Source organism: Aquarana catesbeiana, linkage group LG09, assembly GCF_042186555.1.
Source record: "Aquarana catesbeiana isolate 2022-GZ linkage group LG09, ASM4218655v1, whole genome shotgun sequence".
Taxonomy (NCBI): Eukaryota; Metazoa; Chordata; class Amphibia; order Anura; family Ranidae; genus Aquarana; species Aquarana catesbeiana.
The window spans coordinates 15,795,026-15,853,028 of NC_133332.1; the positions used below are offsets into that span (position 1 = coordinate 15,795,026).

General features: G+C 48.4%; 1 protein-coding gene and 1 non-coding gene across 2 annotated transcripts; both read right to left on the reverse strand.

Moving 5' to 3' along the window:
- Positions 1–11,612: 11,612 nt before the first annotated feature.
- On the reverse strand, positions 11,613–11,685 carry TRNAR-CCU (transfer RNA arginine (anticodon CCU)). Its single transcript has one exon. It is a non-coding gene; the product is annotated as a tRNA-Arg (tRNA).
- Positions 11,686–12,469: 784 nt separating this feature from the next.
- Positions 12,470–17,258, reverse strand: LOC141107415 (protein kinase C theta type-like). The gene is made up of 3 exons (XM_073598129.1): positions 16,304–17,258; positions 15,578–15,706; positions 12,470–15,152 (listed from the first exon to the last, which is right to left on the reverse strand). Exons 1-3 carry the CDS (start codon positions 16,535–16,537, stop codon positions 14,943–14,945), a joined length of 573 nt encoding a protein of 190 aa, XP_073454230.1. The 5' UTR covers positions 16,538–17,258; the 3' UTR covers positions 12,470–14,942.
- Between the last annotated feature and the right edge of the window lie 40,745 nt (positions 17,259–58,003).

Genomic DNA, 58,003 nt, shown 5'->3' on the forward strand with positions numbered 1-58,003 from the left:
TGAGTGGGGGGGGGCACTGGCGGACACCTGATGTGAGTGGGGGGGGCACTGGGGACACCTGATGTGAGTGGGGGGGGCACTGGGGACACCTGATGTGAGTGGGGGGGGGCACTGGGGACACCTGATGTGAGTGGGGGGGGGCACTGGGGACACCTGATGTGGGGGGGGGCACTGGGGACACCTGATGTGAGGGGGGGCACTGGGGACACCTGATGTGAGGGGGAGCTCCGCCGGGGACACTGATGTGAGGGGGGGCTCCGCCGGGGACACCTGATGTGAGGGGGGGCTCCGCTGGGGACACCTGATGTGAGGGGGAGCTCCGCCGGGGACACCTGATGTGAGGGGGAGCTCCACCGGGGACTCCTGATGTGAGGGGGGGCTCCGCCGGGGACTCCTGATGTATGAGGGGGAGCTCCGCTGGGGACACCTGATGTGAGGGGGGGGCTCCGCTGGGGACACCTGATGTGTGAGGGGGAGCTCCACCGGGGACTCCTGATGTGAGGGGGGGCTCCGCCGGGGACTCCTGATGTGAGGGGGGGCTCCGCCGGGGACTCCTGATGTGAGGGGGGGCACTGGGGACACCTGATGTGAGAGGTGGCTTCGCCGGGGACACTGATGTGAGGGGGGGCTCCGCCGGGGACTCCTGATGTGAGGGGGGGCACTGGGGACACCTGATGTGAGAGGTGGCTTCGCTGGGGACTCCTGATGTGAGGGGGGGCACTGGGGACACCTGATGTGAGGGGGAGCTCCCCCGTGGACACCTGATGTGAGGGGGGCTCCGCCTGGGGACACCTGATGTGAGGGGGGGCACTGGGGACACCTGATGTGAGGGGGGGGCACTGGGGACACCTGATGTGAGGGGGGGCACTGGGGACACCTGATGTGAGGGGGGGCACTGGGGACACCTGATGTGAGGGGGGGCACTGGGGACTCCTGATGTGAGGGGGGGCTCCGCCGGGGACTCCTGATTTGAGGGGGGGCTCCGCCGGGGACACCTGATGTGAGGGGGGGCTCCACCGGGGACACCTGATGTGAGGGGGAGCTCCGCCGGGGACACCTGAGATGAGGGGGAGCTCCGCCGGGGACACCTGATGTGAGGGGGGGCTCCGCCGGGGACACCTGATGTGAGGGGGGCTCCGCTGGGGACATCTGATGTGAGGGGGGGCTCCGCCGGGACTCCTGGTGTGAGGGGGGGGCTCCGCTGGGGACATCTGATGCAAGGACAAACTCTGCTCGGACATCTGAAGCAAGGACAGACGGCTGGTGGCAGGCGACGTGGCTAGTGACACGCTCAGGGATCCCACTGATTCTGCATTATGGTGAGTTGAATGATTTCATTTTATATTACAATATAATAATAGAAATAATGCGCTTCAATCATCCCGACACCATAACAACCCTGGTGCCGGGATGATTGAAGCACTAACACCAGGTGTTTTGGAGTATCTTTATCTGCTGATTGTTAAACTTTCTAGAATACACATATTTCTATTGTGTAGGATCTGGGGCTGCTGTCCAGTCATTTCCCCCTCTCTCCCCCTCTCTCCCCCTCTCTCCCCCTCTCCCCCCCTCTCCCCCCCCTCTCCATCCTCTCCATCCCTCATTCATTTCAGACTCTAACCACACCCTCTAGAGCCACGCCCATTTAAGCCACGCCTACAATTTCGCGTAAACCACACCCATTTTTCGCCGCGCTTCGCACTTGTCTATTTTTCCTAGGCCACGCCTGCTGACGAATGCCACCGCCCCCTAATTATTGGACAGCTCCGCCTACAGCCACAAAAGTGTCCCACATTTTTTTTTTACAATGTTGGCAACTATGTAGCTGGGGGTCTTTATCTGGTGGGGGAGGGGAGGATGTCACTGAATGGGGGTCCCCTATTATCACCCCCCTGCAGTCCTCCTATCTGGGGGTCTTCTTTATCTGAGGGGGGGAGGGGAATTCCTGGGTGGAGGTTCCCTTCTGATCACCCCCCTGCAGTCATATTATCCAGGGATCCATTTAATAAGAGGGAGGGGGGTTCCTGTATACCTGGATTGGAAACCCATTTCATCACCACCCTGGGGGACTGACCTGGGGGGATTACACTGAGGGACGGACTGACCTGGGGGGATTACACTGGGGGACGGACTGACCTGGGGGGATTACACTGGGGGACGGACTGACCTGGGGGGATTACATTGGGGGACGGACTGACCTGGGGGAATTACACTGGGAGACGGACTGACCTGGGGGGATTACACTGGGGGACGGACTGACCTGGGGGGATTACACTGGGGGACGGACTGACCTGGGGGGATTACACTGGGGGACGGACTGACCTGGGGGGATTACACTGGGGGACGGACTGACCTGGGGGGATTACACTGGGGGACGGACTGACCTGGGGGGGATTACACTGGGGGACGGACTGACCTGGGGGGGATTACACTGGGGGACGGACTGACCTGGGGGGATTACACTGGGGGGACGGACTGACCTGGGGGGATTACACTGGGGGACGGACTGACCTGGGGGGAGTACACTGAGAGACGGACTGACCTGGGGGATTACAACTGGGGGACGGACTGACCTGGGGGGATTACACTGGGGGACGGACTGACCTGGGGGGATTACACTGGGGGACGGACTGACCTGGGGGGAGTACACTGGGGGACGGACTGACCTGGGGGGAATTACACTGGGGGACGGACTGACCTGGGGGGATTACACTGGGGGACTGACCTGGGGGGATTACACTGGGAGACGGACTGACCTGGGGGAATTACACTGGGAGACGGACTGACCTGGGGGATTACACTGGGAGACGGACTGACCTGGGGGGAATTACACTGGGAGACGGACTGACCTGGGGGGATTACACTGGGGGACGGACTGACTTGGGGGGATTACTGGGTGACAGACTTTTGGCCATACCCACTGTTCATCACAGCTCTTATAGCTCTTCTTGGGGCACCCAAAGGTTATAAGTTACAAACCTATAGGATATACTGCAAAAAAAAAAAATTGCAGTGCGCCGCTAAAGTGTTCGGCTTAATGAAAAGATGGCGACCGTACTCCATCCATACAGAACAATACAACTATAGAACAGACCGAGGGTCTCCATCAGATTATATTATTATGAGGGTCTCCATCAGATTCTATTATTATGAGGGTCTCCATCGGGTTCTATTTTTATGAGAGTCTCCATCAGATTCTATTATTATGAGGGTCTCCATCAGATTCTATTATTATGAGGGTCTCTGTCGGGTTCTATTATTATGAGGGTCTCCATCACATTCTGTTATTATGAGGGTCCCCATCAGGTTGTATTATTATGAGGGTCTCCATCAGATTCTATTATTATGAGGGTCTCTATCAGGTTCTATTATTATGAGGGTCTCCCTCAGGTTCTATTATTATGAGGGTCTCCATCAGAGACCCTCATATTATTATTATGAGGGTCTCCATCAGGTTCTATTATTATGAGGGTCTCTATCAGATTCTATTATTATGAGGGTCTCTATCAGGTTCTATTATTCTGAGGGTCTCCATCAGGTTCTATTATTATGAGGGTCTCTATCAGGTTCTATTATTATGAGGGTCTCTATCAGGTTCTATTATTATGAGGGTCTCTATCAGGTTCTATTATTATGAGGGTCTCCATCGGGTTCTATTATTATGGGGTCACCATCAGGTTCTATTATTATGAGGGTCTCCATCAGGTTCTAATATTTTGAGGGTCTCTATCAGGTTCTATTATTATGGGGGTCTCCTTTAGATTCTATTATTATGAGGGTCTCCATCAGGTTCTATTATTATGAGGGTCTCTATCAGGTTCTATTATTATGGAGTCACCATCAGGTTCTATTATTATGGGGTCACCATCATGTTCTTTTATTACGAGGGTCCCCATCAGGTTCTATTATTATGAGGGTCTCCGTCGGGTTCTATTTTTTGAGGGTCTCCATCAGGTTTTATTATTATGAGGGTCTCCATCAGGTTCTATTATTATGAGGATCTCCATCAGGTTCTATTATTATGAAGGTTTCTATCAGATTCAATTATTATGAGGGTCTCCATCATGTTATATTATTATGAGGGTCTCCGCCTGGTTCTATTATTATGAGGGTCTCCGTCGGTTTCTATTATTATCAGGGTCTCCATCAGGTTCTATTATTATGAGGGTCTCCATCAGGTTCTATTATTATGGGGTCACCATCAGGTTCTATTATTATGAGGGTCTCTATCAGGTTCTATTATTATGGGGTCTCCATCAGGTTCTATTATTATGAGGGTCTCTATCAGGTTCCATTATTATGAGGGTCACCATCAGGTTCTATTATTATGAGGGTCACTATCAGGTTCTATTATTATGGGGTCACCATCAGGTTCTATTATTATGAGGGTCACTATCAGGTTCTATTATTATGAGGGTCACTATCAGGTTCTATTATTATGGGGTCTCCATCAGGTTCTATTATTATGAGGGTCTCCATCAGGTTCTATTATTATGAGAGTCTCTGTCGTGTTCTATTATTAATGAGGGTCTCCATCAGATTCTATTATTATGAGGGTCCCCATCAGATTCTATTATTATGAGGGTCTCCATCATGTTCTATCAATATGAGGGTCTCCATCATGTTCTATCAACATGAGGGTCTCCATCACGTTCTATTATTATGAGGGTCTCCATCACATTCTATTATTATGAGGGTCCCCATCAGGTTCTATTATTATGAGGGTCCCCATCAGGTTCTATTATTATGAGGGTCCCCATCAGGTTCCATTATTATGGGGGTCTCCATCAGATTCTATTATTATGAGGGTCTCCGTCGGGTTTTATTATTAATGAGGGTCTCTATCAGGTTCCATTATTATGAGGGTCTCCCTCAGGTTCCATTATTATGAGGGTCTCCCTCAGGTTCCATTATTATGAGGGTCTCCCTCAGGTTCTATTATTATGAGGGTCTCCATCAGGTTCTATTATTATGAGGGTCTCCATCACATTCTATTATTATGAAGGTCTCCATCAGGTTCTATTATTATGAGGATCTCCATCGGGTTCTATTATTATGAGGGTCTCCATCAGGTTCTGATATTATGAGGGTCTCTATCAGATTCTATTATTATGAAGGTCTCTGTCGCGTTCTATTATTATGAGGGTCTCCATCAGATTATCACTTTTATTTTTATCAAAAAAAAATGTACACATCCCTTGTGATAGAAATTAGAGATGACAGGTCCTCTGTATGGAGACATCTGGGTGGTCTATAAGACCCCAAATCTCTCCTTCACCTTGGAAAACATGAGATAAAAAAAAGACATTGATTTCATGTTTTCCAAAAAAAAATGTCAGTGTTTACATCTGCCAGAACTGGAAGTGACATCATGGCGTCGCTTCCGGCCTCCCAGAACCATAGAGATGCCTGGGGACCATCTGGTCCACGGCCAGCTCTATGGTAACCCAGTAGCACCGCCAGATTATATAAATCGGGCTCCCCGCTTGCATTGGAGAGCTGGAAAAGGGGTCATCGGGAGGGGGGAGGAGGGAATGTCCTCTCCCGGTGCTTGTAAAACACGTGCAGCAGCTAATCCGCCACTAGGATGGCTTTTACAACACAGGAAGTCGCGTTCTGAAAAACTAAATCCTGGGATGATGCCTGTAGCTCCACCCATCATCCCGGTATGAAGCCTGTAGCTCCGCCCATCATCCTGGTATGACCACTGAAAGTCCAGGACGTCCACCCGTCAGGAAGGGATTAAAGAGGAACTCCTCCCTTATTATAAATAAGACAACAAAGGCCTCTGGAGACGTGATTAGTAATTGTTTTTTTTTTTCTTTTTCTCTATAGTCGTATCACAGCGGCCATTTTTACTCCTGGAACATGTGATAGGAAGTACCCAGGAAGAATCCATGAGGCCGGGGGGGGAGGACAACACTCGGAATACCAGTAATTGTAAATGAAAGGAAACAATGTTTCATATTAAAATGTGGAGCTGGAGGGGGGGAGGGGGGGAGGAGCTCCGAGCTCCTTCAGAAAAAAAATAAAAGTCGGCAGCTACAAATCCTCTACAAATACCAGGGATGGACTGGCCATCGGGACTACCGGGAGTTTCCCGGTGGGCCGATTGCTCAGTGGGCCGTATTCAGCGGCCGCCTATTCCATTGGAGGTCCGCGGCGATCTACCCGTCAATCGCCGACAGCTGGCTCCTGATGGGTAGATCGAGATTTAGCCAGCATGCAGAGTAGCGCAGGAAGCGTCTGTGATAGGTTCTCTCTCATGTCACGCTGCTCCCCGGCGGCCCCTCCTCTCTTCTCGTCCATCCCCATTTGCTTGTGACATCATCTGGGATGGACGAGAAGAGAGGAGGGGCCACCGGGGAGCAGCGTGACATGAGAGAGAACCTATCACAGACGCTTCCTGTGCTACTCTGCATGCTGGCTAGTAAACAATGTGCCCCATAATGTGCCATGTGCCCCATCATGTGCCATTATGTGCCCTGATGTGCCCTAATGTGCCCCCTATGTGCTATGTTCCCTGATGTCCTGTACTCTGATGTGCTGTTCCCTGATGTGCCCCGATGTGCTATGGTCTAGGGTCTCTATCAGGTTCTATTATTATGAGGGTCTCTATCAGGTTCTATTATTATGAGGGTCTCTATCAGGTTCTATTATTATGAGGGTCTCTATCAGGTTCTATTATTATGAGGGTCTCCATCAGGTTCTATTATTATGAGGGTCTCTATCGGGTTCTATTATTATGAGAGTCTCCATCAGGTTCTAATATTATGAGGGTCTCTATCAGGTTCTATTATTATGAGGGTCTCCTCTAGATTTTATTATTATGAGGGTCCCCATCAGGTTCTATTATTATGAGGGTCTCTATCAGGTTCTATTATTATGAGGGTCTCCATCAGGTTCTATTATTATGAGGGTCTCTATCAGGTTCTATTATTATGGGGGTCTCCATCATGTTCTATTATTATGAGGGTCTCCATCGGGTTCTATTATTACAAGGGCCCCCATCAGGTTCTATTTTTATGAGGGTCTCCATCAGGTTCTATTATTATGAGGGTCTCTATCAGGTTCTATTATTATGAGGGTCTCCATCATGTTATATTATTATGAGGGTCTCTATCAGATTCTATTATTATGAGGGTCTCCTTCGGGTTCTATTATTATGAGGGTCTCCATCAGGTTCTATTATTATGAGGGTCTCCATCAGGTTCTATTATTATGAGGGTCTCCGTCAGATTATCACTTTTATTTTTATCACAAAAAAATGTACACATCCCTTGTGACAGAAATAAGAGATGACAGGTCCTCTTTATGGAGACATCTGGGGGGTCTATAAGACCCCAAATCTCTCCTCTACCTTGGAAAACATGAGATAAAAAAAAGACATTGATTTCATGTTTTCCAAAAAAAAGTCAGTGTTTACATCTGCCAGAACTGGAAGTGACGTCATGTCGTCGCTTCCGGCCTCCCAGAACCATAGAGATGCCCGGGGACTATCTGGTCCAGGGCCAGCTCTATGGTAACCCAGTGACAGCGCTAGATTATAAAAAATCGGGCTCCCCGATGGCATGGGAGAGCTGGGAAAGGTGCCATCGGGAGGGGGGAGGGGGGGAACGTCCCCTTCTGGTGCCTGTAAAAGACATCCAGCAGCTAATCAGCCACTAGGATGGCTTTTACAACACAGGAGGTCGCTGGCTGAAAAAGTAAATCTCGGGATGATGCCTGTAGCTCCGCCCATCATCCCGGTATGAAGCCTGTAGCTCCACCCATCATCCCGATATGAAGCCTGTAGCTCCGCCCATCATCCCGGTATGAAGTCAGTAGCTCCGCCCATCATTCCGGTATGACCACTGAAAGTCCAGGACGTTCACCCGTCAGGAAGGGGTTAAAGGGGAACTCCTCCCTTATTATAAATAAGACAACAAAGGCCCCTTGAGACGTGATTAGTAATTGTTTTTTTTTTCTCTTCCTCTATAATCGTATCACAGCGGCCATTTTTACTCCTGGAACATGTGACAGGAAGTACCCCGGAAGAATCCATGAGGCCAAGGGGGAGGACAACACTCGGAATACCAGTAATTGTAAGTGAAAGGAAACAATGTTTCAAATTATAATGTGGAGCTGCATGGGGGAGGGGGGGGATGTATTTTGGGTCCTTTTTAAATATTGGTGCTACATTGGCTTTTCTCCAATCAGCTGGTACCATTCCAGTCAGGGTCTATTTCTGAGCCTATTTCTGACATTTGTTGCTTACAAGTTAAAATCTGTATTTATTTGCTACAAATATACTTAGAACCCCCCAAACATTATATATATATATATATATATATATATATATATTTTTTTTAGCAGAGACCCTAGAGAATAAAATGGCGATCACTGCAATATTTTATGTCACGCGGTATTTGTGCAGCGGTCTTTTAAACACATTTTTTTTGGGAAAAAAGACAATTTTGTGACTTAAAAAAAACTAAACTGTAAAGTTAGCCTAATTTTTTTGTATATTGTGAAAGATGATGTTACGCCGAGTAAATAGATACCTAACATGTCACGCTTTGAAATTGCGCACGCTCGTGGAATGGCGACAAACGACGGTACATAAAAATCTCCATAGGCAACGCTTTTTTAGCATTACAGAGGAGGTCTAGTGCTAGAATTATTGTTCTCGCTCTGACAATCGCGGCGATCCCTCACATGTGGGATTTGAACACTGTTTACATTTGCGGGCGCGAGTTACGTATGCGTTTTCTTTGTTGCATGAGCACGCGGGGAAAGGGCGCTTTAAAAACTTTTTTTTTCTTATTTATTTCATTCATTTTTATTTTTTTACACTGTTCGTTTAAAAAAATTAAAACAAATCTGATGACTTTTATCGTTGTCACAAGTAATGTAAACATCCCCTGTGACAGTAATAGGTGGTGACAGGTCCTCTTTATGGAGGGATTGGGGGGGGGGATCTAAAAGACCCCAAATCCCTCCTTTACACTTAAATGTATTCAGATCGCCAGAAACGGTGATTCTGAATGCTGTAATTTTTTTTTTTTTTTAAATTGGCGCCATTGGCGGCTGAGTAAACCGGAAGTGACGTCACTTCCGGGATTTTACACCAGGGACCCGATCAGAGCTGAATCCGGCTTCCTTCGAGTCTCAGCCTAGCCGGCGGTTGCGCGCCGAATGGTGGCTCGGGTCTCCCCTGTGGGATTGGGGTGAACACATTTCCAAACTGCCATTTAGGGACACCCCTCCCCCTCTTCCTAAAAATCAGCTTGTGCTGTAACGAATCACGGCACAGCTGGGGCGGCGGGTGCGCACTTTACCCAGAAGCACTGATCACGCCCCTCAAAAATGGCCGCTGCATCGCCACTTTACTCGCCGACAGTACTTTTCCTGGCCGGCCGAGACCCGCTTTACCCTCTTCCAACGCTGGCTCTACATCGATTACATGCAAGAGGCAGGGTTTATGATTTCTCCAATCACAAGCAGGGGGTGGGGATTGTGCCTCTCTAGACATTCCAGGACAAGTACTGTCAGTGAGTAAAGCGGCGATGTGGCGCCTTTTTTTGGGGGGGCATCAGATCAGCCCTGGGGGTGGGGGGGCTGTGTCAGTTTCATTCCGGGGCACTGTATTGTCCTGGAATGAAGGTGCCTGGGACAGACCTGCAACATGCGGGACTGTCCCGGGCAATGAGGGACTGTCCCGGGTAACCCGGGACCTGTGGTCACCCTAGGTGGGACGGGAGGCCAGGGAAGAGCGGCGGGGGGGCGTCTCCTCCCGCTCCTTTAGGATAACAGCCGAACAGCTTTTAGCCACATTGGTTGTTAGCACTAAAAAGCCGATCGCCCGCTCTAAAAAAAAAAAAACGGTACCGGGGTGATGCCCGCAGCTGCATATCACCTTCTGGTAAATAACCCCTTCATGCCATGAACGCAAATTTGCCTATGGTTGGCGTGAAGGGGTTAATATTTCTGGTCACTTACCTGTCCAGGGATCCCGCGGTGCCCTCGCCTGAGCAGGTGCTGGCGCCACCATTATGACTAAGGGAAACCTGCAGGAAAGCCTTGTGGCCTCACAGCCAGTTTGTTACTGAACATGCGTGGAGCGCGCTGCACTCTGTGAATGGGCCGGCTGTGGAGAAAGTAGGAGGGGGGGCCGGACTTCCGGCTCAGTGCGCTGCGGCAAAATCAGGTGCCCCCTCCCCCCCACCGCAGAAGGTGCCAAATGTGGCAACAGAGAGGGGGAGGAGTCAGACGAGTGAAGCTCCCCCCCCTTTTGGGTGGATCTCGGCTTTTATGCTGGGTGCACACGGATGCCATGCAGGAAACTCACAGGGATCGTTGTGTTTCCCGCCAGAAATCGCACTGTGTTCATTCGATCTGCTGCGAGTGCCAATTAAAAGTTAACAACACCCCAAAAGCAGTGCTATATGAGCCGTATGAAACGATCGCACTGCACAGAATCGCATGTGATTTGCACAGGGATGTGGTGCGATTTTCTGTGACGCATCTCATCAGTGTGAACCGAGCCTAAAGCCGAACAAAACCCGTCCACTTAACTTTCCCAAAGCAGCTACATTCAGGGCTGGTTCACCCCGGGATCGGACGGGAGCACGAGCCGCATTCCTGTGCGATTCCCGCGCACTCCCCATACCGTGCGATTTTTGAGATCGAAATCGTATGAGAATGCGGAAAAAGTGGCACATGCACTACTTTAAAAAATAAAAATGTGCTGCGCAAAAATCGCATTGGAATCACGGTGCCCGCCATGTCACCGGATTCACCTTTCCCGCACCGCGTTCTGGTGTAAGGCATACTGTGATTGATGACGGCCACAGTTGCTTGTGCTCTCAAGCAAACTGTGAAGCTATCAAATTCCTGGTGGTCATCTCCATGGCATCTGCAGATCAGTTAGAAGTGAAGATGGCATCTTGGTGCCCACAATGGTGCCCGCTTCCTTGGTGGGAGGGGATGAAAGGGTTTCGTTTTCTTTTTTGTTTTTTTTCTTATTATTATTATTAGAATGTTTGATTTTGTTTTTTTATTTGTAGATATTTCACATTTCAAATCGCCAAAAATGGGGACCTTCCCGATGTTAGGTGGGTGGTCATAATGTTATGGCTGATCGATGAATACCATCGATTGTAGATTCTATAATTCTCCTACAGAATAAATAATACACACCGATTATTTCCACCAAAGAAATGGAGCCGAATACATTTTACACCAAATTTATAAAGATATATTATTTATTTGCAAAATTTTATAACGGAAACGAAAAAAAAACATTTTTTTCCCCGAAGTTTTCAATCTTATTTAGTTTATTTAGCAAAAAAAAAACAAAACAAAACCCCCCCAGTGGTGATTAAATACCACCAAAAGAAAGTTTTATTTGTGTGAAAAAAATGATAAAAATGTCCTATATGTACAGTGTTGTATGACCGCGTAATTGTCATTCAAAGTGCGACAGCGATGAAAGCTGAAAATTGGCCTGGGCGGGAAGGGGGTAAAGGTGTCTACCGTGTATTGAAGGGGTTAATGAAGTTCTACTTTAAGGTCAACTCAGATGAAGTGTCAGCTCTCTGTCTGTATCATGTGATCAGAAAAGTATAAAGCACCCCAGGTGGGACTCGAACCCACAATCCCTGGCTTAGGAGGCCAGTGCCTTATCCATTAGGCCACCGGGGCTTTGCTTCTTCTAATTTCTTCACTTTTTTTCTTTTGTGTCTTTTTTTGTTTTTGTTTTTTTTGTCTTTTGTTTTTGTTTTATGTGTTTTTTTGTTGTGTCTTTTGTTTTTTTGTTTGTTTTTTTTGTCTTTTGTTTTTTTTTTTTGTCTTTTGTTTTTTGTTTTAAATGTACAGTATTTATTTATTATTGTACATTTTTTTTTTATTGTAAATAAATCAATAGAAGGAAGTGATTCTAAGGCCTTGATAATAAGAGATCGGTCACTGTTATCTCCTGGCTCCCCATAGGTGGGGCCTTTTTCGGACCCCTAAACCTTACGATGATTTGGAGGAAGGAGAAAACCCCCCTCCTTGGTCAGATTGTCTCCGAGGGGGGGGGGGGGGGGGGATTCCTTCCTGACCCCCGAAGGCGATCGGATTGTCCCTGAATCATCAGTCTAGGGTGCCCCGTTCATCTCCCTGTACGATGCTCAGATATCTGACATGTGTGCGGGTGTGGGTGCACGGCCCCGAATGCAGACAGTGTGCATCCATGTACCTACACCCGCACACATGTCAGATTGGGAGAAGCGTCTGTGTCTGTGAAGGGGGGTGTTTTTGAAATGGGGATGCACAGGTGGTCCACTCTTCCTTCGTTTTTTTTTCTGTTTTTTGTGTTTCTTTTTTTAATGTTTTTGTCTTTGTTTTGTTTTTTATCTTTGTTTTGTTTTTTGTGTTTTTTTGTGGGGGGGGGGGCAGGTATCTAGTTGTGACAGGTACCCACTTCCACTTCCCTAGGTGTTCCATGTACCCCTGTGCAGGCAGTCCCATTGATGGCTAATGAGACGCAGGAGATGTATGGACACAGACGCTGATCCTAATCTGACATGTGTGTGGGTGTGGGTGCACGGCCCCGGAAGCAGACAGTGTGCATCCGTGTACCTACACCCGCACACATGTCAGATTGGGAGCAACGTCTGAGTTAGCCACAATCCCTGGCTTAGGAGGCCGGTGCCTTATCCATTGGGCCACTGGGGCTTTGGGGGGGCTTTTTGTTTTTTGTCTGTTTTTTTATTTATTTTTGTCTTTGTTTTTTTTTTTGTTTTTATTCTTTGGTTTTTTTTTTTGTGTTTTTGTTTTTTTTGTTTTTTGTTTTGTTTTTAAATGTACAGTATTTATTTTTGTACTTTTTTTTTTATTGTAAATAAATCTAAATGATTTAGATGTAGGAAATCATTCTAAGGCCTTGAAATGATTCTAAGGCCTTGATAATCAGAGATCGGTCACTGTTATCCTCTGGCTCCCCATAGGTGGGGCCTTTTTTTGGACCCCTAAACCTTAGGATGATTCAGAGGAAGGCGAAAACCCCCCTCTTTGGTCAGATTGTCTCCAAAGTGGGGGAAAAAATTCCTTCCTGACCCCCGAAGGCGATCGGATTGTCCCTGAATCATCAGTCTAGGGTGCCCCGTTCATCTCCCTGTACAATGCTCAGAATGTAGAGCCGGGACCCCAATATAAAAGGGGGGGTCCCCATCCAGATATGTGAAGAAGTCGGAATATTTAATGTTCCCGCGTCAAGACAATACAATATAACATCCATTTTATTTATCATTTACAGACAAAATCACATAAAGTAGAACATTCTGCTGACAGCCATTGACTTCCCTTCCTCTTTTGGTGTTTTTTATTTTTTATGTACCCCTGTGCAGGCAGTCCCATTGATGGCTAATGAGACGCAGGAGATGTATGGACACAGACGCTGATCCTAATCTGACATGTGTGCGGGTGTGGGTGCACGGCCCTGGAAGCAGACAGTGTGCATCCATGTACCTACACCCGCACACATGTCAGATTGGGAGAAGCGTCTGGCTTAGCCACAATCCCTGGCTTAGGAGGCCGGTGCCTTATCCATTAGGCCACCGGGGATTTGTTTGTTTTTGTTTGTTTTTTCTAGTTTTTGGGGTTTTTTTTTGTTTTTTGTCTGTTTTCTTTTTTGGTTTTGTCTTTGTTTTTTGTGTTTTGTTTTTTATTTTTTTTGTTTTAAATGTACAGTATTTATTTATTATTGTACATTTTCTTTATTGTAAATAAATCTAAATGATTTAGATTTAGGAAATGATTCTAAGGCCTTGATAATCAGAGATCGGTCACTGTTATCCTCTGGCTCCCCATAGGTGGGGCCTTTTTTCGGACCCCTAAACCTTACGATGATTCAGAGGAAGGCGAAAACCCCCCTCCTTGGTCATATTGTCTCCAAAGTGGGGAAAAAATTCCTTCCTGACCCCCGAAGGCGATCGGATTGTCCCTGAATCATCAGTCTAGGGTGCCCCGTTCATCTCCCTGTACAATGCTCAGATATCTGACATGTGTGCGGGTGTGGGTGCACGGCCCCGGATGCAGACAGTGTGCATCCGTGTACCTACACCCGCACACATGTCAGATTGGGAGCAACGTCTGTGTCTGTGAAGGGGGGTGTTTTTGAAATGGGGATGCACAGGCGTTCCATGCACCCCTGTGCAGGCAGTCCCATTGATGGATAATGGGACGCAGCAGATGTATGGACACAGACGCTGATCCTGATCTTACATGTGTGCGGGTGTGGGTGCACGGCCCCGAATGCAGACAGTGTGCATCCATGCTCCTACACCCGCACACATGTCAGATTGGAAGAAGCGTCTGTGTCTGTGAAGGGGGGTGTTTTTGAAATGGGGATGCACAGGCGTTCCATGCACCCCTGTGCAGGCAGTCCCATTGATGGATAATGGGACGCAGCAGATGTATGGACACAGACGCTGATCCTGATCTTACATGTGTGCGGGTGTGGGTGCACGGCCCCGAATGCAGACAGTGTGCATCCATGTACCTACACCCGCACACATGTCAGATTGGGAGAAGCGTCTGTGTCTGTGAAGGGGGGTGTTTTCCCACAAAGGGACGCACAACTACCAAGTATACATGTAATGAAGTCTGTATAAGAAGATTTGATCTCCGGGTGTAATATCTGTATAGTGATTGTGTCTTGTGTGTCATTGTCTTTGTATTTTCTATGTGATTGTTATAGATAGACCTCCATTATCTTCCTGAAGAAGCAGATCTGGCCTCGGAGAGACGTGTATGGAGGTCTTGGTGGGGAAGGGAGGTCAATGGTTGTCAGCACAATGATTTATTATACTTTATGTCTTTTCTTCTGTGAATGATGAATAAAATGGATGTTTTCTGTTATTGTCGGGATGTGGGGACCTTCCAAATCCAAGCGTCTTCCCAGATGGTTGTTGGTTCTACTGCATTATACATGCCAAGGCCTTAGTGAACCAACGCTGGCTCTGTGGTGGTGGAGGGGCGGCCAGTAACTGCCGCCTCATGCTCTCTCTCATGTAGGAGAAGCCGTTGAAGTTCTTCTGGTACTTTGCTTTTATTGGACGATCCCTGTCTACCTTGGTCATGAATTTTTTCATCTTCATTCTTCTGTAGATTGGTTTCTTATTCATCTGGAAAAAAGAAATAGACATTGAGAGGTTCTGATTGATACAGAAAATGGTAACAAAGCATAGTGACCCCCCCCCCAACTCTGATGTTCTGCGGATTACCCCAAGAAGGTTCCTTCAAGCCCAGCTCTCTCTAGTGGTGAGAAGAAGCGTTGCACTTCATCAACACACTGTTGAACTATATCTAGACCAGGGATCTTCCAAACTACGGCTCTCCAGCTGTTGCGGAATTACACGTCCCATGAGGCATTGTAAAACTCTCAGACATGACCAGGCATGATGGGAATTGTAGTTCCTGAACAACTGGAGGGCCGTAGTTTGGAGACCACCCTGATCTAGACCATGTGTGTCAAACAGAAGGCTCGCGGGCCAAATCTGACCCATCAGGGATCACCGAGTAAATAAAGCAGGATGATTGGTATACTTACTGATCCCGATGCCAATGGCGAGGTGGCCTTTCCTTTCTCTAAGTCGGTCCAGTCGATCTCCTCGAAATATTTGTGGTGCCTGATGTCACTTACAAGTTCCGTTCGCTCTTCTTGGTCCTTACATAAGAGCTGTAGAGAAGAATGAAATATAATAAGAAACAATGCAAGAACAATAACAATATGTGGACAACAGAACCCACTATTTTAATATTTGATTCTGACAGCGACATATTTCAGCTTCTGCAGCTGTGGTCCTGATTGGATCGGGGTGTAGCATGGTACCTTATTTGTGTCATCTTAGCTCAATAAAGTTTTTTTTTTTTAAGGAGAAGTAAAAAAAAAAATAAAGAAATTTTGTAATTGTTATGAAACTGATTGTAAAGCCTAAGTGGTTGTAAAGGCAGAAGGTGCAGAAGCCCCTCCCCCTCCCTCGGCCCCCCTAATACTTATCTGAGCCCCATCTCTATCCAGCGATGTCCACGAGTGTCTCGGCCATCCGGGACTCTCCCTCCTGATTGGCTGAGACACAGCAGCGGCGCCATTGGCTCCCACTTCTATCAATCAAAGTGAATTAGCCAATCAGGAGAGAGAGGGGGACGGGCCCGAACTGCAGCTCAGTGTGTGAATGGACAATTAGAGCTGCGGCTCGGCTCGGATGCCCCCCCCATAGCAAGCTGGAACAGATTTGTATCCCTTAAAAGAAGGTAAAGTTCAGTGTATACTCACCCTTGTTAAGAGGTCCTGGAGGTTGTAGTCCATGTTTACTGGATAATGGGGTTCCATATTTAGTATTGACAACATTATGTTTCGGAGGGTCTGCTTGTGAGTATAGAAGGGATGCCGTCCAAAGATCATTTGGTATACGATCAATCCCAACGAGAAATAGTCCACGGAGGTGAAGTACGGCACGTTGTTAATGACCTGTAGAAACAAAAGGGAGAGAAATAAGGATGAGAACATTCATGAGCCAGGCAGAGGACAGAGATGACTCCATGCTGATGTACACTATATTGTCAAAAGTATTGTGACGCCTGCCTATCCACACGCATAAACATTAATGGCATCCCAGTCTTAGTCCGTAGGGTTCAATATTGAGTTGGCTCCGCCCTTTGCAGTTATAACAGGTTCAACTCTTCTGGGAAGGCCGTCCACAAGGTTTAGGAGTGTGTCTATGGGAATGTTAGACCATTCTTCCAGAAGAGCATTTGTGAAGTCAGGCACTGATGTTGGACGAGAAGGAAGGCCTGGCTCGCAGTCTCCGCTTTAGTTCATCCCAAAGGTGTTCTATTGGGTTGAGGTCAGGACTGTGTGCAGGCCAGTCAAGTTCCTCCACCCCAAACCCACTTATCCATGTCTTTATGGACCTTGCTTTGTGCACTGGTGCGCAGTCACGCTGGAACACGAAGGGGCTATCCCCAAACTGTTTCTACAAAGTTGGAAGCATGAAATTGTCCAAAATGTCTTGGTATGCTGACGCCTTAAGACAGGGCTCGACAAACCCCGGGCGCCAGGTCACATTTGCGACTAGAATTAGCGGCCTGGCGCCTGGGGCGGCACAGCTGGGGGTATCCTGTCTCTGTGCGGACTCCGACCCCCCCCCCCCCCCCGTGCGATCACGTCGGGCCGCGCCGGCCGGTAATTGAGGCCCCGGCTTTGCGTCCTTCTTCGGTAGTTCTGGAGTCCTTCTGAAATCTGGCGCCATCTTGTGGTGGCCTTTGGTATTGCAACCAGCAATGCTAATGCAATGCTAATGCGAAATACCTGCCTGTTTTCACTGCCCATCTCCTTCCCAAAGTGGAGAAGAGAAGGAAGTGAATGTGGGGATAGCCTTTTTTTTTTTTTTCGTAATAGATTTTTTTTTAAATTTATTTATATTTATATAAAAACTGTTAAGTTAATTTTAATTAGGAAAAAAATAAATAATTTGTTATCTCCCTGCTTGGCCCCTTTCACACGGGCTGTCTGATCAGGTTCGCCTGTCTGTTTTTCAGGCGGACCTGATCGGACCCTTAGAGCCCTTTCACACCGAGCCGCAGGGGGCGTCGGCGGTAAAGCGGCGCTATATTTAGCGCTGCTTTACTGTCGTTTTAGTGACGCTATTCGGGCCTCTAGCGGGGCGGTCTTTTTATGTGTAAATTTAAGATTAGTTATTTTTTATATTGAAAATAAAGCTTTGTCGGTCGTTTAAAAAAAACCTGGCTCCTAACTTTTTTAGCTGGCTCCTAGATTCCAAGCAAATTTGTCAAGCCCTGCCTTAAGAGTTCTATTCACTGGAACTAGGGGGTCAAGCCCAACCCCTGAAAAACAACCACCACACCATAATCCCCCTCGACTAAATAATTTGTACCAGTACACAAAGCAAGGTCCATAAAGACACGAATGATCAAATTTGGGGTGAAGGAACTTGATTGGACTGGTCCTGACCTCAACCTTTGGGATGAATAAGAGCAGAGACTACGAGCCAGGCCTTTCCATCCAACATCAGTGCCTGACCTCACAAATGCTTTTCTGGAAGAATGATCAAACATTCCCATAGACACCCTCCTAAACCTTGTGGACGGCCTTCCCAGAAGAGTTGAAGCTGTTATAGCTGCAAAGGGCGGAGCCAACTCCATATTGAACCCTACGGACTAAGACTGGGATGCCATTAAAGTTCATGTGCTTGTAAAGGCATGTGTCCCAATACTTTTGACAATATAGAGTATGTGATGTATGAAGCCTCCCAGGAGTCCTAAAATTGTGCTAAGATTCAAAATATAACAAACGAAGGTGAAGCTTGTGAATATTGGAGGTGGGGCATAAAGTATATGATAAAGGTATACGGACCCCAATAGGACAATGTTCACAAGCGCTCACCATGGTAAAGAGAAAGAGGAATACAGCAGGTGAGCCGTTCCTGAAGCTTTTATCCCATTTGTATGTGTGAGTCGGGCCAGACAGATCCCTCCATCTACACCCCGGGCCTCAATGTCCTCCACAAAGAAGCTCCCACACTGCTACAACTCTCAGAACTTCCCCTTTTGTTGGGTGTAGTTGTGGCCTGGAGACCCGCCATAAGTAACCGGGACCCCAGTGGAGGAATTCTCCATTTAATGAAAGGGGAGCCCCTTTATGGCCTCTCTGTATCCCATAATAATTACAATTAAGTCTAATATCAGAATATCATAAAACTTACTTCTGGGGCAAGGTATAGAGGTGTACCCGCACGTCCTCTGATCCTATTGGAACTGGTGACACCAGCCACAGACAAGCCGAAATCGGCAATCTTGATATGTCCTTCACCGTTCAGTAGTATGTTTTCCGGCTTGAGATCTCTGTGAAGAAAAGAAGTGAACAGTTAGCTCTGCATATCCTACATTATATTAAGAGAGAAAAGATACAAATATATATCTATGCAAAGAAGAATGAAGATTGATGGGTGGACATTGGCTTATTTGATATCCGCCTACAGGAAGATCTCTGTTCTGGGGTTCACAGCTCCGCCCACCTGCTATATTCACCATGAGGAGCTCTCACTCCTCTTGCTGGATTTTGTATAAATCCTACATTAAGCAGAATATGGCATGAACAGGGAGACTTCTGCAGTAAAGGAAGGAGACTTTATGGGAGGCAACACAACTGGAAACTCATGGAACTGGTGGAAAGTCTTCCTGATTCACCAAAAAAATACCAGAAGCCGAGGGGTGATTGCACCCAACATTACGTACCCATAACTACAAGAACAATTATGGTGGAGTGACCCATTAAAGCTGAATTTGGGGTGAAAAAGAAAATACCCATGTGATAGGCCTCCCCCCACACTGCAATGGTTTATGCCTTGGGTACCAATAAAAGGGAGGTTTATTCACCTAATCCCCACTCTCACAGTCCAATCCCCACAGCCTCAGGGTGAAAAGAGGGGCCGGGAAGGAGGTCAGCAAAAGTCCTTGCTATTGGTCCCCTAGGCATAAATAATCATGTAACCCTTGTAGTGAGGTGGGAGCCCCTCTACAAGGGAGGGTTTTTCTTTTCCCCGGAGTTCACCTTTAAATTTCGCATTATTAATCAGCTGATCCAATCCTTACCTGTGGACGATCTGACGAGCGTGCAGGAATTGCAGTCCACATATTATTTCTGCAGTGATGAATCTGATGGAGAAAGAAAGATATGAATTGGCATTCAAAACCATCACAGACCAAAAAAAAGGTAAACGTACAGAGGGGTATGGATGGAAGGGCTAGGGATGGACGGGGTATGGATGGAGTGTTATGGATGGACGGGGTATGGAAGTAAGGATATGGATGGACGTGGTATGGATGGACCGGTTATGGATGGACAGGGTATGGATGGACGGGATATGGATGGACGTGGTATGGATGGACGGGATATGTATGGACAGGTTATGGATGGACAGGGTATGGATGGACAGGGTATGGATGGATGGGATATGTATGGACAGGGTATGGATGGATGGGGTATGGATGGACAGGGTATGGATGGACGGGGTATGGATGGACGGGGTATGGATGGACGGGGTATGGATGGACGGGGTATGGATGGACGGGGTATGGATGGACGTTGATATGGATGGACAGGATATGGATGGACGGGGTATGGATGGACGGGATATGGATGGACAGGGTATGGATGGACAGGGTATGGATGGACAGGATATGGATGGACATGGTATGGATGGACGGGGTATGGATGGATGGGGCCTGGCTATGTCACTGCCTGTGGTCAGCCACCCCTGACACCAACGTGAATCATCATCAGACTTACCTTGCGGTGTTCTCTTCGATTACCCAAAATTTTGACATCAATCCCAAAAGATCGCCTCCGCTCAGGAATTCCATGACAAAGACCAGATGATTCTGTATGAAAAGAAGAGGTAGAGGTTACATTATAGACATCTCTGATTTCACGTTGTTGAAGAATGTACAGAGTTATGCACACAAGTTAGGAAAACCAAACAGAGAAATGACGTAGGCCACCATGGCTGGACTATCCTGATCTCAATACTGGTTTTGTGTGGCTGTTAGGGTGATCCAGTCATTTCAGTACTTTTGGCCACCATTCTGGAAGTCTCGTGTAGATGAGCAGACCTGACTTCTCCAGTCATCCTAGCTGCAGGATGGTTCTGACTCAATGACTCAAAGCTTTGAGGTCAGAGGCAGCCAGGCAACTAGCATTTTCAAAAGTAGGTCAGCAATGGGGGCCTCTCAGTAAACGGTTTCTATAAAGGAAACCTCTACTCTGTACAGTTTACTTCATCAATCTCCAGTCTTGTATGAAGCTCTCTAGAGTTCTGCTCTTATCTATATTGCTTCCCTGACTACAGCCGGAGCCCTCAGAAAAAGCTGGTTTGGGACACAACAGTGGAGCTCCCCTCTGCCTCTCACAATTCAACACTTATTGGCTGAAGGACTCATTAAAAAGAACTAAGACTATCATCAGGGGAAGGGGGGATGCTTAGCCTTGTGTAAGTTTTGACTTCCAAAAAAGTCACCATTTGAATAATTGGTTTAGGGCAGGGATATGCAATTAGCGGACCTCCAGCTGTTGCAGAACTACAAGTCCCATGAGGCATAGCAAGACTCTGACAGCCACAAGCATGACACCCGGAGGCAGAGGCATGATGGGACTTGTAGTTTTGCAACAGCTGGAGGTCCGCTAATTGCATATACCTGGTTTAGGGGGTCTGCATCAGTAGGGGAGCGAAGTACAGGACAGAGATGGAAAGATGAAAAGACTTACCTCCGTCTGGAATGATCCAAACAGATTAGTGATGAATCGATTGCCACTGCACGCTTGTAGTATGTTCTTCTCCAGAAGAGCACAACTGAAGTTTTTTTTAAGTAATTTTTTTTTCACTATTTTTATCGCCATCTTCTGTTCCATGGCATAATGAGAGGCCAACACCACCTTCCCGAAGGCCCCGTGTCCAAGTACTTTATGGTAAGTAAAGCTTTCCATTGATAGTTCACACGGCTGGTCACTGTCAACAGGACCACCTGATGGAATGCTTGCTAGTGCATCATGGATTGAAGCATAGCCAGATAATGCACTGTGGGATGAAACGTGTGAAGGTAGATTACTTCGTAGTGCACTGTGCTTTGAAGCCCGTTTGCTGGAGGTTTGAGCCAATGGTCCTTCTTCTTCCTCTTTGGAGGTGGTAAATGATGAAAGTTGAGTATTCTCACCCTCACTGGTGGATAGAGTGAGCGGAGTATTCTTCTCCTCAATGTTTGTAACCAGTGGAGTTGCGTCAATCTCACTGGTGATTGGAACCTCTGGAATTTTCTTTTCCTTGGTGTCTGTAGCCAGTAGGTGTTCCTCACTCTCACTGGAGATTGGAACCACTGGTACTATCTTGTCCTCGGTGTCTGTAGCCAGTAGGTGTTCCTCACTCTCACTAGAGATTGGAAACACTGGTACTATCTTGTCCTCTGTGTCTGTGGCCAGTAGGTGTTCCTCACTCTCACTGGAGATTGGAACCACTGGTATTGTCTTGTCCCCGTTTCTAGCCGGTTGGGTTTCCTCACTCTCAGTAGTGGGTCCATCCCCTGTAGTCGGCTGTATTTTGGTGGTGATGGGGTCATTATTTTCTTCTGGAGAGAGGAAAAAAAACAATTATTTATATTCCTGCTATTATTGGGGTGATATATATATATATATATTATTATTGCTATTGGGGTGATCTATATATATATATATATATATATTATTGGAGTGATCTATCTATATATATATATATATATATATATATAGATATAGATATAGATATAGATATAGATATATCTATATATATATATCTATATCTATAGATATATATATATATATATATATATATATATATCTATATATATCTATAGATCTATATATATATATATCTAGATATATATCTAGATCTATATATATATATATATATAGATCTAGATATATATATATAGATCACTCCAATAATAATAATAATAATATATATATATCACCCCAATAATTTATTGGGAATCACAATATCCGGCTCTTCCGACCTTGTGAATGAAGTCTTTAGACAGGAAGGAATGGATGGTATTATTATGGGATGGAGATATTACCATAGAAACGTCACATACACAATCCTTCCCATAGGAGGTCCAGTGCAGTCATGTCAGTTATTGTCATGGCGACGCAGCCCCAGCCAGCTGCCTCATTTGCATATAAGGAGTAAACAAGTCCATATAAGGCAGTAGGGGGAGGAGTCCAGTGATGACATCAGGCAGCAGTGGACTCCTGATGTATATATAGATCACTCCAATAATATATATATATATATATATATATATATATATATATATATATATAAATGGGCAGGAAGGGGGGGAAGTGCCGGTATTGAAGTGGTGAATCTTCAACTGCCATAATGCTGCACATGTGATCCGTTATGACAGCCATTGGATGGTTTGACAGTTTGGTTGAGAGCACAACCAATGTGACAGTTAGCATTCCCGACATGCCAGAAATAGAAATGTTTTTTGAAACTGTTAAATCGATGGGATTCCTTCCTCTTTAATACAAGTAGAAAGCGTTTTATTTATAAATAACGCACAGGCACGAGGATGCAGATTTTTATCTGACAGAGGAAATGATATAAAGATCAGATTGTGGCTTATCGATCACTTTAATATCCCTTCTGTTCTATAATTCTATGAAAACAAATAATCAATAATTTGATCGATGAGTGTAGGTGACTTATGCAGAGTACTTTTTGTATCTATCACTATCCATAACACTTACCAATTTCGGTGTCTGTATCTCGATGTTCATTGGCTTTACAGCCGACACCGAAACATCCAACAACGGCTCTGAAACAGCCGCGCACAATCCTCTTCATTTTGGGGGGCTTTTTGGTTGGGGTATCTGCAGGCTGGTCACTGATACCTCCTACCATTGCCCCTCCTTTGCTGGCTTTCTCTTTGGTGTTTTTCAGAGAAAGAAGCCGATTACATTTAAATCGGTTCATTATTAGGAATAAAGAAACTCGCTTTAAATGTATGACAATAGAAATCGCAATGAAATTGAATCGAACAAAATCAAATCCAATAAAATCGCAAGAAATATCTCAGGAGAGATTAGAAGCAAGTCTTCACTGGTCTGTGATCTCTGAGCTTCTGAGAGCTCACTGACCTGCATCTTTCTATATAGAGACTCAGCCTATGACATCATAGGCAGAGAATCAAGGGACCAATCAGATCGCAGAGTGCAGTCAGGTGACCTTTTTTTTTTTTTTTTTTGAAAAATAACTGACGATTTTTCTTAAAGGAGCCACGTCCTTATTTGTGAGCTTTGTGAATTCATATACGGCTCCTGGAAGAACATGTTATTGTGAATGAGATTTAACCCTTACAGTCCCATGGCTGAAATAAAGATCTCTATTCTTATGATAACATTGTGAATGGAATCTTAGAAATTCTCCATCAAATCTTTTCTTTTATTTTATCATTATTACACACCAATTATTTCTCCATTTTTAACCCTTTCACTGCCAAATCAAATGTTTTCCCTTTCATTTATGAAACCAATTCCCCTCCCCCTTTTGTTTTGAACCCTTGGACTACAAAATCTTTTTTTTTTTTTCATTTTTAACCTATTCCATGAACCATTTTTTTTTCAAAACAGATTTTTGTAAGTTTTTTTTTTTTTTTAACCCTTTCAGCGCCAAACCAACTTCTTTTCTTTTTTTTATACCCTCCCCTCCACCCTTTTTAACCCTTTTACAGACAAAACCAAAATGTGTTTTTCACATTTCTTGCTCATATGTAAAATTATCACTAAAGGAAAACTTGTTTATTGTTAGTGTTGGATGGAGTGGAGAGGGATTAGAGCCCCTGTCAGGTTTTTATTGCTGTCTGCGCCCCCTTTAGGGAGCTTCATTCTCTCTATTTACCAACAAAAGTGAAAGAAACATTCCAGATTTTGGGTTGTCACCAGAACAGGAATTAGAGGGGAAATCCTCCAATGGGGACACTAGTTCTGGGATGATGTCACTTTGGGAGGATTTCTCTCACTTCCTGTTGTCTCCTTCCATTTGTATCCCAGAGATCTCCTGTATCGGTTCTTTATATTTATTATTATATAGAGAGATTTCAGAATAAATGGCCTTTTTTATAAAACTTTACATATTAACTAAATTATATATCACTCCTTTTTAGATTAATCGATTAATGACCTTAAACAATAATCAGCCAACTAATCGATTATGAAAATAATCATTAGTTGCAGCCCTAGTGTGTGTGTATATTATATATATGTGGGGGGGGGGGGGGGGGTGACATGCGTTGTGATATATGTATGTATGTGTGTGTATATTATGTATATCACAACGCATGTCACCCCCCCCCCCCCCCCCACACACACACACACATTATATATATAAATATCACTAACCAATAGCGAAGCTCGGTGGGAATTTCAGGTGCTGGAAGATCCAGACTCCCAGTATAACAAATACATTTCCTTCTTTGTTGGTGTTCAGAAGATTCCGTATCTGATAAATATTCTTTATCCAAATCATCCCCATTATTATATTATCAAATAATGAGCAAAACTCCTTCTCCCTCCGATCTCTATCACAGTCTGACTGTGTATGTGACGTTTCTATGGTAATATTTCCATCCCATAATAATATCATCCATTCCTTCCTTCCCCCGAATGTCACCTCTGCACCCCACAAAGAGAACATTTCTTTATTTTATTTTTTATTTGGATTTCTTGTCCACTGCAGCAAAAAAAGCTTTTTATTAATGGGGGAGGGGAGGGGGAGGAGTCATACTGATCAGTTATCTCCCCCAAATCACAATGATTGCACATTCATAACTAATATCTCATCAATATCACCCCAATAAAATATATATATATAGATCACTCCAATAATCATAATAATATATATATATATCACCCCAATAATCATAATAATATATATATATATATATATATCACCCCAATAATCATAATAATATATATATCACCCCAATAATCATAATAATATATATATATATCACCCCAATAATATATATATATATATCACCCCAATAATATATATATATCACCCCAATAGTTTATTGGGGGATCACAATATCCGGCTCTTCCGGCCTTGTGAATGAAGTCTTTAGACAGGAAGGAATGGATGGTATTATTATGGGATGGAGATATTACCATAGAAACGTCACATACACAATCCTTCCCATAGGAGGTCCAGTGCAGTCATGTCAGTTATTGTCATGGCGACGCAGCCCCAGCCAGCTGCCTCATTTGCATATAAGGAGTAAACAAGTCCATATAAGGCAATAAGGGGAGGAGTCCAGTGATGACATCAGGCAGCAGTGGACTCCTGATGTGTATATAGATCACCCCAATAATATATATATAAAATTATTATTGGGGTGATCTATATCTATATATATATATATATATATATATATATATATATATATATATATATATATATATATATATATATAGATCACCCCAATAATAATATATATATTTTACCCCAATATTAATGATATATATCAGTGGGGGGGGGGGTAAATATGTTATGAACGATGATGAGTTTAATTTATTGATCAATTTTGGATTGGAGGATTGGATATTATAGCGCTCCGTACCCCATTATTTCTATGATTTATATTGCTGGGGGGAGGGTACAATTACTATCATATATCAGTGATTAGGAGGGGGAGGGGAGGGGGGTCACCTTTTTCTGGTATATAGTATATATCCATTACCCGACCATTCCTCACCATACACACCTCTGATAGTTCTATTGACAATCAATCACCCCTCCATATAATAAATGTCACTTTATTACACCCCCTATAAGAAAGCTACATCTGTCTGTATAATCACTGGGGGGAGGGGGGGTGTAATGATCACGGGGGGGGGAGGATTTAGAAGTAAAAAAACAAAATAGTTTGAATGGATTCTATGATGAAATATTGGAAATCAATAATCGTTTATCATCGTCATGGTGATGGGAATAATTGGTGTCGGTCCAGCACAGGATTTATAGGGAGATTTATGAAGCACCCCGTGATGTGTGGGGTACCGTACCTCGGATTTCTATGGGGGATCTAATAAAGGGGTCCGACCCACTACTAGCAAGGGGGAAATAATAAAGTGGCCGGTGAGTGTACAGTATATATACAGTATCTGACAAAAGTAAGTACACCCCTCAGTCACATGTGTGTAAATCTTTTCATGTGACAACACTGAAGAAATGACACTTGTCTACAATGTAAAGTAGTGAGTGTACAGCTTGTATAACAGTGTAAATTTGCTGTCCCCTCAAAATAACTCAACACACAGCCATTAATGTCTAAACCGCTGGTGACAAAAGTCAGTACACCCCTAAGTGAAAATTGGGCCCAAAGTGTCAATATTTTGTGTGGCCACCAATATTTTCCAGCACTGCCTTAACCCTCTTGGGCATGGAGTTCACCAGACCTTCACAGGTTGCCACTGGAGTCCTCTTCCCCTCCTCCATGATGACATCACAGAGCTGGTGGATGTTAGAGACCTTGCGCTCCTCCACCTTCCGTTTGAGGATGTCCCACAGATGATCAATAGGGTTTAGGTCTGGAGACATGCTTGGCCAGTCCATCACCTTCACCCTAATGGCTGTGTGTTGAGTTTTATTGAGGGGGCACCAAATTTAACACACCTGCTCCCCATTCACACCTGAGACCCTGTAACACTAACGAGTCACATGACACTGGGGGAGGGAAAATGGCTAATTGGGCCCAGTTTGGAGATTTTCACTTAGGGGTGTACTGACTTTTGTTGCCAGCGGTTTAGACATTAATGGCTGTGTGTTGAGTTATTTTGAGGGGACAGCAAATTTACACTGTTATACAAGCTGTACAATCACTACTTTACATTGTAGACAAGTGTCATTTCTTCAGTGTTGTCACATGAAAAGATAGAAGAAAAGATTTACACAAATGTCACTGAGGGGTGTACTTACTTTTGTCAGATACTGTATGTACAGGAGAGGAGTGTAGAGGGTATGACAGTGACATTTTAGAGGCGGACCCAATTTTTGGCCGCTGAAACACATTGTTTGAAAATGGTGTTTTGTTTTACATTCGGCCGAAAGAAAAAATGTGCCAATAATGGCACCGAAAACAGGGTGGTCCGCCCCGGGGGGCGCACATGGCGGGGGTTTCATCCCCAGTCAGAGCCCTCCCCTCCCTCCTTGTCACGCAGAGCGGCGATCTCTCTCTGTGTCACTAAATAGTTCGGCAGCCCCCTGTGATAGACGGCACACTGATCCAGTGGTGGGAAATTGAAGCAGTGTGACGTCCATCATAGGAGGCGGGGCTTTGTTACTGCGGCCCGAAGAATTCCAACCCCGCCCCCGGGACACAGCGGGAGATCGGCGCTCTGTGTGATCCGGACACTGATAGGCTTCATGTACACGGGACATTTTTACAACCTCTCCTGAATGATTTAACTTGACAGATAGTAACCCGCGTTTAAAACATTCGTTTTTCCGCGTTTACGTTTAGAAGCGTTAGGCAAAAATGAAAATTTTTTTTTAAATATTAAAAAAAAAAATAAGCCTGTAAACGACACGCGAGTTACCACGTTTAATGTCTGAAACATCGTAAACTTCGGAGTCTAAAATAATTTTTTTTGCCTTCAAAGAAAAGCCTCTAAACGCAACTGCCTAAAAACGACATTAAACAAACCTGTGTACACATAAGAGAACATTGGAGGAGTTCAGGGGCAGCTGAAAAAAGCAACCAACTACCTCTGAACAATCGTTTACCAACAGCAGTGTACATGAGGCCTAAGGCTGCAGACATGATACAAGAGACAGTCAGAGCGAGGACATGATACAAGAGAGGGTCAGAGAGTGAGGACATGATACAAGAGAGGGTCAGAGAGTGAGGACATGATACAAGAGAGGGTCAGAGACTGAGGACATGATACAAGAGACGGTCAGTGACTGAGGACATGATACAAGAGATGGTCAGAGAGTGAGGACATGATACAAGAGATGGTCAGAGAGTGAGGACATGATACAAGAGATGGTCAGAGAGTGAGGATATGATACAAGAGATGGTCAGAGAGTGAGGATATGATACAAGAGACGGTCAGAGAGTGAGGATATGATACAAGAGACGGTCAGAGAGTGAGGACTTGATACAAGAGAGGGTCAGAGACCGAGGACATGATACAAGAGAGGGTCAGAGAGTGAGGACATGATACAAGAGACGGTCAGAGAGTGAGGACATGATACAAGAGACGGTCAGAGAGTGAGGACTTGATACAAGAGAGGGTCAGAGACCGAGGACATGATACAAGAGAGGGTCAGAGAGTGAGGACATGATACAAGAGACGGTCAGAGAGTGAGGACATTATACAAGAGATGGTCAGAGAGTGAGGACATGATACAAGAGACGGTCAGAGAGTGAGGACATGATACAAGAGACGGTCAGACTGAGGACTTGATACAAGAGATGGTCAGAGAGTGAGGACATTATACAAGAGACGGTCAGAGAGTGAGGACATTATACAAGAGATGGTCAAAGACTGAGGACATGATACAAGAGATGGTCAGAGAGTGAGGACATGATACAAGAGACGGTCATAGAGTGAGGACATGATACAAGAGACGGTCAGACTGAGGACATGATACAAGAGACGGTCAGAGAGTGAGGACATTATACAAGAGATGGTCAGAGAGTGAGGACATGATACAAGAGACGGTCAGAGAGTGAGGACATTATACAAGAGACGGTCAGAGAGTGAGGACATGATACAAGAGACGGTCAGAGAGTGAGGACATGATACAAGAGACGGTCAGACTGAGGACTTGATACAAGAGACGGTCAGAGAGTGAGGACTTGATACAAGAGACGGTCAGAGAGTGAGGACTTGATACAAGAGAGGGTCAGAGACCGAGGACATGATACAAGAGACGGTCAGAGAGTGAGGACTTGATACAAGAGAGGGTCAGAGAGTGAGGACTTGATACAAGAGAGGGTCAGAGACCGAGGACATGATACAAGAGACGGTCAGAGAGTGAGGACATGATACAAGAGATGGTCAGAGAGTGAGGACTTGATACAAGAGACGGTCAGAGAGTGAGGACATGATACAAGAGACGGTCAGAGACTGAGGACATGATACAAGAGACGGTCAGAGACTGAATTTTTCCTGAGCTTTTTTTGCACTAAAAGGTGCCAATAATGGCCAACAATAAATTCATATTAATTGATATCCTCAATTAAATGTAATAATTCAAATATAATACAATTGTATATAAAAATATGAATATTTTTTAAAAATGTCATTTTCAGTTTCGGCACTCAAATTTCCATTCGGTGCACCCCTAATGTTTCTGAATTACGGAGTGTCCAGAATCAGAACAAACAATCGATAATATAAGGCATTTGTCAGATTGGCAGAGAGGGGGTGAGGGCCCCCTCCCCCTCGGGGGGGTTATTGGGGTGAAATCAAACTGTCAGCATTCGTAGAAAGATTTGCTGGAGGTGGCAGATAACTTAAAACATGAAATAATTGAGCAGGCCTTTCTCAGTTCCTCCATCTTATCAATGCGACTCGGAGACAAAGGTAACATTGTATGCAAAGACGTCGTAGAGAGTTTGACGTGGAAATAAAAGAATGATGGAGTTCAGGAACGGGACGTGTTCCTCGAAGCCTTCGCTCTCCCGCACCAGAGCGCGCTCCAGGATGACACGCCCCTCTTTGTAGCGCTGGCTGTCCTCCGTGGCAAATTCGTAGATCCAGCCCAGCTTGCTGTTGCAGTTTTTGCAGCTGACGTCCCGCACCATGTGACGGCCTGTGAGCATGACCCGGTCCTGGACTTCACTGTACTGCAAGTTTACCATCTGCAGGGGAGAAGAGAAGAGAAACTTTGGTGGAGACGTCATCATGGAGGGGCGGAGACACACAGTGTAAGGGACAAGAGATCACCTGGAGGGGCGGAGACACACAATGTACGGGACAAGAGATCACCTAGAGGGGCGGAGACACACAATGTAAGGGACAAGAGATCACCTAGAGGGGCGGAGACACACAATGTAAGGGACAAGAGATCACCTAGAGGGGCGGAGACACACAATGTACGGGACAAGAGATCACCTAGAGGGGCGGAGACACACAATGTACGGGACAAGAGATCACCTAGAGGGGCGGAGACACACAATGTACGGGACAAGAGATCACCTGGAGGGGCGGAGACACACAATGTACCGGACAAGAGATCACCTAGAGGGGCGGAGACACACAGTGTAAGGGACAAGAGATCACCTAGAGGGGCGGAGACACACAATGTACGGGACAAGAGATCACCTGGAGGGGCGGAGACACACAATGTACCGGACAAGAGATCACCTAGAGGGGCGGAGACACACAATGTACCGGACAAGAGATCACCTAGAGGGGCGGAGACACACAGTGTAAGGGACAAGAGATCACCTAGAGGGGCGGAGACACACAGTGTAAGGGACAAGAGATCACCTAGAGGGGCGGAGACACACAGTGTAAGGGACAAGAGATCACCTAGAGGGGCGGAGACACACAATGTAAGGGACAAGAGATCACCTAGAGGGGCGGAGACACACAGTGTAAGGGACAAGAGATCACCTAGAGGGGCGGAGACACACAGTGTAAGGGACAAGAGATCACCTGGAGGGGCGGAGACACACAATGTAAGGGACAAGAGATCACCTGGAGGGGCGGAGACACACAATGTAAGGGACAAGAGATCACCTAGAGGGGCGGAGACACACAATGTAAGGGACAAGAGATCACCTAGAGGGGCGGAGACACACAATGTAAGGGACAAGAGATCACCTAGAGGGGCGGAGACACACAATGTAAGGGACAAGAGATCACCTAGAGGGGCGGAGACACACAGTGTAAGGGACAAGAGATCACCTAGAGGGGCGGAGACACACAGTGTAAGGGACAAGAGATCACCTAGAGGGGCGGAGACACACAGTGTAAGGGACAAGAGATCACCTAGAGGGGCGGAGACACACAATGTAAGGGACAAGAGATCACCTAGAGGGGCGGAGACACACAGTGTAAAGGGACAAGAGATCACCTAGAGGGGCGGAGACACACAATGTAAGGGACAAGAGATCACCTGGAGGGGCGGAGACACACAATGTAAGGGACAAGAGATCACCTAGAGGGGCGGAGACACACAATGTAAGGGACAAGAGATCACCTAGAGGGGCGGAGACACACAATGTAAGGGACAAGAGATCACCTAGAGGGGCGGAGACACACAGTGTAAGGGACAAGAGATCACCTAGAGGGGCGGAGACACACAATGTAAGGGACAAGAGATCACCTAGAGGGGCGGAGACACACAGTGTAAGGGACAAGAGATCATTCCCCCCCCCCCGAGAACTACAAGTCTCATCATTCCCCCAGAGAACTACAATTCTCATCATTCCCCCAGAGAACTACAAGTCTCATCACTCCCCCCCCCCCCCCCAGAGAACTACAAGTCTCATCATTCCCCCAGAGAACTACAAGTCCCATCATCCCCCCCAGAGAACTACAAGTCTCATCATTCCCCCAGAGAACTACAAGTCCCATCACCCCCCCCAGAGAACTACAAGTCCCATCATTCCCCCAGAGAACTACAAGTCTCATCATTCCCCCAGAGAACTACAAGTCCCATCATTGCCCCCCCAGAGAACTACAAGTCTCATCATCCCCCCCAGAGAACTACAAGTCCCATCATTCCCCCAGATCCCAGAGAACTACAAGTCTCATCATTCCTCCAGAGAACTACAAGTCCCATCATTCCCCCAGAGAACTACAAGTCTCATCATTCCCCCAGAGAACTACAAGTCCCATCATCCCCCCAGAGAACTACAAGTCCCATCATTTCCCCCCCAGAGAACTACAAGTCCCATCATCCCCCCCAGAGAACTACAAGTCCCATCATTCCCCCCCAGAGAACTACAAGTCCCATCATTCCCCCCCAGAGAACTACAAGTCCCATCATCTCCCCCCCAGAGAACTACAAGTCCCATCATCTCCCCCCCTGAGAACTACAAGTCCCATCATTGCCCCCCCAGAGAACTACAAGTCTCATCATTCCTCCAGAGAACTACAAGTCTCATCATTCCCCCAGAGAACTACAAGTCCCATCAATTCCCCCCCAGAGAACTACAAGTCCCATCAATCCCCCCCCTAGAGAACTACAAGTCCCATCATTTCTCCCCTGAGAGAACTACAAGTCCCATCATCCCCCCAGAGAACTACAAGTCCCATCATTCCCCCCCAGAGAACTACAAGTCCCATCTTTCCCCCCCCCCAGAACTACAAGTCCCATCATTCTCCCCCCAGAGAACTACAAGTCCCATCATTCCCCCCCCCAGAGAACTACAAGTCCCATCATCCCCCCCCCCCAGAGAACTACAAGTCCCATCACCCCCCCCCCCAGAGAACTACAAGTCCCATCATTCCCCCCCCCCCCAGAGAACTACAAGTCCCATCATTCCCCCAGATCCAAGAGAACTACAAGTCCCATCATTCCCCCAGATCCAAGAGAACTACAAGTCCCATCATTCCCCCAGATCCAAGAGAACTACAAGTCCCATCATCCCCCCAGATTCCAGAGAACTACAAGTCCCATCATTCCCCCCCCAGAGAACTACAAGTCCCATCATCCCCCCAGAGAACTACAAGTCCCATCATCCCCCCCCCCCAGAGAACTACAAGTCTCATCATTCCCCAGATCTCAGAGAACTACAAGTCTCATCATTCCCCCCCCCCCAGAGAACTAGAAGTCTCATCATTCCCCCCCCCCCCCGAGAACTACAAGTCCCATCATTACCCCCCCCCAGAGAACTACAAGTCTCATCATCCCCCCCAGAGAACTACAAGTCCCATCATTCCCCCCCCCCCCCCCCCCCCCCCCCCCCCCCCAGAGAACTACAAGTCTCATCATTCCCCCCCCCCCCAGAGATCTACAAGTCCCATCATTCCCCCAGAGAACTACAAGTCCCATCATTCCCCCCCAGAGAACTACAAGTCTCATCATTACCACCCAGAGAACTACAAGTCCCATCATTCCCTGGGTCCCGGTATAAAAGGGGCGGGGTATTAGTAGAAGAAGTGAGTTGCGATGGGATGAAAGTTCCGAAGACTTTACTCTGATTGGAAGATTGTTGCCAGGTTCCCGGATCGCCGCCCTCCCATTGGCTGTCAGTCGGGATGCTGGGCTGTGATTGGGGAGCTGCCTGTCAGTCACACGGAGGGCCGGGTCCTGATTGGTTGGGTGTCGGGTCCTGATTGGTTGGGTGCCAGGTCCTGATTGGACGGCCAGTCTCCGGGCTGTATGGGGATCTGTGACCTGCTGTGGAGGCGCCTGTGCCGGCCTCTTATCATGTCCCAGGCCAAGGCCCCAAGAGACCCTCCGACACATCAAGGAGAAGCTGAGCCGGACCGGTGTTCTGCCATATAGTGTCCTTGTATCAAATAGTGTCCGCCTCGTACTGCGCAGGCGCTGCGCCTGCGCAGTACGGAGGAGCAGGAGATGCCGAAAATGTCCGAAGGTGATCAGCTGACCATCAGCTGTACACGGCGCTCGGGCACCTGTTAGCGATGGCAGTGTAAGAGGGCCCCTCGCGGGCTCGCTTCGCTCGCCACGCTTCGGGCACGGCCTCGCTGCGCTCGGCAAAAATTTATTCTAACTCTATGTCCACTTGGATAGTGGGGAATGATCCTGGACATAGGGTAAGAATAAATGCGCAGGCGCCGTGTACAGCTGACGATCAGCTGTTGAACTTCGGAGACTTTCGGCGTCTCCTTTGTCCTCCGTACTGCGCCTGCGCAGTACAGGGAGGACACTATATGATAGGGGACTGAATTCGACAAGACACCGGAACCCTCGGGCCCCACACCTTCTATGTACAGACCGGGGGAGGAGCCACACAGGGGGAGGGGAGGGGCCACACCTTCTATGTACAGACCGGGGCCTCCCTCTACCTCTTCTCCGAGTACAACCGGGGGAGGGGCCACACAGGGGGAGGGGAGGAGCCACACCTTCTATGTACAGACCGGGGGAGGGGAGGAGCCACACCTTCTATGTACAGACCGGGGCCTCCCTCTACCTCTTCTCCGAGTACAACCGGGGGAGGGGCCACACCTTCTATGTACAGACCGAGGCCTCCCTCTACCTTTTCTCCGAGTACAACCGGGGGAGGGGCCACACAGGGGGAGGGGCCACACCTTCTATGTACAGACCGGGGCCTCCCTCTACCTCTTCTCCGAGTACAACCAGGGGAGGGGAGGGGCCACACAGGGGGAGGGGAGGGGCCACACCTTCTACGTACAGACCGGGGCCTCCCTCTACCTCTTCTCTGAGTACAACCGGGGGAGGGGCCACACAGGGGGAGGGGAGGGGCCACACCGGGGGAGGGGAGGGGCCACACCGGGGGGAGGGGTGTTCGAGTCAGGAGGGGTCACACAGGGGGAGGGGAGGGGTGCTGGGGTCAGGAGGGGTCACACAGGGGGAGGGGTGCTGGGGTCAGGAGGGGTCACAGTGGGGGAGGGGTGCTGGGGTCAGGAGGGGTCACAGTGGGGGAGAGGTGCATGGGTCAGGAGGGGTTACTCAGGGGGAGGGGTGCTGGGGTCAGGAGGGGTCACAGTGGGGGAGGGGTGCTGGGGTCAGGAGGGGTCACAGTGGGGGAGGGGTGCTGCGGTCAGGAGGGGTCACAGTGGGGGAGGGGAGGGGTCCTGGGATCAGGAGGGGTCACACAGGGGGAGGGGAGTGGTCCTGGGGTCAGGAGGGGTCACACAGGGGGAGGGGAGGGGTGGTGGGGTCAGGAGGGGTCACAGTGGGGGAGGGGAGGGGTGCTGGGGCAGGAGGGGTCACAGTGGGGAGGGGTGCTGGGGTCAGGAGGGGTCACAGTGGGGGAGGGGAGGGGTGCTGGGGCAGGAGGGGGTCACAGTGGGGAGGGGTGCTGGGGTCAGGAGGGGTCACAGTGGGGGACGGGAGGGGTGCTGGCGCAGGAGGGGTCACAGTGGGGGAGGGGTGCTGGGGTCAGGAGGGGTCACACAGGGGGAGGGGAGGGGTGCTGGGGTCAGGAGGGGTTCACAGTGGGGGAGGGGTGCTGGGGTCAGGAGGGGTCACAGTGGGGGAGGGGTGCTGCGGTCAGGAGGGGGTCACAGTGGGGGAGGGGAGGGGTCCTGGGGTTCAGGAGGGGTCACACAGGGGGAGGGGAGGGGTGGTGGGGTCAGGAGGGGTCACAGTGGGGGAGGGGTGCTGGGGTCAGGAGGGGTCACAGTGGGGGAGGGGTGCTGGGGTCAGGAGGGGTCACACAGGGGGAGGGGAGGGGTGCTGGGGTCAGGAGGGGTTCACAGTGGGGGAGGGGTGCTGGGGTCAGGAGGGGTCACAGTGGGGGAGGGGTGCTGCGGTCAGGAGGGGTCACAGTGGGGGAGGGGAGGGGTCCTGGGGTTCAGGAGGGGTCACACAGGGGGAGGGGAGGGGTGGTGGGGTCACAGGGGGAGGGGAGGGGTGCTGGGGTCAGGAGGGGTCACAGTGGGGGAGGGGTGCTGGGAGTCAGGAGGGGTCACAGAGGGGGAGGGGTGCTGGGGTCAGGAGGGGTCACACGGAGAAGTGCAGTCTGTGGCCTTTGGGGTTCTATAAGGTGGGGGGAGAACTAATGAGAGGAGGAGTCTACATCTCCATAGAGAAGGCCAACATCCTGGGAACACCGTTCAGGGATTTGGGGTGATTGTGGAGTCACATGTGGGGTATTGGGGACACAGTGGCAGCAGATGAGGGTTGTGATGTCATCGTGTCTCTGGCCCTCTGTGATGTCATCAGTCACCTGTCCTCTGTGATGTCATCGGTCACCTGTCCTCTGTGATGTCATCGGTCACCTGTCCTCTGTGATGTCACCTGTCCTCTGTGATGTCATCGGTCACCTGTCCTCTGTGATGTCATCGGTCCTCTGTGATGTCACCTGTCCTCTGTGATGTCATCGGTCACCTGTCCTCTGTGATGTCACCTGTCCTCTGTGATGTCATCGGTCACCTGTCCTCTGTGATGTCATCGGTCACCTGTCCTCTGTGATGTCATCGGTCACCTGTCCTCTGTGATGTCATCGGTCACCTGTCCTCTGTGTTTCCTCTCTTGTAGGTATCTCTTTAATTGTGGAGAAGGGACACAGAGGCTGATGCATGAGAACAAGTAAGATGTATTCCCTCTTCTGATTGGTTGAATATAATATATATATATATATAACGCTCTCTCTGTATATTCCCATCGCAGGCTGAAGTTGTCTCATCTGAACACCTTGTTTGTGACCCGGATGAATTGGGCCAATGTGGGAGGTTTATCAGGCAAGTCATGTGATCGGCGGTGAAGTGTCATCGCTCTGCCATTGGACGGGTCACCATATGGGGCGGTTGGCGAGGGGTTATGCCGGTGACAGACTCATCATCTATAATCAGAGAGATGCAATTATCGGACCTCCAGCTGTTGCAGAACTACAAGTCCCATCATGCCTCTGGCTCTGGGTGTCATGCTTGTGGCTGTCAGAGTCTTGCAATGCCTCATGGGACTTGTAGTTCTGGAATATCTGGAGGTTCCAGTGATTGGATATCCCTGATCTCTATCATTTCTGACTTGCCCAGTGTTTCCTCATCTCTGGTGTTGCCCCCCCTGTAGGCATGCTGCTGACATTGAGGGACGTCGGACTTCCTTCCTGTGTGGTGGCCGGACCTCCTCAGCTGGTAAAATCTCCACATTTTTATATTTCCATTGTTGTGTCCTAGTGGTGGGGGATGTGCACAATGCAGAATCTCGTATCGGGGGAGGGGGGGGGGAGATTTACTAAAACTGGTCCACACAGGATCTGCTGCAGCTCTGCATAGGAACCAATCAGCTTCCAGGGATTTTTGTCAAAACTTCATTGGACAAGCTGAGGTTAGAAGCTGATTGGCTCCCAGGATGAGCTGCACCAGATTCTGAGTGCTCCAGTTTTGGGAAATCTCCCCCCATAGGAACCATAAAGCTGAAGTTTAGGGAAGATCGTATTTCCTTCATTTCTTTCTCCAGCTTGGACCAATGTATGTGTGTGCCATGCTTGTGGCATCCGGTGCCGGTGTTCTGCCATATAGTGTCCTCGTATCAAATAGTGTCCGCCTCGTACTGCGCAGGCGCAGCGCCTGCGCAGTACGGAGGAGCAGGAGATGCCGAAAATGCCCGAAGTTGATCAGCTGACCATCAGCTGTACACGGCGCTCGGGCACCTGTTAGCGATGGCAGTGTAAGAGGGCCCCTCGCGGGCTCGCTTCGCTCGCCACGCTTCGGGCACGGCCTCGCTGCGCTCGGCAAATATTTATTCTAACTCTATGTCCACTTGGATAGTAGGGAATGATCCTGGACATAGGGTAAGAATAAATGCGCAGGCGCCGTGTACAGCTGACGATCAGCTGTTGAACTTCGGAGACTTTCGGCGTCTCTTTTGTCCTCCGTACTGCGCCTGCGCAGTACAGGGAGGACACTATATGATAGGGGGACTGAATTCGATAAGACACCGGCATGGGCGCCAATCGGGGAACACACACCAAAAGTATTGGGACGTCCGCATTTATACATATATTAGACGTCCTCCCGAGCAGCCCGCAGCGCGCTCTATGAGACTTGGCTGATCACAGATCGGAGTAAGGGGTCGATCCTGAACCCTCATCACATGATCAGCTGATCATGTGATGTAAACAGAGCCGGTAATCGCCTATTTTTTATCCTCGCGATGATAGTGAGGAGAAAAAAAAAAAGCCGATCACCAGCGGCTCTCAGAGGGACATCAGTCCTGATCAAGGAGAGCTGCAGCATGCTCATCTGTGCCCATCTGTGCCACCTACCAGTGCCCACAGTGCTGCCTTATCTGTGCCTCATCAACAGTGCTGCCCATCAGTGCCGCCTTATCTGTGCCCATCAGTGCTGCCTTATCTGTGCCCATCAGTGCCACCTTATCTGTGCCCATCAGTGCCGCCTTATCTGTGCCTCATCAACAGTGCTGCCTATCAGTGCCGCCTTATCTGTGCCCATCAGTGCCGCCTTATCTGTGCCACCTACTAGTGCCCACAGTGCCGCCTTATCTGTGCCTCATCAACAGTGCTGCCCATCAGTGCTTCCTTATCTGTGCCCATCAGTGCCATCTTATCTGTGCCACCTACCAGTGCCCACAGTGCCGCCTTATCTGTGCCTCATCAACAGTGCTGCCTATCAGTGCCGCCTTATCTGTGCCTCATCAACAGTGCTGCCTATCAGTGCCACCTTATCTGTGCCTCATCAACAGTGCTGCCCATCAGTGCTTCCTTATCTGTGCCCGTCAGTGCCGCCTTATCTGTGCCACCTACCAGTGCCCACAGTGCCGCCTTATCTGTGCCTCATCAACAGTGCTGCCTATCAGTGCCGCCTTATCTGTGCCCATCAGTGCCGCCTTATCTGTGCCACCTACCAGTGCCCACAGTGCCGCCTTATCTGTGCCTCATCAACAGTGCTGCCCATCAGTGCTTCCTTATCTGTGCCCATCAGTGCCGTCTTATCTGTGCCACCTACCAGTGCCCACAGTGCCGCCTTATCTGTGCCTCATCAACAGTGCTGCCTATCAGTGCCGCCTTATCTGTGCCCATCAGTGCCGCCTTATCTGTGCCACCTACCAGTGCCCACAGTGCCGCCTTATCTCTGCCTCATCAACAGTGCTGCCCATCAGTGCCACCTTATCTGTGCCCATCAGTGCCGCCTTATCTGTTTGTATCAGTGCCACCTTATCTGTGCCCATCAGTGTTGCCATATCTGTGCCCATCAGTGCCACCATACCTGTGCCCATCAGTGCTGCCTTATCTGTGCCCATCAGTGCCGCCTTATCTGTGCCTCATCAACAGTGCTGCCCATCAGTGCTTCCTTATCTGTGCCCGTCAGTGCCGCCTTATCTGTGCCACCTACCAGTGCCCACAGTGCCGCCTTATCTGTGCCTCATCAACAGTGCTGCCTATCAGTGCCGCCTTATCTGTGCCCATCAGTGCCGCCTTATCTGTGCCACCTACCAGTGCCCACAGTGCCGCCTTATCTGTGCCTCATCAACAGTGCTGCCCATCAGTGCTTCCTTATCTGTGCCCGTCAGTGCCGCCTTATCTGTGCCACCTACCAGTGCCCACAGTGCCGCCTTATCTGTGCCTCATCAACAGTGCTGCCTATCAGTGCCGCCTTATCTGTGCCCATCAGTGCCGCCTTATCTGTGCCACCTACCAGTGCCCACAGTGCCGCCTTATCTGTGCCTCATCAACAGTGCTGCCCATCAGTGCCACCTTATCTGTGCCCATCAGTGCTGCCTTATCTGTTTGTATCAGTGCCACCTTATCTGTGCCCATCAGTGTTGCCATATCTGTGCCCATCAGTGCCACCATACCTGTGCCCATCAGTGCCGCCTTATCTGTGCCCATCAGTGCTGCCCATCAGTGCCGCCATATCTGTGCCCATCAGTGCCACCATATCTGTGCCCATCAGTGCCGCCATATCTGTGCCCATCAGTGCCACCTTATCTGTGCCCATCAGTGTTGCCATATCTGTGCCCATCAGTGCCGCCATACCTGTGCCCATCAGTGCCGCCTTATCTGTGCCTCATCAACAGTGCTGCCCATCAGTGCTGCTTTATCTGTGCCCGTCAGTGCTGCCTTATCTGTGCCCATCAGTGCCGCCATATCTGTGCCCATCAGTGCCGCCATATCTGTGCCCATCAGTGCCACCATATCTGTGCTCATCAGTGCCACCAACAGTGCTGCCCATCAGTGCTGCCTTATCTGTGCCCGTCAGTGCCGCCTTATCTGTGCCACCTACCAGTGACCACAGTGCCGCCTTATCTGTGCCTCATCAACAGTGCTGCCCATCAGTGCCACCTTATCTGTGCCCATCAGTGCCGCCTTATCTGTTTGTATCAGTGCCACCTTATCTGTGCCCATCAGTGCCACCATACCTGTGCCCATCAGTGCCGCCTTATCTGTGCCCATCAGTGCTGCCTTATCTGTGCCTCAACAGTGCTGCCCATCAGTGCTTCCTTATCTGTGCCCGTCAGTGCCACCTACCAGTGCCCATCAGTGCTGCCTTATCTGTGCCCGTCAGTGCCGCCTTATCTGTGCCACCTACCAGTGCCCACAGTGCCGCCTTATCTGTGCCTCATCAACAGTGCTGCCCATCAGTGCCACCTTATCTGTGCCCATCAGTGCCGCCTTATCTGTATCAGTGCCACCTTATCTGTGCCCATCAGTGTCGCCATATCTGTGCCCATCAGTGCCACCATACCTGTGCCCATCAGTGCCGCCTTATCTGTGCCCATCAGTGCTGCCTTATCTGTGCCTCAACAGTGCTGCCCATCAGTGCCGCCTTATCTGTGCCCATCAGTGCCGCCATATCTGTGCCCATCAGTGCCACCATATCTGTGCCCGTCAGTGCCGCTTTGTCTGTGCCCGTCAGTGCTGCCTTATCTGTGCCCATCAGTGCCGCCATATCTGTGCCCATCAGTGCCGCCTTATCTGTGCCCATCAGTGCCGCCATATCTGTGCCCATCAGTGCCGCCATATCTGTGCCCATCAGTGCCACCATATCTGTGCCCGTCAGTGCCGCTTTATCTGTGCCCATCAGTGCCGCCATATCTGTGCCCATCAGTGCCGCCTTATCTGTGCCCATCAGTGCCGCCTTATCTGTGCCCATCAGTGCCGCCTTATCTGTGCTCATCAATGAAGTAGAAAAATTACCTGTTTGCAAAATTTTATAACAAAATATGAAACATGATTTTTTTTTTTCTTTCAAAAATTTTCCATCTTTTCTTTTGTTTGTTTAGCAAAAAATAAAAACCCAGCTGTGATTAAATATCACCAAAAGAAAGCTCTATTTGTGTGAAAAATGATATAAATGTCCTATGTGTACAATGTTACATGACCGCGTAATTGTCATTCAAAGTGGGACAGCGCTGAAAGCTGAACATTGTCCTGGGCAGGAAGGGGGGGAAGTGCCGGTAAGCAGAGAGGTTAAAGTTCATGTGTGTGTAAAGGCGTCCCAATACTTTTGGTAAGATTGTATTTTCTCAATGTATGAAAAGTGTTTCTGTTTTGACAAGGTGGAAAGGCGAGTGGTGACATCACAACCTCCACCTTGTCCAATCAGAGATCACTTTTTTTGTTCATGGAGAGAATGCAAAGTGTGCTCCATATGGTGCCGTGTCTTGAGGGTGACCCACTGTGATCATTAAGCAGCACAGCAGCCAATCGGCTCGGGACTCGGATGCTCCCTACAATCACTGTAGTCAATGGTACCTACTGTCCTCATTTCCATCTTCTGCAGGTTTGGGCTCCACCTACTTCCATCGGTTCAAGCTGGAGCAATTCTAACTGTAAACCTTTCCATTCCAGAACGGAAGCCATGACCTAGAGCAGTGATGGGAAGCTCGGCACCCCAGATGTTTTGGAACTACATTTCCCATGATGCTTCACTACGCTGCGGAGTGCCTGAGCATCATGGGAAATGTAGTTCTAAAATCTCTGGGGTGCCAAAGTTCCCCATCACTGCCCTAGGCGGAGCACACCTGAACCTGGTAAGTGCGGTTCTGATAGGTTCACTATAAGTTCACCCAAAATGAAAAGGTAAACGAACACGCCCCTCACCGCCCCTCCCCCCCCCAGTCCCTGTTACACTCGAATATGTGAACCAGACCTAAAACAAGACCAGAAATGTCTTCAGTGCCAGTAATTGTCAGGCAGGGATGGTGCCAAAAAGCACCGCTCCACTTCATCATGTGAGATGATCCCAAAAGGAGAACAAACTGCACCTTGCTGCCCCACAGCTACAAATCCTCAGAGCGTCGTGGTGACTCGGCACTGGTTCCTGAATGTCTGCGCTCAGCAGAAGACATAAACACAGATCGGGGAGTCTGTAGAATAAAAACTGCTTCTATTTAGAATGTTAGTATCTCTGTCCCAGAGAGCGCCACCAGATTTCCCACCGGCGTGCACGATGATGTCACATGTCCAGCCCCTCCCAACGCGTTTCTGGGAATAGATGGAGTTGAGGAGAAGTGCCGGCCTCCCTGCAGCCTCTGCGGGGTGATTGCACAGCATTTAGTGGTGTGGGCAGCAGGATAGATAAGTATTCAATGTCTTCTTTAAGGATGAGCTCCGGCGTGTTCGCACACAGCCCACGTGCCGAGGCCGCGCCAGGAAGTCGGCACTGCGGAGCGCTATTCACAGGCAGTGAGACGTAGTCCCGATGTGCAGCTGCAGAGATGGGGAAATGTCTCACTGCTTGTGATTAGCGGTCCACAGTGCCGACTTCCTGGCGCGGACTCGGCACGTGGGGTCTGCGAACACGCCGGAGCTCATCCTTAAGGCCCCATACACACGAAATGGCCTGGTCATGAAGGGGGGGGGGGGTAAAACCTTCCGGAGCTCAAGTGGTTAAGCACTGTATATATTTTAGAATTACACCGGTGTATGACATTTTGAGGCTTTGTATTTATTTTTATTTACTGCCTCCTCTTTTATTTTGTACAAAAGAATTGGGGATTAAAGTGGAACTTCAGTCATTTTTTTTTTTTTCAACTTTCCATCTATTAAATCTTCTGCTCTTGTTGTTGTTTTAACTTTGGATAGTAAAACCATTTTTTTGTCCTGTCAGTAAATCCCTTATACAGCCACTTCCTGTTTCCTGTCTGGTCATTAGCCTGGAGCCAGGGGGTAGGCAACCTCGGCCCTCCAGTTGTGGAGAAACTACAAATCCCATCATGCCTCTGCCTCTAGGAGTCATGCCTGTGATTGTCGGGGTCTTGCTATGTTTCATGGGACTTGTAGTTTCACCACAGCTGGAGGGCCGAGGTTGCCTACCCCCAGCCTAAAGTTTGTCAGGAAGGGGGGTGGTGAGTCATAAGAGGACCAATGAGAACTGGGGAGGTGTGTGTCTGTAAATCCAGGAAGTGAACAGGCAGCAGCTTCAGCTGCCCACAGTTAAAATGGACTCAGTGGAGGGAGATTTCTGCAGCATATTTGGCAAGTACAGAATCCCAGTATATATAAAATAATATGCAGAGTGGTTGGAGGGAATCTTCAGAATGGCAAAGATGGTTTTTATAACAAATGATGTGAGCAGACTGCAGTTCCTCTTTAAATTTCTGATTTGTATGCACTAAAATGATTTCATGTGTTCTACAGAGGTGCTTTCTTATACAGATCCTGTGTACAAAGACGAGACGATGACCGTTCACCAAGTACCAATCTTCAGTAATTGATCGATCGATTCTTCCTGGTTCTGATCCCCCCCCCCTTCCCGCTGCTCTGCAGTTTTCAAAACTACTAAATTAAACAATTGTAAATTTTTCAATCCACTGAAAATGGCCAATAAATGTTCTAAACTTGTTTTTTATTTAGGTAATGGAAGTGGAAAAGAATTGTCGGCTCAACCTCTGGACCTGAGTCCCTCGGCAGAGGCTGGAGGTCGGGGGGGATGGAAGAACATCTACAGGTATGAGGAGGAGATGATGAGTGTCTACAATCATTTCTGCTAGGCGTTGCGCGATCGTACATCACTTGTCTGACTGCAGACTATTTCCAATGTGAATACGTTTGAAAAACCCGCCCAATGGAGACGATTGTAAATAGAATAACAATGGAAATGTGAGCTTTGTGCTGCTGCTGTAGTGCAAAGTGAAAGACCCCAAGTGATGAAAAATATGAATGTTCTACTCAGCGCTGCTCCAATAAATAATAATACAATGTATAATAAAGTGCCTACATCAGTATAATCAATAACATGACATTACCTGACAATGTAAAGTGCTCAGTGCAATTATAGTGCAAAACAAAGTCCATCCATATAATAATCATATGATGTGTTGAACTTGTGCAAATGATGGAGTTGGTGTAGATCTTGGCGACACTCTGGGTCCCCCTCCTGGGTCCCCACTCACCAGCAGTAATCTTTAAATGCCCCCGGTATTACATTTAGATTGGCGTCTCCAGTCAAAGGCTGGGGCTGTTGGATGTAATCAGTATATGGGTGAAAAGATGCTTCTTAAGACGCCCAGTGGGAGGGGCGAAACGCGTCAAGCTGAGGAGTCCTAGTGATGGTTGTTTACACGTCAAGGCAGCGTTTTTCTGCACGATTTTTTTTACATCGCTTCCGTCATCCAATGTTATGGAGCCGAGTGGGGGGCCATCATTCTCTCACTCGACACGGTGCCTCTGTGAGGGAAAGGATCGGATCATCTCCTCCGCTACCAGTGGCTCCGGTAAGTGGCGAAGACGACCGGAGGAGGGGGGGGGGGGGGCACCTCCCCCACCACCGATAAAAGTGAGCTCACAGCAAATCTGCCACGGAGACCACTTTTATCGTAAAGCGGACCGCCTGCCGGGGGTTTTGGTAGCTATCTGCTGCCATAACAACGGTCGGTACTCAGCGTCAAAGTAGAGGTGAATGGGAGCAATGAGATGGGTCTTAAGTTGTTCAGGTCGGTAGGGTCCAGTGAGGGCTTTTTAAGTATGGGAATGATCTGCGCATGTTTTAGAGGGGAGGGGAAGATGCCACTAGAGAGGGAGAGATTGAAGATGTGAGTGAGGGAGCACAGGATAGAAGAAGAGGGTGACCGTAGTAGTTGTGAGGGAACAGGATCCAAGGGGACAATTGGTTAGGTGGGCATCAGAGAAAAGTTTTGGAACCTCTTCAGTAGTACTTCAAAAGAGGAGAGTGTTGAATGTGCTGTTAGACAAGGTATGTTGGGTGGGAAGATGTCCGCACAGTGGAGATGTCCTCAGGAATTGCATCAATCGAGTCTTTGAAGTGATTGGCAATCTCTTGGGCAGTGAGTGAGTTAGTGGGTGGAGGGGGGTGGGGGACGAAGCAGAGAGTTAAAGGTTGAGAAGAGCCGACGGGGACTGGATGACAAAGTATTAATAAGAGAGACAGAGTAGGCTTGTTTGGCAGCATGGAGGTAGGAATTGTGATTTTGAAGGGCAGATTTATATAGGGTGAAGTCTTGAAGACATTTGGTTTTACACCACAGTCATTCAAGAGCACGGCAATGTCTCTTGAGATTTCTAGTGTTGTCAGGTTGCCAGGGTTGTAACGGTCGGGACCTGATTCTGCGTGTGGTTAGAGGAGCAAGTGCATCTAGTGATGATGAGAGTGAACTGTTGTAGACAGAAGTGGCCAGGTCAGGACAGGACAGGGGAGAGATTATGTCATATAGGTGGTCAGTAGCAGAATACAGAAGAGAAGGGTTAAAGTGACGAAGGTTCCTACAAGTAATTGTTTGCTGCTTGGAGGGATGGGTGGTTGGAGGCAAGGATACAGTGAAAGTAATGAGGTTGTGATCAGAGAGAGGAAAGGGGGTGTTGGTGAGGTTGCCAGGATTGCAGAGATGGGAGAATACAAGGTCAAGGGTATTACCATTGGAGAGAGTGGAAGTATGTGTCCATTGGGTTAGGTCAAAAGATGAGGTTAAGTCGAGAAATTTAGCTGTAGTTGGGCTATTAACATTGACAGGAATGTTGAAGTCACCAAGAATGATCGTAGATATTTCAGAGGAGAGAAAGTAGAGTAGCCAGGCAGCAAAGTCATGAAGAAAGCGCGATACCGGTCCTGGAGGCCGATATATTGCTGCAATCCTCAGAGAAATGGGAGAGAACAGACGAATACAATACATCTCGAAAGAAGAGAGGGATAGAGAGGGAGGGATAGGAAGGACTTGGAAGGTGCTTTGTGGGGATAGAAGGAATCCAACTCCCCACCTCCTTTCTGTCTGGAGGGTCTGGAGGAGTGAGTCCAGTGGAGGCCACCATGGAAAAGGGCAGCAGGAGAAGCTGAGTCAAAATTTTGAAGGCAGGTTTCCGTTATGGCGAGTATGTTAACGCCATGAGAGATGAGGAGGTCATGTAGAGATGTTAGCTTGTTACAGAGAGGGCGTTCCAAGGGGGACATGAGATAGGTGGGCTGCTTTGAGGAAGCAGGGGGATAGAAATTAAACTGAGTGGATTGCGGTGGTTGCCAGAGGGGGAGGGGTATTGGAGATGTGGCTTGCAGTTGGAAAATGGTGGACCAGGATTAGGAGAAATGTCACCTGAGACTAGGAGAAGGAGGAGGGCGAGGAAGGCAAGGTGGGAGTGGGATGTGTATGAGCGCACGTATCTAATGGCCCTGGTGTTTATGCCAGCATGTGGGTGCAGGAGATGATGGGTGCAGTAGTAGGGAGAGGGTAGGAGTGAGGGTGATATGTGCATGCTGCAGGGTAGAGAGGAGGGGTAGAGTAAGGATAATTTGAGGACAGAAGACACCGATGTGAGAAGGAAGAGAATGAGGAGCATGTTAGTGGGCAGAGTGGGAATCTGACTTGATATAAAATAAATGTCAGATGCTGGTTTGTTTGCCGTCTTGCAGAGTGGAGAAGAGTTCTTGTTGTATCCTTATCCAGCTTTAGGTAAACTGCGGCGGAGAAACTTCACATCACTCATGACAGAGCCACTCAGGAAAGAGCCATGGTGTCTGCGCCACCCCATAGGCTGCTTTAAATTTACAGGGAGACTGAGCAGGAATGCGTTTCTCTATTGGTCATTATTGGGTCTGATTTGAGACACCTGAATATGGGAGAGGAGATGGCCAATACCAGACCAGACACAGGCTAGGGTCGTAAATCTTATTACCTCTCTTCATCACTCAAGCCAAATGGGGTTGGGAATCAATCACCAGTAATGTTGCTAATGCAGTGTGGTTTTTATATAGCTAGCGTGAAATATAGAAGTTTAAAAATATGGAAGCAGAAGACATTTACCAAAAATGATACAGTAATGTCAGATAGTTCAGCAGAGTTCTTGTACTGGGTATGAAATCTGGCACAGAGCGGCCGCACTTCATATATGGTGGGCAGTCCTCAAGCGGTTAAATAGTCAGTTTGGACCAGCTTGCTATTTACTTACCTCTTCACCACCTGCTTTACCCACAAACCAGCACACCACAACGGCACGCATTGCGCATAGTTGAGGGGCGGTTGCAAAATGACCCCATTAACTTAAATAAAAGTGACAGGGGGTATAATTCCTGCAAAGCAACATGGCAGTGACGTGTGTATACTCCTGGCCACCGTCCCTGCAGCCAAAGGGGGTAGCAATGGGGGGGGGGGGATGTTTTACAGAGCCCCATCCACTAGTGTAAATGAGCCCTAACAGACGCAGTGTGCTGTACTGTATATCACAAAAGTAAGTACACCCCTCAGTCACATTTGTGTAAATCTTTTCTTCTCTCTTTTCATGTGACAACACTGAAGAAATGACACTTTGTCTACAATGTAAAGTAGTGAGTGTACAGCTTGTATAACAGTGTAAATTTGCTGTCCCCTCAAAATAACTCAACACACAGCCATTAATGTCTAAACCGCTGGCAACAAAAGTCAGTACACCCCTAAGTGAAAATCTCCAAATTGGGACCAAAGTGTCAATATTTTGTGTGGCCACCATTATTTTCCAGCACTGCCTTAACCCTCTTGGGCATGGAGGTCACCAGAGCTTCACAGGTTGTCACTGGAGTCCTCTTCCCCTCCCCCATGATGACATCACAGAGCTGGTGGATGTTAGAGACCTTGCGCTCCTCCACCTTCCGTTTGAGGATGTCCCACAGATGATCAATAGGGTTTAGGTCTGGAGACATGCTTGGCCAGTCCATCACCTTTACCCTCAGCTTCTTTAGCAAGGCAGTGGTGGTCTTGTAGGTTTGTTTGGGGTGGTTATCATGTTGGAATACTGCCCTGCGGCCCAGTCTCTGAAGGGAGGGGATCATGCTCTGCTTCAGTATGTCACAGTACATGTTGGTATTCATGGTTCCCTCAATGATCTGTAGCCCCCCAGTGCCGGCAGCACTCATGCAGCCCCAGACCATGACAGTCCCACCACCATGCTTGACTGTAGACAAGACACACTTGTCTTTGTACTCCTCACCTGGTTGCCCCCACACACGCTTGTCACCATCTGAACCAAATAAGTTTATCTTGGTCTCATCAGACCACAGGACATGGTTCCAGTAATCCATGTCCTTAGTCTGCTTGTCTTCAGCAAACTGTTTGCGGACTTTCTTGTACATCATCTTTAGAAGAGGCTTCCTTCTGGGATGACAGCCATGCAGACCAATTTGATGCAGTGTGCGGCGTATGGTCTGAGCACTGACAGGCTGACCCCCCCACCCCTTCAACCTCTGCAGCAATGCTGGCAGCACTCATACGTCTATTTCCCAAAGACAACCTCTGGATATGACGCTGAGCACGTGACCTCAACTTGTTTGGACCATGGCGAGGCCTGTTCTGAGGGGAACCTGTCCTGTTATACCGCTGTATGGTCTTGGCCACCGTGCTGCAGCTCAGTTTCAGAGTCTTGGCAATCTTCTTATAGCCTAGGTCATCTTTATGTAGAGCAATTCTTTATTTCAGATCCTCAGAGAGTTCTTTGCCATGAGGTGCCATGTTGTACTTCCAGTGACCAGTATGAGAGAGTGAGAGCGATAACACCAAATTTAACACACCTGCTCCCCATTCACACCTGAGACCTTGTAACACTAACGAGTCACATGACATCGGGGAGGGAAAATGGCTACTTGGGCCCAATTTGGAGATTTTCACTTAGGGGTGTACTGACTTTTGTTGCCAGCGGTTTAGACATTAATGGCTGTGTGTTGAGTTATTTTGAGGGGACAGTAAATTTACACTGTTATACAAGCTGTACACTCACTACTTTACATTGTAGACAAGTGTCATTTCTTCAGTGTTGTCACATGAAAAGAGAGAAGAAAAGATTTACAAACATGTCACTGAGGGGTGTACTTACTTTTGTCAGATACTGTAAATTTTATTTGGGTACAGCGTCGCATGACAGCGCAATCGTCAGTTAAAGTAACGCAGTGCCACAAGGCAATAAATGGCCTGGTCAGGAATGGGGGTAAATCTTCCCGGAGGATAAGGGTACTCAGAGGCAGATCTATAGAAGAGGAAACGGCTTTTGGTCTATTTTTTTCCCAGAGGCCTTTAGGGAAGTAAAATCACTAAAACTCCATCTGACTATCGGGATGAACTGGAATGTATATAATGGACAGTCAATGGTGAATAGATATATTCCAGAATACACGCTCGCCCCCTGCTGTCCATTTCTGGTTCTTCACCCTTATTGGGCAGAGCTGCATTTCTCATTAAATGTTAAAATGGCTCCACCTAGTGTACACAAAGTGCAATACACCCACATAACACCCCACAGGAAGGGGAGAGATAAAACAGTTTTTAACATTTTCTGGGCATTTAATCCTATTTTTATTATCTGATTTGTTTAGCCGGAACATTTCTTTTTATTATTATTATTCTTTTATTCACCATTTTAAACAATTGTTGTAGCCGCTTTTGGAAAAATGGAAAATATGAAAAAAAAAGGTCTATCTCCCGTCTGATCAATGTTTATAAACAATGTTACTTTGTGTCTCTCTATCTCCCGTCTGATCAATGTTTATAAACAATGTTACTTTGTATCTCTCTATCTCCTGTCTGATCAATGTTTATAAACAATGTTACTTTGTATCTCTCTATCTCCTGTCTGATCAATGTTTATAAACAATGTTACTTTGTATCTCTCTATCTCCCGTCTGATCAATGTTTATAAACAATGTTTACACATATAGATTGTATCTCTCCTCCCTCTATACAGTGAGTGAACAATGAGTATACAGTATACGGGTAGTGATTGTGGATAATAATTATTGATCGGCCTAACAGAGGTATGATCAGAGAAATGATTGATTGGTGATCGTTGGGTGGCGTGTGATCAGGTGACCAGATACTGATCACTGATAGGTGGATGATCACTGACAGACAGGAAAAGATTATTCAGTTTATAGGTAAATATATTGATCGGTGATCGATGAGATCTATAAGAAATGAATGAATATCAATGGGAGGTTATTGATAAAAGAATGAAGATTGGTGATTACTGATAATCAGCAATACAGAGTATTGATAAGTGAATGAGGAGGTTATAATGGAAGACAAAGAAGTATTGTAGAAAGCGGAGGAAATTGCTGCTTATTGATCACTGATCGGGGGGGAGGGGGGAGGTGAAAATCATTAGATACAGGCTGGTTATTGATCACTGATCGAGGGGGAGGGGGGTGAAAATCATGAGATACAGGCTGGTTATTGATCAGTGATAAGTGCTGGGAGTGATGGGATATCAGTATATCATAGATCAATAACAATGAATAATCAGACAGTGATGACCAAGTATTGGGAATGATGAGATATTGATTGATTATTAGTCATGATATTGATTGGTTACAAATCAGTAAAGGGGATCGATCAATTGGTGAATATAAAATCATACAGTATAGGCCGGGTATTGATCGAGGAACCGATCAGTGGTGGGATGATGTGATACAGATTGGTTATTGATTCCCCTCCCCCATATAATGGATCATCCTATTCATACAGGTGTCAGTGATATGGGGGGAGGGGGGTATTATATTGAGAGTATAATTTGGAGGTGATGGGGGGGGGGGTATTTGGTGATGATGGGGGAGGGGGGTATTTGGTGGTGATGGGGGGAGGGGGGTATTTGGTGGTGATGGGGGGAGGGGGGTATTTGGAGGTGATGGGGGGAGGGGGGTATTTGGAGGTGATGGAGGAGGGGGGTATTTGGAGGTGATGGGGGAGGGGGGTATTTGGAGGTGATATGGGGGAGGGGGGTATTTGGAGGTGATGGGGGGAGGGGGGTATTTGGAGGTGATGGGGGGAGGGGGGTATTTGGAGGTGATGGGGGGAGGGGGGTATTTGGTGGTGATGGGGGGAGGGGGGTATTTGTAGGTGATGGGGGGAGGGGGGTATTTGGAGGTGATGGGGGGAGGGGGGTATTTGGTGGTGATGGGGGGAGGGGGGTATTTGGTGGTGATGGGGGGAGGGGGGTATTTGGAGGTGATGGGGGGAGGGGGGGTATTTGGTAGTGATGGGGGGAGGGGGGTATTTGGTGGTGATGGGGGGAGGGGGGTATTTGGAGGTGATGGGGGGAGGGGGGTATTTGGAGGTGATGGGGGAGGGGAGTATTTGGAGGTGATGGGGGAGGGGGGTATTTGGAGGTGATATGGGGGAGGGGGGTATTTGGAGGTGATGGGGGGAGGGGGGTATTTGGAGGTGATGGGGGGAGGGGGGTATTTGGTGGTGATGGGGGGGAGGGGGGTATTTGTCAGGTGATGGGGGGAGGGTGGTATTTGGTGGTGATGGGGGGAGGGGGGTATTTGGAGGTGATGGGGGGAGGGGGGTATTTGGTGGTGATGGGGGGAGGGGGGTATTTGGAGGTGATGGGGGGAGGGGGGGTATTTGGTAGTGATGGGGGGAGGGGGGTATTTGGTGGTGATGGGGGGAGGGGGGTATTTGGAGGTGATGGGGGGAGGGGGGTATTTGGTGTATTATCCGGGTTTCGGTGATGTCGGTAGAGATATGGGGGGGGGAGGGGTCCCCGGTGATGATATTGGGGTGTATGAAGGTCCGGTGATGGGGGTGGTCTGTTCTATAGTTGTATTGTTCTGTATGGATGGAGTACGGTCGCCACCTTTTCATTAATCCGAACACTTTAGTGGCGCACTGCAATTTTTTTTTTTTTGCAGTATATCCTATAGGTTTGTAAAATAATTGGGACACCTTTGGGTGCCCCAAGAAGAGTTATAAGAGCTGTGATGAACAGAGGGTGTGGCCAAAAGTCTGTCACCCAGTAATCCCCCCAAGTCAGTCCGTCTCCCAGTGTAATCCCCCCAGGTCAGTCCGTCCCCCAGTGTAATCCCCCCAGGTCAGTCCGTCCCCCAGTGTAATCCCCCCAGGTCAGTCCGTCCCCCAGTGTAATCCCCCCAGGTCAGTCCGTCTCCCAGTGTAATCCCCCCAGGTCAGTCCGTCCCCCAGTGTAATCCCCCCAGGTCAGTCCGTCCCTCAGTGTAATCCCCCCAGGTCAGTCCCCCAGGGTGGTGATGAAATGGGTTTCCAATCCAGGTATACAGGAACCCCCCTCCCTCTTATTAAATGGATCCCTGGATAATATGACTGCAGGGGGGTGATAATAGGGGACCCCCATTTAGTGACATCCTCCCCTCCCCCCTCCAGATAAAGAAGACCCCCAGGTTGGATCACTGCAGGGGGGTGATAGGGGACCCCCATCCAGGAAGATAGAAAGTCCCCTCCCCTCCCCCACCAGATAAAGACCCCCAGCTGGGGGGACTGAAGGGGGGGTGATAAGAGGGGACCTCCCTCCAGTTATATAAGACCCCCAGCTAGGAGGAATGAATGGGGTGATAAGGGGGACCCCCATTCAGGAACAGAGACTCCCCTTCATCCCCCTCCTTCCTGTTAGGTGAATGGGGTGTAGTGAGTGACGTCATCCAGAGGGCCGGACACAGCAGCTCGGGTCACAGTGTAGAGGGGGAAGACCTAGGATGGAGGTGTCCTCGGGACAGGAAGTGAGGTGGATTCTCCTCAGGGGGTCACAGTGTAGAGGGGGAAGACCTAGGATGGAGGTGTCCCAGGGACAGGAAGTGAGGTGGATTCTCCACAGGGGGTCACAGTGTAGAGGGGGAAGACCTAGGATGGAGGTGTCCCCGGGACAGGAAGTGAGGTGGATTCTCCTCAGGGGGTCACAGTGTAGAGGGGGATGGAGCTCTGAATGTCAATGCTGCTTCTACTCCTCGCTCTGTCCTCTTGCTGTGGTGACGCGGGGAATGTCAAGGACGGCACAGGCTTCATTCATAACACGATTCGCTGGCAGTGGCAGGGGGGCGGATTGGACGGCAGGCACCCCGCGGGGGGAGAAAGCAATAGGAGGGAGACTGTTCGGACTGGAGGTAACGCTGCCGTGTCCGGGTTAGATGAGTACAGAAACCCAGGCACAAGTGTCAAAAACAGGACTGTCCGGGTGACAACCCTACCTGAGCTCCTCCCCCTCTCTCTCCCCGGCTTGTTGTGTTGTACGGTGACTTCCGATTTCTGCGGACGAGTGCGGGGTGTACAAAGATGGCCGCGATGGAACGTCACTTCCGTTGCTTTTTCTGAACTGATAAACAGCGCGGCGACCCGTCCGAATTGGAAACAGAAGTGACGTTTAGTCGCCGCCATCTTTCTACACCCCGCACTCGCCCACAGTAAGAATACACTGAGAAAGGGAAAGCGGACATCTTGTTACACCCACCGGAGTTTTGCATTTTACATTTATTTTTAATTGTAATCTGAGGTTATAAATTCGGGCGGAGTTCTGTGTTATGTATTTCACGACATAACTTCAGATTACAGTTAAAAATAATTGTAAAACACAAACCTCCGGTGGGTGTAACAAGATGTCCGCTTTCTCCTTCCCACTCTATCCTTAGTGTGGGCGATTACGGGGTGTAGCAAGATGGCGGTGACGTAACGTCATTTCCGTTACACATTCGGACGAGTCACCATGGAGACGGGGTACAGGACGCCCGGAGATGCTGGGAGTTGTAGTCCGCTCTGTACTCGGCTGTGTGGGACATATGCGGTGATTGGTTGCTCGGGGGGCTCAGTGTGACCCTCTCAGGCTTTATGCTGTGTGTGGGGTGAGGGGTCTCTTTCTACGGGGGGGGGGGGGGACGAGCAAGGTCCCCCTTATCACCCCATTCATTCCTCCTAGCTGGGGGTCTTATATAACTGGAGGGATCTCGCCTCTTATCAAGAATGACCTGGGGGGATTACACTGGGAGATGGACTGACCTGGGGGGATTACACTGGGGGACGGACTGACCTGGGGGGGATTACACTGGGAGACGGACTGACCTGGGGGGATTACACTGGGGGACGGACTGACCTGGGGGGATTACACTGGGGGACGGACTGACCTGGGGGGATTACACTGGGGGACGGACTGACCTGGGGGGATTACACTGGGGGACGGACTGACCTGGGGGGATTACACTGGGGGACGGACTGACCTGGGGGGATTACACTGCGGGACGGACTGACCTGGGGGGATTACACTGGGGGACGGACTGACCTGGGGGGATTACACTGGGGGACGGACTGACCTGGGGGGATTACACTGGGGGACGGACTGACCTGGGGGGATTACACTGGGGGACTGACCTGGGGGGATTACACTGGGGGACGGACTGACCTGGGGGGATTACACTGGGGGACGGACTGACCTGGGGGGATTACACTGGGGGACGGACTGACCTGGGGGGATTACACTGGGGGACTGACCTGGGGGGATTACACTGGGGGACGGACTGACCTGGGGGGGATTACGCTGGGGGACGGACTGACCTGGGGGGATTACACTGGGGGATGGACTGACCTGGGGGGATTACACTGGGGGACGGACTGACCTGGGGGGATTACACTGGGGGACGGACTGACCTGGGGGGATTACACTGGGAGACGGACTGACCTGGGGGAATTACACTGGGGGACGGACTAACCTGGGGGGATTACACTGGGGGACGGACTGACCTGGGGGGATTACACTGGGGGACGGACTGACCTGGGGGAATTACACTGGGGGACGGACTGACCTGGGGGGATTACACTGGGGGACGGACTGACCTGGGGGGATTACACTGGGGGACGGACTGACCTGGGGGGATTACACTGGGGGACGGACTGACCTGGGGGGATTACACTGGGGGACGGACTGACCTGGGGGGATTACACTGGGGGACGGACTGACCTGGGGGGATTACACTGGGGGACTGACCTGGGGGGATTACACTGGGGGACGGACTGACCTGGGGGGATTACACTGGGGGACGGACTGACCTGGGGGGATTACACTGGGAGACGGACTGACCTGGGGGGGATTACACTGGGGGACGGACTGACCTGGGGGGATTACACTGGGGGACGGACTGACCTGGGGGGATTACACTGGGGGACGGACTGACCTGGGGGGATTACACTGGGGGACGGACTGACCTGGGGGGGATTACACTGGGGGACGGACTGACCTGGGGGATTACACTGGGGGACGGACTGACCTGGGGGGATTACACTGGGGGACGGACTGACCTGGGGGGATTACACTGGGGGACGGACTGACCTGGGGGGATTACACTGGGGGACGGACTGACTTGGGGGGATTACACTGGGGGACGGACTGACTTGGGGGGATTACACTGGGGGACGGACTGACTTGGGGGGATTACACTGGGGGACGGACTGACTTGGGGGGATTACACTGGGGGATGGACTGACCTGGGGGGATTACACTGGGGGACGGACTGACCTGGGGGGATTACACTGGGGGACGGACTGACCTGGGGGGATTACTGGGTGACAGACTTTTGGCCACACCCTCTGTTCATCACAGCTCTTATAGCTCTTCTTGGGGCACCCAAAGGTGTCCCAATTATTTTACAATCCTATAGGATATACTTACATAAGCAAAAAGGTGTAAATCAATGGTGCCAAGTCTCTGATTCCTTGTTTGCAGCAGCGCTGTGTGCCAGATGTCAAGACACATATAAGTAAGACAAAAATGATAAAAAAAAGATGTATAGGAAAGTTCAAAAGAATTCCAGTCTGTGCATATGAAGAGTTTCTTGTCACCAGGAAAACAACACCGTGTGAGGGGGTGTCCCCCAGTGAGATTGCACTCACCACAATTCCAGAAAAAACAAGCCTTTGTACTGTTGTCTTTTAGTGACCTTCCATCTTCTATAACCAACCACCAGATGTCGCTAGGGTCGTAATCCATCGGAAGTGACGTGTGCGTTCCACGCACCGGAAGGAACCAGGAAGCGAGTGAAACCATCTGTACACAGTGACCTCTCTGGCAACTCCTCCCGGGAGACGTAGATTAAGGCACGGTGCGCTTTACAAATGCTCTTACTGCTTTACTATTGATTGTATCTGGTACGCGGTTTTTAAGGGGGGGAGGGAATACTTCATGTCAAAAAACTTATTATTAGCAATATCACGCTATATGAGTCTGTTTTTTCCCCTCATCTTCTATCATTAATCGAGAATGCTAGCGACATCTGGTGGTTGGTTATAGAAGATGGAAGGTCACTAAAAGACAACAGTACAAAGGCTTGTTTTTTCTGGAATTGTGGTGAGTGCAATCTCACTGGGGGACACCCCCTCACGCGGTGTTGTTTTCCTGGTGACAAGAAACTCGTCATATGCACAGACTGGAATTCTTTTGAACTTTCCTATACATCTTCTTTTATCATTTTTGTCTTACTTATATGTGTCTTGACATCTGGCACACAGCGCTGCTGCAAACAAGGAATCAGAGACTTGGCACCATTGATTTACACCTTTTTCTTATGTATATATGTGTTTCATTTAAGTAGCTGCTTTTATTTCACTACATTTGATTTCAGGAGTAGTCCTAGGCGCAGAGCAATGTGAGGTATAGGCGATATTTTCCACACATTTTGCTATAGGATATACTGCAAAAAAAAATAATTGCAGTGCGCCGATAAAGTGTTCGGATTAATGAAAAGATGGCAACCGTACTCCATCCATACAGAACAATACAACTATAGAACAGACCGAGGGTCTCCATCAGGTTCTATTATTATGAGGGTCTCCATCAGGTTCTATTATTATGAGGGTCTCCATCAGATTCTATTATTATGAGGGTCTCCATCACATTCTATTATTATGAGGGTCTCCATCACATTCTATTATTATGAGGGTCTCCATCACATTCTATTATTATGAGGGTCTCCATCACATTCTATTATTATGAGGGTCTCCATCAGGTTCTATTATTATGAGGGTCTCCATCACATTCTATTATTATGAGGGTCTCCATCAGGTTCTATTATTATGAGGGTCTCCATCACATTCTATTATTATGAGGGTCTCCATCAGGTTCTATTATTATGAGGGTCTCCATCAGGTTCTATTATTATGAGGGTCTCCATCAGGTTCTATTATTATGAGGGTCTCCATCAGGTTCTATTATTATGAGGGTCTCCATCAGGTTCTATTATTATGAGGGTCTCCATCAGGTTCTATTATTATGAGGGTCTCCATCAGGTTCTATTATTATGAGGGTCTCTATCAGGTTCTATTATTATGAGGGTCTCCATCAGATTCTATTATTATGAGGGTCTCTATCAGGTTCTATTATTATGAGGGTCTCCATCAGATTCTATTATTATGAGGGTCTCTATCAGGTTCTATTATTATGAGGGTCTCCATCAGAGACCCTCATATTATTATTATGAGAGTCTCCATCAGATTCTATTATTATGAGGGTCTCCATCAGGTTCTATTATTATGAGGGTCTCCATCAGGTTCTATTATTATGAGGGTCTCCATCAGATTCTATTATTATGAGGGTCTCTATCAGGTTCTATTATTATGAGGGTCTCCATCAGAGACCCTCA

Excerpts from the sequence above, each read along its gene's own strand:
- LOC141107415 (XM_073598129.1), bottom strand. The coding sequence starts at position 16,537 with ATGTTCTCATCCTTATTTCTCTCCCTTTTGTTTCTACAGGTCATTAAC. Across the intron at positions 15,707-16,303 it reads TCCAGGACCTCTTAACAAGG|CTCTTATGTAAGGACCAAGA; the intron begins GTGAGTATACAC and ends TCTTCTCTACAG. Across the intron at positions 15,153-15,577 it reads CGCCATTGGCATCGGGATCA|ATGAATAAGAAACCAATCTA; the intron begins GTAAGTATACCA and ends TCTTTTTTCCAG.